This window comes from Vitis riparia, chromosome 17 (genome assembly GCF_004353265.1).
Source record: "Vitis riparia cultivar Riparia Gloire de Montpellier isolate 1030 chromosome 17, EGFV_Vit.rip_1.0, whole genome shotgun sequence".
In the NCBI taxonomy this organism is placed as follows: Eukaryota; Viridiplantae; Streptophyta; class Magnoliopsida; order Vitales; family Vitaceae; genus Vitis; species Vitis riparia.
This window is the reverse complement of record NC_048447.1, coordinates 3,763,380-3,835,468: the sequence shown is the minus strand read 5'-3', so window position 1 is coordinate 3,835,468 and position 72,089 is coordinate 3,763,380. Positions and strand designations below refer to the sequence as shown.

At 35.0% G+C, this 72,089-nt stretch overlaps 2 protein-coding genes across 3 annotated transcripts; both read right to left on the bottom strand.

Moving 5' to 3' along the window:
- Positions 1–9,182: 9,182 nt before the first annotated feature.
- On the bottom strand, positions 9,183–12,539 carry LOC117904283 (organic cation/carnitine transporter 1). Its single transcript, XM_034816809.1, has 2 exons — positions 12,084–12,539; positions 9,183–10,672 (listed from the first exon to the last, which is right to left on the bottom strand). Exons 1-2 carry the CDS (start codon positions 12,466–12,468, stop codon positions 9,474–9,476), a joined length of 1,584 nt encoding a protein of 527 aa, XP_034672700.1. The 5' UTR covers positions 12,469–12,539; the 3' UTR covers positions 9,183–9,473.
- Positions 12,540–28,450: 15,911 nt separating this feature from the next.
- On the bottom strand, positions 28,451–57,500 carry LOC117904693. 2 transcript variants are annotated; one of them, XR_004649613.1, is made up of 5 exons: positions 56,812–57,500; positions 48,743–48,967; positions 33,357–33,740; positions 28,803–29,649; positions 28,451–28,722 (listed from the first exon to the last, which is right to left on the bottom strand). XR_004649613.1 is itself a non-coding variant. In XM_034817438.1 (4 exons), exons 1-4 carry the CDS (start codon positions 57,316–57,318, stop codon positions 29,173–29,175), a joined length of 1,593 nt encoding a protein of 530 aa, XP_034673329.1. In that variant the 5' UTR covers positions 57,319–57,500; the 3' UTR covers positions 28,451–29,172. The 2 variants fall into 2 exon arrangements, 1 of the variants encoding a protein (XP_034673329.1); XM_034817438.1 differs by having other exon boundaries at positions 28,451–29,649.
- Between the last annotated feature and the right edge of the window lie 14,589 nt (positions 57,501–72,089).

Genomic DNA, 72,089 nt, shown 5'->3' with positions numbered 1-72,089 from the left:
TGTGCATCATCTAACTCGTGCCCTCTCATAATTGTGGTATATAGTCTCAAGTGGATATTTAGACAACCAATCCCACTATAGTGCTCAATGTCTATCATACAAAACTTTGCAGGCAAGCTAGTCGCCCTATCATGGAGGATATTGAGACTATTGACCTAAGATTAGGAGATTGAAGTAAAGATTCTGAGATTGTGACCCATCTCACCTTCTAATCAAAGTAGTACTATATCCACATCCATACCTTGACCTTTTAGACTTGATGACCCATCCATGATGAGCTTTATACAACATTACTCCTTTGCACTTTTACATGACTTTTTCTTCCCCACCTATATTAGCCTTGCACATTCCCTCTTTGATTTTACCAAGTAGAGTTTGAGATGGTTGGACCTAAGGTGAGGTTTGCATATTGATAGAGGGGTTATGATGAGAGAGTGGTTTGATTGCTTTATGGGTTTGTTGACTATTTTATGGTTGAGAGCAAGGAGATTGTTACAAAGTGTCCAGATCTAAGCCATTGCACATGACTTTGGGGTTGCGGCATAACTAGAGAGATTGATTTTATGAGATGATGATGAGTGGCTTGTGATGATAGAGTGAGTTGATTGTCAAATGACATTGATGATTATCATAGAACATCTAGAGTGAAAACTTTCACACGCTTTCAGAGGAGTTGACACGACTATGTTGGATAGGTGCTAGTCTTTAGCATAGACCATGTGAGATCTTGAGACCACAATGCTTGAGGTTGTGGTCAAAGGATGGGTAGTCATCGTTTCATGAGCCTATTCACCTAATCACCCTTACATATGGAGTTATCTATTGCTAGCCCCTTGAGCCTCACACAAACACCATAGCCTTTTCTTTCATCACCACATTTACCTATTACATCATGTTAGGAATTTGAGGCTAATCCAAACTATGGTAATCACCCTAGAGGGGGGGGGGGTTAAATAGGGTGATGGTCTCTTTTTCACAAATTTAAACTATGCAAAAATAAGAGACAATTACATGCAAATATATAATAAACAAAATAAACACAATTGCATATAATTTAAAAGAGTTAGGGAAGAGAGAGTGCAAACACGAGAGTTTATGGTGGTTCGGCACTTCCTTGCCTACGTCCACTTTCCTCAACCTCCTAACCGAGTGAGGATTCCACTATCTTGAAGCTTCAACCAAGCTTCCAATCTCTTTACAATTGGATTATGGTTCCAATTCACCCTCTTGGACTTTTGGCTCCAAGCACCCTTTACACTTCTCAAGAGATATCCCACTCTTGAACAACCCCTAAAGTGATACCCCACACTTGAGAAAATTCCTCACAAAGATATACAAATAATGATCTCTCAAAATCCTAATAATAGAACTTTAGGCTCAAAGATATAAGAAAAACTAGGATTGAATGGTGCACTAAAGATATGCAAGTTATGAAACAATGGTGCACTCAAAAACACTCTTCCAAGGCTCAAATATAATCAAGAATGATTTGGGAAGGTTAAGCTTATGAAATAATGAAGATTTGAGCCTTTTTATAGAAGAAAAAAGTCAAACTAGCCGTTGGGGGTTCGATTGGTCGAGCTAGGGGTCGACCGATTGACTAACTGTTAGGAAAAGTGACCATTGGGCCTCAACCAGACCTCAATCGGTTAAGGTTCAACCTTGACCGGGAAGAGAAGGCCACTGGGAGAGAGAGAGAAACTTTTTTGCCTTCCTCAACTGGTCCTCGACCGGACGAGCACAACCGGTCGACCGGTTAAACAGGTTGAGCCATTTTTTTGGCTCAACACTCAACCTTTTTCAACTTAAAACCTTTTAACACAAGTTTGAAAATCATTTAACACAAGGTTTTAGTTGAAAACATGAAATCATCCAATTCTTAAGATATTTAAAACAATATTACTCTTGAATGATTTTGGTGCATAAATAAAGAATGAAATGCATGAAAGTCCTAGTGCACTAACAACCTTACAAAGAGATCGTAAGAAGCTTTGGTCTTGAAAAACTCTTCTCTTTGAGGTGGTTTTCTTCTTCATGATTTCTCCTTGGCTTGATTTGTCTTTGGATTGCCACTTTGGAAGTCGTCTTGCCTAATCACTCTTGAAATATGATCATTAGTTCTAAACCTTGTTTTGTTATCATCAAAATCAAGATTAACCAAACCTTGGTTTCACAATCTCCTCCTTTTTTATGATGACAAAACCAAGGTTGCTAAAAAGCTCCCCCTCAATATATGCTAGACATTCTTATTAAATATGATGCATACAAATATAACCAAAAAAACATATAGCATCAATATGAATAGGATTGCTAAAACAATATTTGAAATATCTTCCCAAGTTAGCAACCTACCATTACTTCTCCCCCTTTTTGTCATCAACAAAAAGTTTCAATAAAGTATATAAGGGAAATCATATGTTTATCAAAAGTTTAAAAAATAAACAATAAGCATGATATGATTTCTCATGAAAATGAATCTCCCCCTTTTTCATTTGAGAATAGTTTCCAAATAAAAGATTGCTCATCTTTAGAGCATTCCCAATTTAAAGCATGATTTGGAAAAATATATATGGGAGAACATATGCATTTAAAAAGATATATAACATGCATTGAATAACATATTTAGGGCATACAAGCATATGATCATTCAATTTTACATAGGTATATATAAAAAATCTTCTTTTTAAATCCAAAACCTTGGTTTAACAAATATGCCAATTTTATCAAAGTGATACCAAAAGTTATATTATCAAAAGATATACCAAGTGTTAGCAAAAATGATACTAGTTGCAAATTTAGCTTTAGAAGGGATACCGTTACCAATATTGTCAACGCGTTCTTTCCAAGGTAAGCATATCCTCCTTTTTGCATGGATCCCTACAAAACAATTTTAAGAAATCTTTGGTACCCATATCTTTTTGGGTCCTAGAGGGTTAGTCTTTCTTTTCTTTCAAATCCAAAATAATTTAGAGTTTTGAAGAACATGAGGGGATTTTCAAATATCACCAAAGTGACCTCTTCTTTCACAAAAATCGCAAATAGTTAAAGGTGAAAAACTAGAGGTTTCCTTTTAAAAAAAAATTGATTTTTGAAAGGCTCGTAGGCTAACCTCTTTTTATCAAAAATGCAATTTTTGATTTGCCAAAATCATATCAAAAGTCTTTTGGCCATTTGAGAATTTTTAGCTCCTCATTTTCCTTTTCAAAAGGGATTTTTGTCTTCTCAATATTTTCAAAATTTTCATTATCCTCATTGAGCTCATTTAGAAGACAAGAAATCTTTTTCTTGAGAGGGATATTTTTGGAACCAAGTTTTTCAAGATTAAAATATAATTTTTGAAGCTCATCTTGAAAATCAAAATGGTTAGAGTTGGAGTTTACCTCATCACTTTCACTTTCACCCTCTTCCTCTTCATCATCATTTGTTATAGCCATAAAGGCTATACTTTTCTCATTTTCTTCAACTCTTTGATGATTGTACAACTCTATCTCATAAGTCATGAGTGACCCAATGAGTTCTTCAAGTGAGAGCTTGGTGAGATCCTTCGCTTCTTGAATAGCTGTCACTTTTGTTTCTCATTTCTTTGGTAGAGACCTTAAGATCTTCATGACTTTCTCTACTTTGGTGTAGGTCTTTCCCAAGGCTTCAAGTTCATTCACAATCACAAGAAACCTAGAAAACATCTCAACAATAGATTCAAAATCCTTTATAGAAAATAATTCACAATCATGCATAAGGATATTGATTTTAGACTCTTTAACTTGGTCGTTTCCCTCATAAGTGACTTCTAATAGTTTTCAAATTTCTTTAACCGACTTACAATGCCAAATACGATTAAATTCATTTCTATCAATAGCACAATGTAAGATAAAAACAGGTTTGGCATTTAATTGAACTTTCTTTCTATCAAGTTCATCCCATTCATGCTTAAGTTTTGGAACCATCACTCCATTTTCTAATTTTGAAGGAATGTGGGGACCATCTTCAATGACATCCCATAAATCAAGATTAGTAGATTGAATAAACCAAGTCATTTTGGTTTTCCAATAGGGATAATCGGTTCCCGTGAAAAATGGACGTCGGGTGGTTGAAAAACTTTCAACTTGGGATGAGGTTGATGGAATAGCCATTACTTCTTAGACGGTTAAGTCTTAACAAGAAGCCTTACTCCGATACCAATTGTTAGGAATTTGAGACTAATCCAAACTATGGTAATCACCCTAAAGGGGGGGGGGGGGTAAATAGGGTGACGGTCTTTTTTCACAAATTTAAACTATGCAAAAATAAGAGACAATTATATGCAAATATATAATAAACAAAATAAACACAATTGCATATAATTTAAAAGAGTTAGGGAAGAGAGAGTGCAAACACGAGAGTTTATAGTGGTTCGGCACTTCCTTGCCTACGTCCACTCTCCTCAACCTCCTAACCGAGTGAGGGTTCCACTATCTTGAAGCTTCAACCAAGCTTCCAATCTCTTTACAATTGGATTATGGTTCCAATTCACCCTCTTAGACTTTTGGCTCCAAGCACCCTTTATACTTCTCAAGAGATATCCCACTCTTGAACAACCCCTCAAGTGATACCCAACACTTGAGAAAATTCCTCACAAAGATATACAAATAATGATCTCTCAAAATCCTAGTAATAGAACTTTAGGCTCAAAGATACAAGAAAAACTAGGATTGAATGGTGCACTAAAGATATGCAAGTTATGAAACAATGGTGCACTCAAAAACACTCTTCCAAGGCTCAAATATAATCAAGAATGATTTGGGAAGGTTAAGCTTATGAAACAATGAAGATTAGAGCCTTTTTATAGAAGAAAAAAGTCAAACAAGCTGTTGGGGGTTCGACCGGTCGAGCTAGGGGTCCATCGGTTGACTAGCCGTTAAGAAAAGTGACCGTTGGGCCTCAACCGGACCTCAACTAGACCTTGACTGGACCTCAACTGGTTGAGGTTCAACCTTGACTGGGAAGAGAAGGCCACTAGGAGAGAGAGAAATTTTTTTGTCTCCCTCAACTGGTCCTCAACCGGACGAGCACAACTGGTTGAGCCATTTTTTTGGCTCAACACTCAACCTTTTTCAACTTAAAACCTTTTAACACAAATTTGAAAATCATTTAACACAAGGTTTAGTTGAAAACATGAAAACATCCAATTCTTAAGATATTTAAAACAATATTACTCTTGGATGATTTTGGTGCATAAATAAAGAATGAAATGCATAAAGTCCTAGTGCACCAACAACCTTACAAAGAGATCTTAAGAAGCTTTGGTCTTGAAAAACTCTTCTCTTTGAGGTGGTCTTCTTCTTCATGATTTCTCCTTGGCTTGATTTGTCTTTGGATTGCCACTTTGGAAGTCGTCTTGCCTAATCACTCTTGAAATATGATCATTAGTTTTAAACCTTGTTTTGTTATCATCAAAATCAAGATTAACCAAACCTTGGTTTCACACATCAGTTAGGGGCCCTATAGTGCTTGCATGCTTTGATTAGTTACCTTATGAGTTCTAGATCTAACAATATATTTAGGTCTCATATTTCACTCTTCATTGTGATATTTCTATTTCAATTTCACCATCATTCTTTTCTTAGATCGTGCACCCTTAGTCATGATTTTCATCTTCTTTTCTTTCCTCTAATCATTGTATACTTTACATTCCCTTTGTTTCAAAGTTGTATTACGTATATTCCATGTAATGGTACCCTGGTTATTCCTTTTTCATAACTTATTTGAATGTCCAAACAAAGAATATTGTTAAAACTACAAAAAAAAAAAAAAAAATATGAAGTAACAAATTTTGGATGATGAAATTTAGCAATTAGAGTCGAGCAAGTTTTTGAAAATTAGTTGAAATCCTTCAAAGAAGGTAACCTTGTATACCCTTGTACAGTTATTACATTTACCTTGTATACTTAGTGTAAATACCTTATACACTTACACAAATTCCATAGACCTATAATGTAATGTGTCCATATGAGTGGGTTAACCATGTTTCCATTGTCATGGCTCAAGGAAAGAGGGAAAAATTGAACCCAATTTATGTTCCTATTCATCATTAGTGAGGTGGGTAATCAAATGAACATGTACGATGTAAAAAAAAAAATGCATATGATAAGTATTTCATCAAGCAATGTGTATGTGGAATGTCCCTTATCCCTGACAAAGGGAAATGAGCGAGCAAGTTTTTGAAAATTAGTTAAATTCTTTCAAGGAAGGTAGCCTTGTACACTTAGTGTAAATACCTTGTACACCTGCACAAATTCCATAGACTAAGAATGCAATGTGTGATTATGGGTAGGTTAACCATGTTTCCATTGTCATGGCTCAAAGAAAAGGGAAAAATTGAACCCAAGTTATGTTCCTATTCATCATTCTTGAGGTAGGTAATCGAATGAACATGCAAGAGGTCAAAAAAATGCATGCAATGAGTGTGTCATTCGAGCAATGTATGCCATCCAATGGTTTGGTTGAGAAAATGGTGGATGAATTATGGTAAAAAAAATTTCCCAAACATCATTACTAGGGAAATTAAAATACTAGAATTTCCATGTGGGAGTTACATAAAGTGCATGACATGAGTGTGCAATCCTTGTGTTATAAGGAAAATAAAGGAGTAGTTCAGAATCAATTGAAATATTTCACAAAAGGGAGTCTTTTACACCCCTTGTACACTTAGTATATTTCCCTTGTATAGTTAGTTAATATCCTTATACAATGATGCAAATTTCATATCTCTCATAGTGAATGTGTGTCTATAGGTGTGTTAAACATGATTCCAGTAGTTTGGTTAATAAAAAGGTGAAAAACTTAAACTAGTAGTTAGGTATTCAAATTTCCATTCGCAAGTGTAATAAAGTGCATGAGAGGAGTGTATCATCAAGGAATGTGTATGAGGAGAGTGTTTTTTCCTTGGTTGAGGAAAATAAGATAGGGAGTGGTTTAGAATCAACTAAAATCCTTCACAAAAAGGCAACCTTGTACATCCCTTGTTCAATTAATGCATAGACCTTATATAATTAGTGTAACACCTTTGTATAATGGCTCAAATTCTATACATATCATACTGAATAAGCTCAATATGTGTCTTATCCATGCTTCCATTAATTTGATTGAGAAAATGGGGGGAAACTTGAATATGAAGCCCACTCCCCAATCATCATTAGTGAGGTTAGTATTCAAATTGTCATGTCTGAGTATAGAAACGTGCATGAGATGAATATGTGATAAAAGAATGTGTATGAGGAGAGTTCCCTGATCTTAGGTGAGGGGAAGAAGCAAGGGAATGAATCAAAATCGATTGAAATCTTTCACAAAATGATATTTAAAACAATTAAAACACATAAAAGAAATTTTAATATTTACTATTGATATTACAATATTTTATCTTTTTTTATCAATAATATCTCATATTTAAATTAGAAAGTAATTTATTTTAATGGATCAAAATGTGCACAATTAATCTATTACTTTGTTAATTATGGATATGTTAAAATTTTCTATTACACAAAAAAAGAACTAATAGAGAAAATAAAATTAAAAAGAGTAATAAATATATATAATTTAGTTATTTAATTATTTTTCATGTAAAGATAGTAACATAGAAAGACACACAATTGACCAATTCCTTTTTTTAATTGTGAACATATTATATTTTTTATTTTATTATTAAAATAACTAATGGAAAAAATAAAAAATAATAATCAATAAATGAAATTTAATTCTTTTTAGTATTTTCATATTAAAAAATAGTAAACATGGTTTTCAATTTTCATTTTTAAAAATAGTTTTCATTTTTTAATTAAATGTATTTTCAAAAGGAGACGATATAAAAAATAAAAATTATTTTTAAAAATAAAAATAAAAACTAGAAATATATTTTTAAACCAAACTTAAACATAACTTATATAATTTTTAACTACTTATTTTCATCTAAAAGGAGTAAATATATCTTTCAACCATTTTATACAAGAAAAATTCAATCTCTACTATACTATGTACTCACACAACCCATTTCTAAAATTAGGTCATACAAAAACATTTTAGTTGGATATGTAAAATAAAAACTCTCCATCCATCCTCTTTCTCTCTTTATCTTTTTCATCTTTTGATAAATAATTTTCAATTAATTCAAATCATTAAAAAAAAAATCCTTAGTAGATAGATTTGCAACATTTTATATAACTTATTACTAGAAGTTATGTTGAAAAAGTTATTAAAATAAGAAAGGAAGAAGATTAAAAGAGATTTAAAATTTTTTATTTTAGAATAGAGAAAAAAAAAACTTTAAAATGCTTTTTAGTATAAAAGAAAAGAAAATAGTGAATATGTTTATTTTAAATAGTATTTTAATAATTAAATTATTTACTTTTAAAATGTAAAATACAATTTTTATTAATTTAAATTAACATATTTAAAAAAATATTTTTCTAAATAGTTTTTGAATCATTAACGTAATTTTTTTATTTATAATTTAAAAATAAAAAATAATGTTCATTTTCGATTATTTATAAAAGAATTTAAAAAAAACAATGAAAAATTCAAAAATTGTTAAATAAGGGAGAATTTGTTGGAGTTGGTATGTGAAGAGTGGTGGAATAAAGACAAAAATTATGGGTCTCACAAACACCAGATGAGTGGGAACAATTCATTATTTGGTACAAATTTTGTATATTTGATGTGGTAAGTTAAGGGGTATTTTGTTCATTATTATTTCATATCCTTACAATCAATTGTGGGTGATAGGACCTGAGCCAATTTCCAGGCTCATCCGAATCTAAAGTACAATTCTCCCGTATTGTTTTGTTTTTGTTTTTTTTTTTGTTTTCTTTTCCAAAATCATACAACTGACATTGTTGCAAGGAAGTACTAAGTTTTTTTCCTTCTCTTTTCTAGTCATTTTTCCATCCTCCTCATGGACATAATAGAAAGAGGAAAGAAAAGGATGGGTATGGGTTGGTTAGACCGACCCCTTTCCTACTATGAAGGTAGCCATGTAGAAAAAGCGAGAGGTCAATAGATAAGAGTGACTTCTTTTTATAATCATCTTCTAGTAGTTAATTTCTGGGAAGATAAGAAAAAAAGGACATCGGTTATCCATTAAATTCATGGTTAAGACTTGGTTCGTTATGTAATCAATGATTTGACCATTATGTAATCAATTAGAGGTCAACTGTTAGAAGGGGTTGAGCCCTATTTGCTTGACTACTAGAAAGCTGTATTTGTGATGGAAATCATCTCTATGGGATAATGATAGCAATGATCTAATTGCATTCATTGCGTTACAATAGAGTAGATCCTACGATAAGGTATGGCAAGCTGTCATCTAGATGTCTCTGTGATATAATGATGGCAACCGGCCACCTTTGTCTTCCCCCCCCCCAAACATCTCTAATTTCTTTTTATTTTTTTACGGTTATGTCTGACCAGTAATTTACAATATGGTTGTATGATTATTGAATGATCTACTTGCCAAGTTCCAAACCTGAATCATCTGATGCTAGGCAAGTGAGTTTCTCCTCTTCTTCTTGCTGCTCCAGAGTCTCGTAGAGAGGTGCATTCTTGGTCTCAGGAAGAGACATTCCCAATAGTCCACTAACCATGGAAAGAATTCCAAATATAAGAAATGATCGAGCCGGACTCAACCGCCCAACAACAACCAACAGTGGCGCAATCGAAGCTCCTAACATCAGTGATTGTCGCAGCATTGACACTGCAAAGTTCCTCACATTGGTGGGAAAAAGCTCTACGCAGTAAATATATAGCACATCAAATGCTGTGGAAGCAGCCATGAACCCAATGGCTTCAATGCTCAATTGGGGCCAACTCCCCCTGGATTCTTCTCTCCTCCGACGCCCTCCTGCTTCGGAGAAGAAGATGCACACAATGCATGCAACTCCAGCTAAGCAAATGGAGCTGGAGAAAAGAAGACGGCGGTTTGTGAAACTCAAGAGCACGGAGCCGATGAGAACAGCAGGAATCTCCATGATTGCATTGATGGTAACAGTCAAGTAGAGGTTGAAGCTAAGGTTTTCAACATTGAGTTGCACACCGTAGTAAACAAACCCAACCCCAAAACCAGCTAACATCACCATTACCATTCTTTTAGCGGCCCACCCTGTGCTCCACAGACTCTTCTTCCTCTTGATGGGTTCGCCTTCGTCCACTCCACCCGGGTTCGCAAGTCTCAGATTCTGGGGCAGCTTCTTCCCATTGAGTCTGGCGAACTTGTTCAACACATCAACTGCCTCTTGGCCTCTCCCCCTGACAAGCAACCACCGTGGCGATTCTGACACGAAGGGGAGTATGAGAAGAGAGTAAGAGACAGGAAAGAGGGAGATGATTCTATATACATTTCTCCAAGAGCTTCTTGAGGGATAGGCGATCAAGGGAAGGGAGAGGAAGCCAGTGGTGAAGAAGAAGAAGCCGTATTGGCCGACTTGGCCACGCCATTTGCGGCCAACTACTTCCGTGGAGAGGACGAGACAGCAGATGCCGATCCCGGACCTGGCGAAGCCGTTAGCGAAGCGGAGGAGTGCATAGATGCAGAGGTTGGGAGCGAGGGAAGTGAGGAATGCAGTTGCAGAGGTTAGGATGCATGAGATCACCACTGTCTTCTTCCTTCCCAAGTATGCGTCTGCCAACCGCCCGGATACACCGGACCCTGGTACAAGTACACCATTCAACTTCAGCATCAGACCAATACATAGAGAGATGAACCAAAAACTTGTTTGCTATTTGTTTTAGAAAATAGTTTTTAAAAATTATTTTCAAATATTTTATAGAATAAAAAATTGTTTGAAAATTTAAGATGTTTTTAATTTTTTTAATATTTTCAAATATATTTTAAAAATAATTTTTATATTCAATGTTTTATTTTTTATTTTTCTACATCATATCGATCTCAGTATAATTATTTTTTTAAATAATTTTTAAAAAATAATGTAAAATAACTAAAAAAAATTATACAAAAACATTCAATTTTATGTTGTTAAGAACAAAAAATCCAAAACAGGTCTGATTTTCAAACCGTATTTTCTAAAAAATAGAAAATTATTTTAAAAAATAATTATCAAATAAGTCCTTAAATGTACACTAAACACGCAAGACAAAGGCTAATCAAAACAAGGGTGACAAAATTTTGGACAAAAAACAAAACAGAAAAAGAAAAAAAGCAAGGGTCAAGTTGACAATTCTTTCTTAAATCCCCTTTCATATAAAACATGAATTTTCAAAATAATTTTTATTATTTAAAAATAATCTTGTAAAATAGCATTTTAGATTTCTTTCTTTCTTTTCTTTTCTTTTTTTTAATATTTTCCAAAATCCAAATGAAATAAAAATAATTTTCAAACAATAAAAATAATGGTCTAAATAATAATTATTATTATTATAAAATTAAAAAAAATTAAAAAATTAAAAAAAAAAAAAAAAAAAAACCTCATAACTTGAATTTTATTAGAGAATCAAACCCAAAGAAATGAATTACTTGTTTATCATGCGGAACTATTTTTCATGGTCAAACCATATACGTAACGTTACACATCTTAAATAAAAATAATTAAGTAGTTAATTACCATATTATTGAATCCCCTGTGGAGTTTTTCAATAATGACCATCAACTTTATACAGGTTTGGATCAAAAGTTGGTGGACCGAGGCAGCAAGCAAATCATTATCCAAACCCTAAATATTATTATTTATTTATAATTATTATCTTAATTATATTATTTATTATTTTATTTAAAATATAAAAAGAAAATTATATTTTATGACTTTAAAGTATATATGATTTACAATGCTTTAGTATTAATAATATTTGAATGATAAAAAATCTGTAGTATTAAAAATATTAAAAACGTTTATTTTCGATAATTACTATCAAACGGGCTCTTACTCTTTTATCATATATATATATATATATATATATATATATATATATATACCTTATTATTTTATTTATTGAATATATGCAAATTTTAGGAGGAAAATATGTAATGAACATATGACAGGGTGTGTTTTGTAGCCCAAGGAGATGGGGCGTAGGAGGAGGAGGGAGGAAATTAAAGAAGGTACCGAGGAGAGAGCCGAGGAAGAACAAGGAAGTGGGTATGGCAGCGAGAAACTTGTGGTTACAGATGAGACCCCACTCGGCAATAGTGGTGCTTCCATGCCCAGCCACCCACTCCCAAGTGCCCGGCAAAAGCCCACAAACACCACCACCACCACCACCATCGCTACATGCTTCTGCTTTGCATCTCCATTCAGATGGCTGTGCGTCTGTGAATATGGTTACCAAAGTGTTCTGTGAATCGAACATCCACGCCAACGACACCAGCACCACCTGCACCAGCTGCGATAATCCCAGCGAGCCCACGTGCCTTTCTATCACCTCCTCCACCGTCATCTCTACCTGACAGCTCTCTTCATGAAAAAGCTGTTCTTCAGCTCCATCCTCCATTTTCGCTGCCACCTGTTAATTGTTTCAATGCATGCACACGCTTCTCCTTCTCATTCTCCATCCTCCATCCTCCATTTATAGCTGTTTCTTACTTCATGCCAAACTTATAATAAAGAAATAGGGAAAATGGCTTATTAATTTAGCATCAAATCTTTCAAATTTCCTTCTTTAAATCAAATCAAGAATAATCGTCCACCAAATAACTTAAAAGACTTCAAAAACTTAATCATTCACTTTCTTTTCTGTTTTTTTTGGGCCATTGCATCATGCAGCACAATTTGCCTTCAATGCCCACCAAAAAGTCAACTCAGCTTAAACAAATAAAATAAATATAATTAGAGTACAAATATATGAGACTTGAAAATATTATGTAGTAACATATGATTTATGTGTCCATCGTCTTACTTAGAGTCCCTTGTCTCCATAGGATAGGAATACACAAAGAGCATCTCCTCAAAACCCCAAATGATAAGTTTTATATTTTGTTTTTAAAAAACAAATAATGTGTAGTAGAAAAAGCATAGGCTTTCTCAATCTCTTTAAAAAGAAAAATAAATTTAAAATGATTTTTAAAAATTATCTCCTCTTTAAAATAAGTTTTTAATATTTTATATATATATTGTTAACTATTTTTGCTTACAAAAGTAATAACATAAAAATTACTTTAAAAGGTCCTGAGACAATGGAGCAAAACCAACTCCCACATTTGAGTGTTGGCCAACTGGTCTTTTGACTTTACATATACAATGACATTCTAAAAGAATGGTCTGCCACCAATGGGACCAGCTTCATCAATCACCATGACTTCATGTTTGTCAATTAATACTCATATCGCAGATCTTCATTTTTTATTTATTTTTTATTATCGTTTAAATACTTTTTCTTCATAAATTTTTCTACATATTTTGTGTAAAATTAAGATTATGAGTTTGTTTGAAAATTTTTTTTTAGAATAATTTTTTATTCTCTAAAACAAAAATACAGAAAATATGTTTGACATTTAAAAACTATTTTCTGTTTTTTAATCTAAAAAAAAATAGAGTATTTTCATAAAACATCTTTTGATTATTTTTTTCACTTATTTTTCTTATGACTATTTTAAGAAATAATATACTAACATATAACATGATTAAAAATAAAACACTACATATGAAAATCATGTTTAAAACATATTTAAAAATATTTAAAAAGTTTTAAAACATTTTAAGTTTTTAATCAAATTTTTGTTCTACAAAAATCATAAAACAATTTTCAAAAACTATTTTTCAAAAACAATTATCAATAGCATATATTTTTTTGAAATTTTGTATTCTTTACAAAATGATCATAAAGGAGATACTTCATAGATAAAAATAAAAATAAAAATAAGGATAAATCATAATAACAAGAGAAAGTTGTTCTTCTTATAAAAAAGTTAGAAGTACAAATATAATTATCAAATTTCTTTTCAAATAAATTTGATATATTTGTAAATATAAAAATATTTATGATACTTACAATACTTTTGATTGTTTCACTACTTTGTTTATTACCATGTACCCTGCTTTTTGAACATCACTATGTAGGTTGGATCACAATATTGAAAGTTCCAATCTTTCATCATGAGTGGTGGCAATCCTATTAGAGGATAAAAACTAGTTTTAAAAAAAGGGGTAAATATTAATAATAATAATAATAATAATAATAATACTAATAAATTAAAACCACTTTTATTCAAAAAAAATATATATATACAATCTTTTCCAAACACATACCCATCAAATGTTAATCCAAAAGTCACTTTACATGATTGTCTAGATTAAAAAAAATAAAAAATTATATCGTCTTTGTTTGAATATAATTCTTATTTTTTTATTTTTAAAAATTTTAAATAGTGATTACTTGTATATAAAATATAATGAGTTTTATATAAAAAAAAATATAAGAATTTATCTTATGTATTTAAAATTTAAGATAGAAAATTTATTTTATTAGCTTAATTTTTTAAAACATTTTTTAACAACTATTACCATTTAAAGTAAGTTTTGAAATTATTTTTTTTCCAAAAATCACTTTTTAAATACAAAATTATCAAAATTACTATAAAAACTTTTTTTTGTTAAAAAAAAAAAAAAGAATTATTTTTACAAAAAGATTTTAAGAAAAATGCTGGTTTAACTTTAGGTTTAAGAAGGAGAATGAGTGGGCCTATGATCCCAACAGTGTGTATGTGTGGGTGGAGAAGGCGTGTAGACCACGTATGTTGAGGTGGAGGGCCTAGTGGTATTTCGACGTGTTAAGGCACTTGCATAGGTGGCCAATGGGGCATTCTAATCATAATAATAGTGATTGTTATTATTATTATCATGAGTCATGAGTTATGAGTAGGAGGACACCAGCCAATTGAGACACCCACCTCGTCATCACCCTCTTAATTTATGCACATAGTGTTTGTTGAAAAGTAGATTTAGATGTGGGAGTGGTTAAGTTGGTATGCATGATTTGGACTCTTGGTGACCAAAAGGAAAAGTTGGGATTTGGCACTGACCAGGATACCACCCACCTTTAAACTTGTGGTTCCAATCCTCTTTGTCTCTCCTTTCGATTCTAAAGTTATGGCTGCAATCAGGCAGCAATATTTTTCTGCAATTCAAATGTGTCACCAACCTCTATCAATAGTTTGCTGCCATTGAAATCACCATAAGAGAGGTGATGTGGAAGAAAAGTTAAAAAAAAAATTATTATTTTTTTTTAAAAAGTAAATTATTGAAGCAGATGGGCTGCTAAATAAAACAATTCATAAAAATGCTCTCCAACAAGGGCTAAAATTTATCCATGTATTGGCTGTCACACATCAATGTGGGATCAATCTTGAATTGATCCGTATAAACGGTCGAATAAAAATATACCTGATGTCCTATGGAATTTATATAAGAGATACTTGTGTTAAAGTTAAAAAAATGTGACCGAATAAAAATATACCTGATGTCCTAAGGAATTTATATAAGAGATACTTGTGTTAAAGTTAAAAAAAATGTGACGTAGTATTGATTGTTTTAAATAATGTCCTATGTCCAAAATATGACACTTATGATATAGGAAATCACATGCAATTCAGATAAGATAATGACTAGTATCACATTGACTCTTTGCACTTGATGATTTAGGTTCATTTCCAACTGGCTCTATTTGCCCAACTTCTACAATCACCTGATAGCATTGTCGGGTAGCCATCTGGCTGCCAAGCAAGTCCACTTGCCCAACTTCAGTGAGATAACTCACCATTTGATGATATGTGGATGGGATGGCTTTCATTTTGTGTAGTCATACCCGTCCCATAATAGCATTGTATGGTGATAAGTCCTCCACTACTGAAAATCGGACATTTAAGGTGATCGATTCGGCCTGGATGGGAAGGATGACATCGCTCAAGGTGACTATTGATGCTCCATTGAATCTGGTCAAAATGTGGCCAAGGTTTTCCAAAGCAGACCGAGAGTACCCCATTTGCCTATAGGCTGACATTTGCAGGAGGTTGGTGGAGCTTCTTGGATTAACTAAAATTTTGTGCACATCAAAGTCGTTGACTCCAAGTGTTAGGACCAGGGCATCCTCGTGCGGAAGGATTACCCAATTGGAGTTAATGGGACGAAAAATAATGGGCTCATCTATCGGCCAAACACTATCATCAATGAACATGCATTGAGCAGTATGCACTCTCTCTCTCTCTCTGACAAATGTTGCATGAACTAACCTTCACCTCTATCTTTGGGAGTGGTACTTGTCATCTATGAGCCCTCCATGTATATAGTTGATGACTACTCTAGGTGTTGTAGGAGACGGAGGGGTCTATTGGATTGCTCCTTCGTCTTATCCATCGGGGGCACGAACATATTGCTTTAGGTATCCAGCTTTAATGAGCTCTTCTACCAAGTAGTGCAGGTTCTTTCACTGCTCTGTGGTATGCCCATGCTCTTTATGGTAAGAGCATCATTGTTTCCAGTCTCGCCTAGCCGGATCAGTCTTGATAAGTTCTGGCCATCTAAACTTAGGTAGCTCTTGAATCAACAAAAGGAGCTGCTCATAAGAGACGATCAATAGAGTGAGCCTGAGGGGTTGTTGCTCCCATCTGTCTTGCTTCCGTTCCCCCTGTTTGGACTGGTTGTTTGGGGGCTTTGAGCTTCCAGCTTTGCTATTTTTTCCTGGCCAATTAGTGATCAGAACCTGTTGAGAAGTTGCTCGAACATCATCCTTGAGCATAACATACTTATCCGCCTATCTGAACAAATCGTTCATCGAGGCGGGCAAATTTTTGGCGAGAGGCTTAAAGAATGGAGTGTCGAGGCTTATACTCTGCTTGAAGACCTGAAGAATGGTGTCCATGTTGTAGGACTCTACCTGAAGTACCGCCTACTCAAATCGCTTCATGAAGTCCCTCAGCAATTTGTTCTCTTGCATCTTAATGTTTTGCAAGGTGCTTATATTCTTCTTTTGACATGTAGAACATAAGTAGTGGCCAAAAAAGGCCTCAGAAAAATCACGAAATGAATTGATGGAGTTCTGAGGGAGGTGATGAAACCACGACAAGGTCGAACCATGGAGGTTAGCAGGAAAGACCTTGCAGAGCAGCACATCATTCTCAATGCCCAATGTCATCAACTGCTAGTAGTGTAGTAGATGATTAAATGGGTCACGTGTACCATCGTACATAGTGAACTTAGGCACCAGGAACCCTCTAGGAGGTTTGTAGCTTATGATATGAGGGTTGAACAGTGTGGAGAGCATATCATCCAATCGTCGACTGATAGAGCCTAAAGGTGCCTTTCTTGTGGGCTCGGGCACAACTGGCAGCTTTGGTTGCGGAGGTTAGAAGCTTGGTGATGCCTCCCCGTTTTAGTTGGCCCAATTGAGCCTTCAAGGCATCGGATATGCACAGGAATGCTTAGGCCCATTGGTATTGGGGCCCCGGATGGGCCCTCATGGCGTCTGACAAGTGGGAGCCCCGTCGTTGTCCCCTTTTCCACTTTCCTGTACTGGAGCTAGCAGTCTCATCGGCATGGAACTGGTCGGTTGAGGCATAAGGTTGTTCAGGCCAAGTAGGAGAGTGACTAGAGGAAAAGTCTTCCTCATGCATTTGGTAAGACAACTCTACATGTCGTCGAGATGAGTGTGTCATTTGGCTACGACTCCAATCAGGGTTGTTTGACTGAGGAGGGGTGCGATGGCTCTACGAGCAACGCCCCTTGGCCATTTGAGCTTGCAACTCCTGATTTTCTCTTTTCAAATGTTCAGCTTGTTAAAGCAATAACTACATTTGACAATCATGTTCTTCTTGCTTTCTTTCCATTCGGGCTTGCCAAGCCTGGAATTGGTCGGCCATAGTGACTGATTGGAATGCATTAAATGTATTGGTCATAGTGCTAATATGCTTTTGGTTCAAGGGTTCCCACACATAGCGTCAATGTTGTTGCACAATCCGAGCAGGTAATCTCGACTAGCTATCACAAGTTGGATGAAGGAGACAACCAACACTTCCATCTAAGTTCCTCAATATGCAGATGACTATAATCCTTGCACAAAGGCTATCTAGATGGTTTGTCCGGGCACACCCCTCTGATGCTAAAGTCAATTAGTGGCTTAAGCAAGTCAAATTCTTTTTTAGAAAGAAAGCTCATTCCCTTCTCTGTAGAGTCAATAATGTCTTACCAGGTGTCTTAATAGCACCTTAATTGCGCTTGATTGTGCGATCTAATGGCATTGATTGTTGATGCATAACTATTGTCTCGCCATGATGAGCCATTGAGAATGGAACGTTTCTCATAATGGTCATAGTTAATATGGAGCATGCCAAGCACACAATCTGCGCATTAATGGGTGTGTAAATGCATGACAGACGGTCATGCCTTAACCATGCTGTATCCGTGCAGGATTTATCCGTTTGGCCTACTTTGAGACGGATCAGTCACCTAACCTAAGGGTCGTCGGGCCATCCGGTTGAGGGCGGTTTCCCAAACGACACCTCTAGCTAAACGATCATAAGAGAGTGGTGGACTTCAAAACGGCCTTGCATAGAGGATCCCACAACCCCCTTACTTCTAATAGGGTTTATCTCTAATAACAATTTTTAACCCAATATAGGGATGGCTCCTTATGAAGTGTTGCATAGAAGACAATATGGAATTACTTAGTAGGTGTTTAGTAAAAGTTAATACTTATTACTTAACAACTTAAATTGATTTTAAGTTATTGACTTAAAACTTTTTGTTTATTTTTCTTTAAATATTAAGGTTGTTTGATAAAGTTAATTGAAAATTAATTTTAAATCTTCAAATTGACATTTATTCTCGTTAATTTTAATTAATATTTATATTTTCACCAATTTTAAGTAATAATTTTTTTATTAAATGTTCATATTTAAAGATTTATAAATACATAAGATAATTATAAAGATATCTATTATAAAACATGAGTTGTGAATGTAAAATATACTTTTACTAAACATAAGTAAATGAGGTAAAGGAGATTCAAAATTAAAAATAAGTTAATTATTTTGATGTAACACTTAAAAAGTAATTTTTGACTTTAAATTATGATATTAAGTTATTTTGTCAAGCATGTTTTATTTATTTAATAACTGAAATCAAATCATTAAATCATAAAGTCATTTCATTAAATTAATTTACTAAAAACCCCTCTCATATACAAGATAAAATTAGAAAAAGATGACATGGTTGATTAAGGGACGGAGGGAGAAAGTTAAAGTCATTCATGATTAATTGTGTGTAGCCTAAAGTAGATGGAGGAATAACGAAGGCAATAGAAGAGAGGTCTATTCAGCCATTTAATTAAATTAAAATTCTGTTTTAATAAATATTAAACTTAGACTTGGACTACCACCGACTTTGTAAATCTTTCACATTTTTTCTTCCTTTTTTTTTCCCTTAAATTATTCGAAAACTAAACATAGCATATATATAAAATAGAATGGATTTAGTTATATATTTATTTAAGTTGAAACTAAAGGTTGTGCTTGGAAACATTTTTTTTTTAGCTACATTCATATTTGGTCTTTGTTCAAAATAAAAAAGTTCTTTGAATTCACGCAAGCTTTCTAACACAATATTACAATTTATAAATTTGTATAATTTATAAATTTGTATTAGAGTGTATTTGACAATAATTTTAAAAGGTATTTCTAACATTTTTAACAGAAATTTTTTATCTTTTAAGCATTAGAAAAGTTATAAACGCTCTCTAGAATCACTGTCAAACGTACTCTTAGAGTGTGTATGACAGTGATTTTAGGAAGTATTTCTAATATTTATAATACTTGAAAAATAAAAAATTTCAAGTATTACAAATTGTAAAAACACTTTCTAGAATGACTGTCAAACACACTCTTAGAGTGTGTTTGGTAGTAATTCTACAAAATGTTTCTACCCTTTCTGATACTTGAATGATAAAATGTTTCAAGTGTTAGAAATATTAGAAGTATTTTCTAAAATCATTACCAAACAAACTCTTAGAGTTTGTTTGATAATGATTATATAAAGTATTTTTAATCTTTTTAATACTTGAAAGATAAAAAATTTAAAAGTTAAAAAAAATTATAAAAAGAAAAAAAATTATAAGTATTTTATAAAATCACTAACAAATGAACTCTTAAAATCATTGGTTTAAAAAAGCGGTGATGACGTGAATTATTGGAAGGTGAAATCATCTCTTTCAAAAGATGATTTTGATATTAATAAATATTTTTTAAAATAATTTAATGAAAAATGAAACTTATAGTATGGTGTGTAGTGATTCTAGAAAGTGTCTTTTATCTTTCTAATATTTAATATATAACTTGCTCGGATTATCTAGATTTGATATATAACTTCAACACGAGGAAGCAACAGATTGCTTCCAGAGACAGCATAGGCAGCCCTGCTAGAGAGTGCTTTAAGGCAACAAAAGCAGCAAACTTCTCCTATATTGCCGAGGCATGAATCAGTAAGTTACATTTCAAATTTAGAATTCAACACCTATTTTGCCTGGTTAACTTCAAATGGTCATAACTTCTCCGTTTCAATTCCAATTTATACATCATTTGAAGTTTTGGACTTGTACAACGTTTGAAGCATTGAACTTGTGAATTCCCAAGATTGAAATACATCTTGTCCCAAAATAATCTCAAGAAGTGCTCCAATATTCACCTCAAAGTGAAGGTATAAGCTATTGGCGTGAGCTGTTCTTTGAACCATTAAAGGAGAAAAACCAATCACTGCAATCCCTCAGCAATTGTAGCCGTAATCCATGTAGTCCATGTATAGCTTTTCTTTTGTCTATATATACACTTGTACTCTAATGAATTGATATAGAATAAAAATATATGATTTTATCTCAGACCAACATGGTATCAAAGCAGAATTCGATCCTCTACCCTCTGTTCAACCAAATTTCTTAAAAACAGAGCCCAAACTCCTTTCACATGGCAGATACAGATCCTCACTCGGGTGAGCACTCGGGTGAATCTTCAATCCCGCCATCTGTACTGTCTGAACTAACGGCAAGGATGACAGAAGCTTTGAGTAAAGCTCCGACGTCCATTCCAACCACCGACTCAGCAATTGCCCCAATTGGCATCAAACTGGATGGCACGAATTACGCCCTCTGGTCACAAGTCGTAGAGATGTATGTTGTGGGCAAGGATAAACTCGGCTACATCAACGGCGACCTTCCTCAACCATTAACAACCGACCCTTCCTTCCGTAGGTGGTGGACTGAGAATGCAACTGTGAAAGGATGGCTGATTGGTTCGATGGATCCATCCCTTATTGGCAACTTGATTCGGTTTCCAACGGCAAAGCAAGTTTGGGATGCAATTGCAACCACTTATTTTGATGGAAGTGATGCAACCCAAGTTTATGAACTCTGGCGGTGAGTGGCACGACTCAGGCAGGGTAGTGGCTCTCTAGAAAAATACTATAATGATCTCCAAGGTCTATAGCGGGAGAGATTGATTTCCGTCGTCCCAATCCAATGCAATGTCCAGTAGATATCCAATATTTTAACAATATGCTGCAGGAGGATCGGGTATATACTTTTCTTGATGGTTTGGATGATAAACTTGATAATATTAGAAGTGATGTGTTGCAGCTTAAGCCATTTCCCACAATGGAACAGGCATATGCCCATGTTCGTAGAGAAGCTGTGCGTTAGGCGGTGATGATAGCCAATAATGGAGAAGAGGCGGCTGGAGCAGTGATGGCTTCACGAAGCCTCAAACAAGGGTCCTCCACTGCAGCCAACTCTCTGTCATTGAATGGAAAATTTTCTAAGTCAAATGGCCCATCCAATGACATGAAATGCTCTCATTATGGAAATTCAAAGCATACTCGAGACACATGCTTCAAACTACATGGCTACCCAGATTGGTGGCATGAATTACAAGCCAAGAGGCGACGAGATGGGAATGGGAATGATGGTGGAGCCAGCAAAAATGCAGCTAATGGCACGGGCAAGGCCGCGATAGCCTCGGCTGAGTCCCAATTGTCACTTATTCCGACAACAACAGTTGATTTGGATAAAGGTATGAGTTTTCTCGGGACCAATACCAATGAATCATATGATGGTTGGATTCTTGATTCAGGGGTGACAGACCACATGACGTATGATGCAAGTGATTTTTCTGAACGATCCTCTCCTCGGCGTACTAGCATTGCTAATGCTAATGGGGACATCTCTTTGGTAAAAGGGGCTGGTACAGTGATGATATCACCAGCTCTCTCCTTAACCAATACCCTTTTTGTACCCTCATTGTCTCATAAATTATTGTCAGTGACCCAAGTCACGAAGGAGTTAAATTGTATTGTTCTAATTTATCCAACCTTTTGTCTTCTTCAGGATATTCTCACCAAGGAGATAATTGGGCGTGGTACTAAAAAGGGGGGGCTCTACTATATAGAAGATGATAAAACAAAGGCTATGAATTAATTAAGGAAAATACCCAAAATGGGGGGGTGAATTGGGTTTTTCAAAATCTTTTTCCACACAATAATATATGCACAAAATAAATAAATGAAAGAGATAAAGTTAGAGAATTCAAACTCAGGTTTATAGTGGTTCGGCCCTTCCTTGCCTACGTCCACTCTCCTCAATCTCCTAACCGAGTGAGGGTTCCACTAACTTGAAGCTTCAATCAAGCTTTCAATCGTCTTACACTTGGATTCCGGCTCCAATGGGCTCTTACACAATCTCTTCAAGATTTGAACCACTTGAAGGCTTTCACACTTAGTTTACACAAGGATGAAATTCTCAACCTAGCTTAAGGATGGCTCAAGTACAAGAGAAGGCTAGGATGAATTGCAAGAGTGCACTAAGAATATGCAAGTGATGGTTTGATGCACTTAGAAAGAAATGGAGAGCTTTTTGATCAAGAACAGGTAGGTAGGCTTTGAATGCAATAGTTCTCTTACCCATAAATGAAGAGGAGCTCTCAATTTATAGGTTTCTAAGCTCGGGAGACAAAAACAACAGAAAAGTAGCCTCGACCGAACGAGCAAAGGGTCGACCGAATCACTAGCCGTTGGTGCATTTAATGCATGGCAGGTTACCGTTGCCTCGACCGGACCTTGACCGAACAAGGGTGAGGCTCGACCGGGAAGAGAAAGCTACTGGGAGAGAGAGAAAATTTTGTGTCTCCCTCGACCGGACCTCGACTGGACAAGGGAAACCGGTCGACCGGTTCTCCAACCGGTTGAGCCGGTTGGCCATAGCCTCGACCGGTTGAGCCTTTTGGCCCCGAAAAGCTATCCTTTTTTATTTCTTTCTTTTCCAATACTTAGGCAAAGTCTTTAGGAGAGTTAATATGCCAATTTTGAATCAATTTGCCTAAGGTATATTTGATAAAACTCGGGTTTTAAAGAAAATCAAGTTTTGGAGAATAAACCGAGTTTTCTAAGATGCATGAAAAGGTATGAACATCCTAAGTGCACTCATGCTATCATCTTACATTCATTTCCTATGATTACAAGTCTTCCAAATGATCTCGATTCCGTATTCGTTTGGTCCTTGATGAATTTTTGAGATTAAGCCTGAGATTCTTAACAGTTTAAAACAATTAGTCACTTAACCATGGTTTGTTATCATCAAAACCTGATTAGGAGAACCCTTGGGCTAACAGAATATTTTAGCATCGGTCAAGCTAACCATACGAGAAGCTCTAGTGATCGAAATAAGGCGAACATTTTGTTGTGGCATCGTCGATTAGGACATCCTTCATTTGGATATTTGAAACTTGTATTTCCTGCTTTATTTTCGGGTTTGTCGAATTTGGATTTTAAATGCGAGACATGCATCTTAGCTAAAAGTCATCGTGTTAGTTATCCTTTGAGTTTTAATAAGAGTCAGATGCCTTTTGAATTGATTCACTCTGATGTGTGGGGTCCATCTCCCAAAGCCACTATATCTGGGGTTCGATGGTTTGTGATTTTTGTGGATGATTGCACTCGTATGACATGGTTGTATCTAATGAAGAATAAGGATGAAGTTTTCTCTGTTTTTTGCTCATTTCATGAGATGGTTAAAACTCAGTATTCTGCTACAATTCGCATACTTCGATCCGATAATGGTGGAGAGTATATGCATCGTGACTTCAAAAATTATTTCAGTCACCATGGCTTGATTCATGAAACTACCTGTCCTCAAACACCACAACAAAATGGAATTGCCGAAAGGAAAAATCGGCATATTTTAGAGACTGCTCGGGCTATTCTTCTTGGTACTCTTGTACCTAATCATTTTTGGACTGATGTTGTCACTACAGCAGTTCACCTTATTAATCGGATGCCTTCTAAGGTTCTTAAGTTCAAGACTCCTCTCCAAGCTCTATCCACTGTCCACTCTCTACCTACTGCCTTAATGCTTCCGCCTCGAGTATTTGGCTGTGTTGCCTTCATTCATTTACACAAGAATCAACGCACTAAACTCGATCCCTGCGTAGTCCAGTGTCTTTTTTTGGGGTATGGCCTACATCAAAAGGGATATCACTGTTATGATCCATCTAATCATCACACCTATGTGACGATGGATGTCACGTTCTTCGAATCAGAGACTTTCTACTCTCCGACCACATCCACTTCTACTCTTTAGGGGGTGCCTCAAAATAAAGAGTTGAATTGGCTGAGGTTTGATTGGGAGCCTGTTGTTTCTGTATCCAATACAGAACTTGATGTTGAGCCTGATGTTGAGCCTGATGTTGAGCCTGTTGTTTCTGTATCCAATACAGAACCTGATGTTGACACAGAACCTGGTGTTCTACCATTAGTAATTGAAGAGCAACAGCCACAGCAGTCGATAGTACCCCCCCATTCCACAGTATCCAAAGACCCATCTCCTGAGAATATTCCTGAGGTAAGTTCCCTAAACACTCTAAGTACACCTGTGTTAACTAATGATGGTCATGTGGGCTATGAGTTACCATACAGGCATAATCGAGGCAAGCCACCAGATAGATTTTCTCCTAACATAGAAGACCGGAGGTTGAAATACCCGATTGCTAACTATGTATCCACAAAGACACTTCCTGAACCTCTAAAGACTTTCGCAAATGCACTCTCCTCGTGTCAAGTTCCTACAAGCGTTGAAGAAGCAATGAAAGACCCGAGGTGGGTCCAGGCTATGAAGGAGGAGATGGAGGCACTATTGAAAAATAAGACCTAGATTCTTGTCAATCTACCTAAAGGACATAAAACAGTGGGGTGCAAGTGGGTGTTTTCTATCAAATACAAGGTAGATGGAACAATTGAGCATTACAAGGCGAGACTTGTAGCAAAGGGATTCACGCAGACATACGGAGTTGACTATCAGGAAACATTCTCACCCGTTGCCAAACTAAATACGGTGAGAGTATTGTTGTCACTTGCAGCAAATCTGGATTGGTCCCTGCATCAGTTCGATGTAAAGAATGTGTTTTTACATGGTGATCTAGAAGAAGATATATATATGGACATTCCCTCAGGATATGTAGCCAACACAGAAGGCAACATTGTTTGCAAATTACAAAGAACTCTATACGGGTTGAAACAATCACCTCGAGCTTAGTTTGGGAGATTCAGTACGGCAATGAAAAAGTATGGATTCCAGCAAAGTAACTCTGATCACACTTTATTCCTAAAGCATAGACAGGGCAAACTGACTGCTCTGATAGTCTATGTAGACGATATGATCATCACAGGAGACGATTCAGAGGAGATAGCGAGACTTTAAGAGCAGTTGGCATCTGAATTTGAAATGAAGAACCTAGGAGGACTAAAATACTTTCTGGGAATTGAAGTTGCTAGATCAAAGTGAGGTATATTCCTGTATCAGAGAAAATATATTTTAGACCTATTAACAGAGGTTGGATTACTTGATTGTAAGCCTACAGAAACTCCAATAATTCCGAATCACAAACTTGGAGAATATCCCAATCAAATACCAACAGACAAAGGAAGGTATCAAAGACTGGTAGGCAAGCTTATTTATCTTTCTCACACACGGCCGGATATTGCTTATGCAGTAAGTGTGGTAAGCCAGTTTATGCATTGTCCAAGTGAAGATCATATGAGTGTCGTTATGCAGATTTTGAGATATTTGAAGTCGTCCCCTGGAAAGGGACTTATGTTCTCAAAAAATGATCACCTAAGAGTAGAAGGATATATAGACGCAGATTGGGCAGGAAACATCATGGATAGGAAATCCACCTCAAGCTACTTCACTTTTGTTGGAGGAAACTTGGTTACTTAGAGAAGCAAAAAACAGAAGGTGATCGCTCTATCCAGTGCGGAAGCTGAGTTTCGTGGAATGGCTAAAGGGCTATGTGAGTTATTGTGGCTTAGGAGACTTCTAACGGAGATTGGTTTTGCCCCTGACTCCGAGATGAAGTTGTTTTGTGATAATAAATCAGCAATTGACATCTCCCATAATCCCATTCAGCATGATCGGACTAAGCACGTAGAAGTAGATCGACACTTTATTAAACAAAATCTTGATGCAAAGATTATCCAATTCCCTTTTGTGAAATCCGAAGACCAACTGGCCGATATTCTTACAAAAGCTGTGAGCAATAAAATATTCCATCACTCACTAGACAAGTTGGGACTTATTGATATTTACGTACCAACTTGAGGGGGAGTGTTGGCGTGAGCTGTTCTCTGAACCATTAAAGGAGAAAAATCAATCACTGCAATCAGTCACTGCAATCCCTCAACAATTGTAGCTGTAATCCATGTAGTCCATGTATAGCTTTTCTTTTGTCTATATATACACTTGTACTCTAATGAATTGATATAGAATAAAAATATATGATTTTATCTCAGACCAACATAAGCTACTACTAAATTTTGAATTCCAATTCCCGATGAACAAAGTCATGGCCTCCAATCTTCTTTTTCATGTTTGCTTACTCTCTAACTCTTTTCATGTTCATTGCTTATCTTTCATGTCCATAAGTTACTCGTTTTGCCTTGCTTAGGTTTCCTTGTACTCCACACAAGTCTCAAGTATCAAGTCTCTTATTTATGTATATTTGACTATTTTTTCTTCCTCGATAAAAATTGACCCTTACTACTTGCATCATTGTCCTCTCTTAATACCGAAATTAAGTTTAAAATATATGTTAGATTCACAACTAGGATCTTAACATTAATTTAAGTGATTTGATTATTTTATATAGTAGAAATCATATTATATATATATATGTCATTAGAACACATATTTTGGTTCTAATCATCCCTCTCAACCTGAACTTTGTCGGTTCCAAGCAAATAAAAAGAGTAAAAAAAAATGGAAAATATATAATAGAATATAAAAGCATAGTAACTCATCATAACATCTTTCACACAATATACTCAAGTATAGAATTGAGCAAGATGGCAACACCTAGCTACACAGTCATGAATCTTCCCAATTTTGCAACCTCGCTTTTTTTTTTTTGGTTGTTGTTGCATGTTTCAACCGAAAAAACATCTATAGAAGATGAAAAAGGAAGGAAAGGAAGAGGAAAAGGGCATGGGGGGTTTGGGTAGAAGTGAAAGAGAAGAGTTTGGATATAGGTGGGTATGAGGAAGATGACGTATTTGATCCTTTCACATCCTCTAGCCCTTAAAATGCTCATAAAACTCTTCAAAAAAAAGGCCTTCGGGCATTTAAAAGGTAATCCAAACTAACAGGGTTTATAACCTCATTGGCCATGTGTCTTCAACCAAAAAACCACTCTCCAATGCCTACATTTTTAGTGGTCAAAATATGTAGATTTTCTTACTTTTCATGGAGGATTAAATCTAGTAACTAGGGGTCTATGGCTGACGGATATTGCACACCATCATTTAGCTATTGCAAATTTTTCCCTGATAGCAGGTTACATGTATAGGACCAACTGGGACATTAGTCATGGGCTAAAAGATATTTTAAAGGCTCATAAAAGTTCATTTATAGGTTAAAGCCATAAAGGCTTATATGAAATTCTAACAACGCCATGACATGCTCAATTATCTCTTAACCTAGCTATATTAATCTCTTTAACCATTATTATAGCTCGGCATATATATTGCATACCCCATTATCATTTACGCATGACTATTCAATATCCTTATGAAAAATTGATTACATTGAAAGCGCATTTCCACTACCAAATCCACTTTGAATTTGATAAATGCATTACTTGTGATGTGTTTTGATATATCCTATAGATCAATGTTTTTACTAGAAATACTTTTAATTAAAGTATTTTCTTTATAAGTATTTTTAGAAGAATTATTAAATACTTTAAAAAAACACACTTTAAACTACAAATGTATTTTAAAAACATTGCCAAATGGAGTCTTTGTTTCCTTGAAGTAAATTCAAAAGATTCAAAACCACTTTCAATCTATTGCCTATTGTTTTTTACAAGTGATGGGAACATCACCTTTTGGCATCAAACTAGTTGTATGGGTGAATAAGTTCAATTCAACATTCAAGCATGCCACAAAAATAAAAAAAAAATCAAAGAAAATACACTTTTCAAAAATTTCAAATAGAAATTCCGGGCAATTCCATCCAGCCAAGGGCTTTGAAAACAGTAAATCTCATATGATCAATATAGCTCATCAATCACACAAATAAATGGTTCTGACAAAGTCTACCCACCCTACAGCCTCTGAGAGAAAACTTCCCTGAAAATCAATATGATTTTTATCTTTCCAGCCTGAGAGAGTCAAGAGATCAAAGCTTTCCCACAATGTTCATATTTGCCTAGCCAGACTGATTTGTCTGCAATTCACGAACAAAAAGGATTGATTTCAATCAATTGTTTTGAGGATGATGTAAAAGAGTTACTGCTGAGAGTTCACCTCTGCATCACTTCCAGGTTCTCTTTAAGTCATCAGTTGTCCTTCACTATGATATTCCATACTCTCCTCATCCCATCCATTACAACAAACATGAAAAATGAAGAGGAAAAAAAGGGGAAAGGAGCAAATTAGATCTAATTATAGGCTTCTGAACCATATGATAATCCCAGAACCAAATAACAAAACTTGGATAAGAAGGATATCATTTCTCGCTATTCAACCTTCTAATCTAGTCAATGCATAATATAACACCACAACAAAGAAATTCTTCTTTTTATCTTCCAAACTGAATATTAATTCCCATCACTTCTTTGGATTCACAACCGAGGTCTACTAATTTTGCTGTTGACAGGGAAGAGAGATCATGCATCTAGCAAGCTCGGAAATCCAGGAAAAGATGCAGTTTCTGCAAAAGGAGTTCGCGGGTTCCATAGAGAGGCTTGCCACCAATGATCCAATCCTTCTCAAGTAGTCCTGCTTTAGCGCCAGTCAACATCTCCTCATGAAAAGCAGAGACAATGCAGTAGATTGAAGTTCTTAAAACATCAGCAATGGCATAAGCTTGTGAGTGTAGTAGGACACCTCTCTTTTTACCCACAACACTGGTTGCCGCGTCACTTCTTGCAGTGGTCACTGTGGCCCATTTGATACCAGCCGGTCCCATCAGAGCATTGGGGGACTGCAAGCTGGTCTTCTTTCCCAGGAACGTTTCAACAGCAAGCAGGCAAGATAACAGGGTTGATATAACAGCAGCATTACTGCCGGAAAGTTGAGCAACCCCAAACCTATCCTCCTTGTGTGAACGAGCAGTAAGTGAGGCAACTGCCCAGGAACACCATGCACATAGCTGCACAATAATTAGCAACTGTTGTCATCTAAGTTCAACTTTCCATGAAGAAAGTCTCCTATTGTATTGTCTTCACTGACATGATCTTTGATAACATGTGATTTACAGCATAGGAGACTTTGTTGCTAACCTCTTCAAAGACATAATTCATATTCTAACACTGTAATCTTTAAGAAATAAAAAAAAGAAAAAGGGAACATAAGCTTCCATCCTTTTACTCTTCAGATGATATCAACATGAATTCATAACTTCTTGTTAGCAGCCAATCAAGCATTACATCTGTCTTTACCCTCCTCAACAACATCAACCATTTAGAATCATGAGAACAAGACAACTACCAAGATTAGCCGAAATCAGAAATGACACCAAGGTGTAGCACTCTGTGGCCTTGTTTCATATAGCTTTTGACCTAAAAGCACTTTCTGATTATTAAAAGAAGAATCACGTTGGACCTTAAAAGGCTCTTATCAGTAGTTGGAGCTAATCCTCTTGCAGGAAAGCTTCTAGGATGAAGTTTTAATTTTTTTTTTTTCCCTTTTTCAGGACACTAAATAGCAGATCACTGTTCAGAGAAATCTTTTTAGAGATGCACTTCACTGGAAAACAACTGCACATAGGATACCCTTACAAACCAACTCCAAAAAAGAGGGAAAGAAAAAGAAACACCTTCAAGAAAGGGGCACATAAATTTATGGAAGGGCATTAGAGACTATACCAGGAAAGGAAAAGAAGGCTTGAGTAAAAAAATTCTTTGTTGCCACACACCTTTAGTGGATAAATCACAAGGGGCTTTTTAAATCCTTTCTAACATGTGTCTACAATTAGTCTTTCAAGCATAGAAAGACCCATCCATTTTGAAACTTTATCAAGAAAAATATTTGAAAATCCGTGAGATGAAGAAAAAGGCCCAAAAAAAATCAACTCAGGAACAGGCAGAAGGGAAAATAAAAAGGCTAGAAAGGTTCTTGTTTTAAACCTTAAAGGTCTAAAAGACCTTTATAACTTAAAAGAAGAAAACAGACACAAGAAGGTTTTCAAATTTATCGTGCCACACACCAATTGGGCACAGCTGTGATCATTTGTAACACCACTCAAGATGTAAGCATCTTGGCTTTTTTTTTTTCTTTTTTTTTTTCCTGATAAAATGTAAGCATCGTGCTTAAAATCAAATATGTATCACATGGTGTCAACACCTTGACTCAGACAATACACACCAAGTTCTCATGGGGTGGCAGCTTGCACCTATCAGTGCCTATTGAGCAAGGCAAAGTGATAACTGAGGCTTTCGAGGGATCATGTGGAGGTTTGGTGGTGGCTTGAGGTGCAGCACATGTTGTTAGCATGCATGGGTGGTGCATGACTCAAGGGTGGTGATGGTGGCTCGAGTTAGGCCACACCAAAGGCATGACATGAGGGGCCTTCGACCTGAGTAAGGCACACGAATGAGCCTTACTAGCATGCACACATAGGCAGAATGTCATGGGGTGTGGTGTAACTCGAGGGCTCAATGACACGAGGTGCAGCTATGGCACATGGATGAGCATGGCTCACACATGAGCAAACAGGAAGTTCCTAACATGGTGGCATGAAGTGTTGAGCTTGGAGACAGGTGGCACTAATTAAGGGGCAACCATTGCATGTTGCCAATAGGTGACAACAATAGAGGGGCTTTGAATTAGCCAAGGGACAAGTGGCAAATGGTTGAAGAAAGGAGATGGCTAAACACATTTGAAATTGAAACTTGAGTTTGAATATAAAAGGGTTTGAATTTGAATTCAAATAGCTTGTTCCTATAAACGTAGAAAGTTCATTGATGAAGCGCCCACTAATCATTCAAAGCATGAACTCACCAAGAGAGAGTGTGTGACTCTTGCTTGAGAGAAAAGCTGAGTGTTTTTGTAAACTTGTGTAGAAGTAATAAAAGTTGGGGAAGAGTTACCCTGTAACCTGTGTTACCTTATCCTTTTTCTTTTGACTTTCCTTGTGGCAATCTCATGTGGAAGAACATAGGTTGGTTTAGAAGGCCTCTAAGCTTAACACAATGCAAAAACATTGAGGGGAAAATTTGTGTGACAGTTGGTATCAGAGCTTCCTTGTAATGAAACAAAAACTGGTGGAAATGCTATGGAAGCACTACAGGACCATGAGGCTCAGATAGAGGCATACTTGGGAGATGCCTTAGGTGATGTTGACTCTTCTCTTCCACCCACAATGAGGAATTCTTCAATGACCTTGTCGTCCAATGAAACTTGTTGGAGGGACATCACAAGTTCATCAAGGACAAATTTGCAGAATGCAATGTGGAGTGGATGATTGTCATTAATAGGCTCAATGGGAGAATGTAGTCCTCAGAGGGTGAAGTCTCAACCCAGAGTGGGGGAGAAGACCACTAAGACGCATATGACAAGAATCTTGGAATGCCTCAACTGCAATGGTTCACATTGAGCCAAGGATTATCCTAAGAAGTCAAATGCCCTTATGGTTGGAGAGGATGACAATGAATCTGAAGAGCTCAGTTGGGTGATTTTCTTCAACTTTTAAACACCATTCAGCCTGAATAAGGGGACCATAAAGAGTTGATGCACGTTGAACTATTGGTGAGTGGACAAGTCATACCGCTCAAGAACTAGAGATCTGGGTCCAATCTTAAGTGTCCATGCTACATGTTTTGTTGGGAGGAGTCACATATTGTGGTTTCCTCAATCTTGTGAAGTGGGTTCTGGGTTTCCATGTTATCAAGAGAGAGGAAAAAAAAACATCAATAGGAATCTTCAAAAACTTTGGCATGGGGCTTATTAGGGCCTCCCAAAAAGACCATAGAAAATTATTCATGTATCCTTGCATAACTTGGTTGTTTCGGTTGTAGCTCACAGCTTCCTTGACAGTCCTTCAATACACCTAATAACACCTTGAAACCCCCTAGGAATTCTATGATATTAAATGCCTTGTATTTCCTCCTTTGTTTTTAAATTATTTGTGTTTTAATTAAAACGAATATTTTATGATACTTCAATGTTTCTAATTACATGGCACTTTATCAATGTAGTATCACTAAATACCGGTCAGTGCACATTGTTTCCACCCTACATATTGCACATTTGTCATGCAAACATTTTTCAATAACATTTTGACTTCAAATGAAACTAATGTTTGTATTTATAATTCCTAAAGCTCCATGCAAAATTTTCATGATTTAGTACACTTTATTTTGCATTTCTATCAAGTGAAAATTGATATTGAGAAATTTTAGATATTTCTCCCATTATCTACAAGTTCCCATCATTCTTCATTGATATAACAATTTTGTTCCTAGTTATTTGTTCACTACTTTGAAACAACTAAACATAAAATGACAGCAACATTCCTCCTCTATCATGGAATGCAACACCCACAGCCCTTGTCCTTGACTTTAGATCATAGGGTATAACTCCTCAAGCAATCAACAAGTAGTCATAATGGGACATTACTAAAAACTTTCAAAAAAAAAATCTTAGCTAAAAACTCATCTGACAATATCTATAGTCAAAAGAACATGAAAGGTTATTTAAATGCCCTAAGCTAGACCATAGAAAATGATAAGAAAATCCAAGTAAAAATATTTTGTTCTGTACAAAGTAATATGGTGGTAGCATCAAAATAGAATCCAAATAGGAAGGTTATATGCATCAAGTTAAATCCAGAAGTCTATTCAACAATGTTTTCTGTACCTGGGAGTTGTTAAATGGTTCAGAGAACCTTGAGTCTCGTTCTGAGACAGTTGGCAACTGTAACTGACTGGATTGTTGGTAAGTTTTATCAACAGAAGAACTTTCCAAGCCTTCAGCAAAATTAGATGCAAGATGTTCCAGAGGCCTCAGGCACACAGCTACAACTTTTTTGTAAGTTTCACCAGATTCTTCAAAGAAGGCAGCTCGGCGCCAGCTATCAACATTATTGTCACAAACCATACACAGATCAAGATATGCAAGATACCGAGGAAGAGATTTTGGAGTGCTCTCCTCTAGAGCTGCCAAGAGAGGTTCACTTGGATTTGTTTCTGCTGCTGCTGATCCTTTTGGTGGTGCAAATATATACCTCTTTGTATGCATAACCTATATGTCCACATGAGCATGTTAAATTGATGCCCCAAAAAATGTTATTAAAACAGTAATGGCTGCCTTTCTGAAACAAATAAGAATAAAGTTAGATTAAAATAATCTAGATCATTCAATCGATAGCAATAAAATACCTACAGGTATGATTCCAATGGAATTTTACACTGGAAAAGGACAAGTTAAAGAATATACATGAAAGAACAACATTTTTGTTTTAAAAATGAGAACAATGTGTTGATGGAGAACATGATCATGATGAAGATGTTCTACTGCATTTCTTTTGTAACCGAGATCTCATTAAGTTACAGATTAAAAATTTTAATCAGTACCAAAATATGGAAATTGGAAATTTTGAATAGTAGAAAAATCTAGGAATTTTGGATCAAGATTTCAACAACTATATATCAAGTCTCAAAGACGCCATCCTTCTGAGGACATTTGACATTTTGATGGATATTTAATCCCATGCCTTTTAAGACAAATTTTTGTACATCAACAATAAAAAAATTGATGAACATAGCCTATCAAAACAATAAAACAATTGATGACTTTAACTCAACTTATACACAAGTAATTTAAAAAAGAAAAAAGAAAAAGAAAAAAAGGAATAGAAAAAATAAAGTAATACAACAATCAATGGTAATGATACAATCACATCATGGAGATAACATATCAAATACCTGCCAAATAGAAGGGCTCATCAAATGCATTAGTTTTATCATAGGCAACCTTAAAAAGTTTCTGGGCTATTAAGTAAACTTCACTGGCTACTTAAACGTCTTCAAAAGTATTGTCGTATGAGAAAATAGAAGACAAAAAGGAATAAATCAGAATATTCCCAGTGGAACTTTTAGGGCCTATTTGATAGCATTAATGAGAAGTGTAATTTATTGTTAAAAAACATCACTTTGTGTCATGGGTTGAAATCCTACCTTTAGACCAAACAATGGTCCCCTTCTCAACACCTCAGAAGGATTTAACCTATGTGCTGGTTTAAATATTGGTTTCTCTCCTAGATTGAATTTTTCAAACTGATTTAAAATGTTGTTTATATTCAATTCTTCAAAAGTACTAGGTTTTTTTAACTAATTGATCCAGAAGTTTATCTATCTTTTTGTTAACCCTGCTAGCAGATTCTAAATAATTTTGTATTTATTTCTTTCCTTTTCTTTCTTTGGTAAAATATGATTTATGGGAGATATTATAGGATAATAGGTGGTAGGTGAATAAGATATCTGATTTATGGGAGACATTTTAGGGGAATTTAATTCCCAAATGTGTATAAATAGGATGTACATATTTTATTCTAAAACAATTCAAGAAGAGCAAAATTTATTTCATGGTATCAGAGTTAGGGCTCTCTCTTACACCATAAGTTTTTTCTTTTCTTAGCCTTAATTGCTGAAACTTTCACTGCACTTGTACGGCCTTCATTGCTAGCAGTAAAACTTGTTGATGCCCATCTCCTTTGAATTTTTTGGCCAGCATAGCCTCATAAAATTTTCCCCTCTCAGAGATTTACAAAAATTATTTCTGATTTCCTCCAATATGTCCGACAGATCAGAAATCATCCAATCTTCAAACTTTGCTCCTAACCTGACTAACATTAACCCTTCTGTGGAATATCAAAATCTGCAAAATCCATTCAAACTCAATGGCTGCAATTATTTGGTGTGGTCTCAACTGGTGAGAATGTTTTTAAAGGGAAAAGGAAAATTGAGTCATCTAATTGGACCTGTCCCAAGTGAAGACAATCCAAAGTTCATTGCATGGGATGAAGAGGACTCAATGATTATGTCATGATTGTGGAATTCAATGCAACCATAGATCAATGCAACATGCATGTTCTTGATGAAGGCTTGAGATATTTGGGAGACTATTAGGCAAACATACTCCAAAGTGAGGGGTGCTGCCCACATCTATGAAATAAAGACCAAGATTGGCGCTACCAAGCAAGGTACTTTTTCTGTTACTGAATGCTATAATATCATGGAAAGCTTATGGTTAGAATCAAAGTACTATTAGAACATTAAGATGAAGTGCAGCGAAGATGTTGCCACAATGCTCAAATATGTTTAAAAGGAAAGAATATTTGATTTCTTGGCAAGTCTTAATGTGGAATATGATCAAGTCAAGATTCAGGTCCTTGGAAAGGAAGATCTAACTCCCCTAAATGAAGTCTTCTCCATCATAAGAGCAAAAGGAGGAGGAAGCAGTGTTATGCTTCACACTCCAACAACAGAAGGTTCAGCTCTTGTCCCTATGAAGCCAAACTCCAAACTACTAAACAATAATTATGGAGGAAGTGAAGTGTCTAGATCACCAATCAACAAAGATGGCTTGTGGTGTGTCTATTGCAAAAAACTGAGGCAAACCAAGGAGGCTTGTTGGAAACTCCATGGAAACCTGCAATCATTCAATAGAGGGAATGGAAATCAATATGCACCACATGGACAGAGAAATGGTCAAGCCCATATTGCTTAATCTGAAGAGAATTCCCAACCAAAAATCTCAACTTCTAATGATTCAAATGTTGGTAGATTGAATAGAGAAGAGACTGAGAGGCTCTATAGCCTTTTGACTTTAATGAATAAGCCTACCACTTCATGCTCTCTCGCCCAATCAAGTATGTATCCCATTTCTCATGTTCTTAATGCTTCAAAGAACAATAGGGTGCTGCAATTGGAGGAAATGGAGGTGGGCAATTATTCAGTTTCTTGCCGGTTCAAGAATGTTGAGGATGGGTTTTGCTGGGCGTTTTCAGGAGTTTACGGGCCCTCTGTGAAGGTGGAGAAAGAGGAGTTTCTGAGCGAATTGGGGGCCATCAAAGGGCTGTGGAACGAACCGTGGTGTGTTGCTGGCGACTTCAACATGATAAGATTCCCTATTGAGCGGAGCCGAGGAGGTCGCCTGCCCCCATCAATGCGGAGATTTACAGAAGTGATAGAGGAGTTAGAGTTAAGGGATTTACCCCTTCAGGGGGGGGTGTTCACGTGGAGTGGAGGTTTTAATAATCTCTTAAAATCGAGAATTGACCGGTTTCTTATCTCTGAAGATTGGGAAGCTCATTTTCGAGAGTGTATTCAAGGTGTTTTGGCTAGACCAGTATCAGATCATTCTCCAATTATTCTTGATGGAAGGGGGATGACGAGAGGGCCCACACCTTTCAGATTCGAGAACATGTGGCTGAAGGAGGAAGGCTTCAAAGAGGTGCTGAGGAAATGGTGGGAGAGGATCCAGATTAGTGGGACAGCCAGTTACATTTTGAGTGAGAAATTAAAGGCTTTAAAGCCGATTCTGAAAAATGGAACACAGAGGTTTTCGAACAGATTAAGGTTAAGAAGCAAGAGGCTTGGATTTCTTTGGATTTCTGGGACAAGGAAGAGAGGGTCCGCGAATTGTCCTTGGAAGAGGAAGAAGCTAGGAAGGAGGCAAGAGAGATGTATAAGAAGTGGGTCCTTTTAGAAGAAACGTCATGGAGGCAGAAGTCCAGGGAAATTTGGCTGAAAGAGGGGGATAGAAATACAAGGTTTTTTCATCAGATGGCTAATTTTCATAGAAGAAGGAATCAAATGAATAGAGTCAAAATGAACGGGAGATGGTACAATGAGGAAAGGGAGATCAAAGAGGTGGTGTGCAGGGTGTACCAGGGGCTGCTGGCAGACCCGGGGGGGTGGAAGCCCATGATAGATGCTTTGATGTTTGAAAGGTTGGAAGTGGGGGATGTGGAGGGGCTGGAGAAGCCTTTCATGGAGGAGGAGGTTTTTAGGGCTTTGTCAGGCTGTTGTGGCGAGAAAGCGCCAGGCCCTGACGGTTTTTCAATGGCTTTTTGGCAATTTTCGTGGGATTTTGTTAAAGAAGAGATCATGAACTTCTTTAGGCAATTCCATGAGACCGGGAGCTTTGTAAGAAGTTTGAATGCAACTTTCCTAGTATTGATTCCTAAGAAAGGGGGGGCAGAGGACTTGAAGGATTTTAGGCCAATTAGCTTGGTGGGAGGGTTATATAAGTGGCTAGCTAAGGTGTTGGCTAATAGAATGAAGGGTGTCTTAACCAAGGTCATCTCAACGGCCCAAAACGCTTTCGTGGAGGGACAGCAGATTATGGACGCAGTGTTGGTCGCTAATGAGGCAATTGACTCCATTGTGAAAAGCAATAGAGGGGCAATTCTCTGTAAATTAGACATTGAGAAAGCCTATGATCACGAGGATTGGGATTTTCTTTTAGCAGTGATGGAGAAGATGGGGTTTGGGGAAAGATGGTGCAGGTGGATAAAGTGGTGTCTATCCACTGTTAGGTACTCAGTTATGGTGAATGGAAGTCCTACGGGTTTTTTCCAAAGCTCAAGGGGGTTAAGGCAAGGAGACCCCTTGTCGCCGTACCTTTTTGTAGTGGTGATGGAGGCTTTCAGTGTTTTGATAAAGAAGGCAGTGGCTGGGGGGTTTTTGGCACCTTGTTTGATTCGAGGAAGAAGAGGCGAAGGGGTCCAGATATCACATTTGTTGTTTGCTGATGATACGCTAATATTTTGTGAAGCAAAGGAGGATCAGTTATTGTATATGGGCTGGTTGTTAATGTGGTTTGAGGCAATTTCAGGGTTAAGAGTAAATCTGGAGAAAAGTGAGCTGATTCCGGTTGGTAGAGTCGAGAATGTGGATGAGTTGGCTGATGAGTTTGGTTACAGGGTGGGAAAACTGCCTTCCACTTATTTAGGAATGTCGTTAGGTGCCCCGTTTAAAAGCGTTGTAGCATGGGATGGAATAGAAGAAAGATTCAGAAAGAAATTGGCTATGTGGAAGCGTCAGTACATTTCAAAAGGGGGGGGAGGATTACTCTAGTGCGTAGTACATTGGCAAATTTACCGATTTATTTTATGTCGATTTTCCAGATGCCTAGAGTGGTTAGAATCAGATTGGAGAAGATTCAAAGGGACTTTTTGTGGGGAGGCAGGGCTCTAGTGCAAAAACCACATTTAGTTAAGTGGTCAATTGTATGTTTAGACAAAAGAAGCGGAGGGTTGGGGGTTAAGAATCCTGGGGCCTTCAATAGGGCTCTCATTGGCAAATGGGTGTGGCGTTTTGCAAATGAAAGAAAGGCTCTGTGGAACCAAGTGATCAGAGGGAAATGCGGGGAGGAAAGAGGAGGGTGGCGATCTTGTGAGTCTAGGGAGGCCTACGGGTTTGGGTTGTGGAAGGCAATAAGTAAAATGGGACATCGAGTGACCCCTTTTGTTCGCTTTGTGGTGGGTGATGGTGAGAAAGTGAAGTTTTGGAAAGATAAATGGTGTGAAACCATACCTTTGAGCGAGGCTTTTCCTTCTTTATTTGCTTTAGCTTCGAACAAAGAGGCTTGGGTAAATGAAGTGTGGACAGCCGAGGGGGAATGGGGGGGAAGTTGGAACCCTTGTTTCAATAGACCTTTCAACAATTGGGAGTTGGAAGAAGTGGAAAGGCTATTTTGTTGCTTGGAGGGGAAGAAGGTTAGGGGGGATGAGGAGGATAAGGTGAAGTGGATGGCATCAAAGGATGGGGACTTCTCGGTGAAATCTTTGTATAGGACTATGCAGCCGGGGTCTCTTGCCTTTTTCCCTTCAAAAATTATATGGAACTCTTGTGTGCAGCCCAAATTGAGCTTTTTTGCATGGGAGGCTTCTTGGGGGAGAGTTCTAACCTTGGATCGCTTGCAAAAGAGAGGTTGGGTTATGGCAAATAGATGTTTTCTTTGCCATAAGAGTGAGGAGACAATTGATCACCTTCTTATCCATTGTGAAAAAACGAGGGAAGTATGGATGGTGTTCTTTTCTTTTTTTGGTGTTTCGTGGGTTTTCCCCCGTTCGGTCAAGGAAACCCTTTTAGGGTGGAGGGGGTCTTTTGTGGGAAAGAAAAGAAAGGTGGCGTGGCAATTGGGACCGTTATGCTTGTTTTGGGCTATTTGGAAGACTAGAAATTCAATTGCATTTGAGGATTGTGAGCGACATTCAAAGGCTGAAAGCATCTTTTGTGTATTTTTTGTGGTCGGAATCCAAATTGTGGATAAAAGATGGTCCTTCGACCTTAATAGATTTTATAGACCGGGTGTGTATGCGTTAAGGGAGGGGTTTTTTTGTTTTGCCTTGTCCTTTGATGTTTGGGCCCTTTTGTAAGGGGGTAAGTCCCTTTATACTGTAATTTGGTGGGTCGCTTCTTTAGTGCCTCTTTGCAATACAATCTTATACTTATTAATCAAAAAAAAAAAAAGGACTACTTGGGTCCTTGACTTAGGTGTTACTGATCTTATGACCTTTTCTTCACACTGTTTTTCTTCTTATAATCCATGTTCTGCGGATAAAAAAATTAAAGTTGTTGATGGCACACTAGCAACTGTAGTAGGCTAAGGAAATATTGCTTTAACTTCGGCCCTCACATTAAAATCCGTGTTACATGTTCAAAAACTTTCAACTAACCTTTTGTCAATTCATCAAATTACTAAAGATTTTATTTTATTTTTTTTTTTTTTTATCAAAAACGAAGAAGATTATATTAATATAAGAACAAATACAGGAGAGATAAAAGAGACAAGAGAAAGAGAAAACAACCAAGGGAAGGATGAGAGGTCCTTCCTACACAAATTGAACAAAGGATAAAACTCCCAACAAAAGAACTCTAAAAACAAAGAAAAACCCCATCAATCTTCAAACTTTTGAAACACAAACCTCAATCCAATTGAGTTGTAGAATGTTTAGAGGAACTCCTCTAAAAGCTTCAGTACAAGAAGCCCATAGAGAAGAATAAAACCGGATCAAATCCCATACAATCTCTTCCGTTCTCCCTTTATCCTCAAAGATCCTATTGTTTCTCTCTTGCCACACCATCCAAATCAAAGTAAGGCAAGCAATTTGCCAAAGTGTCTTGCCTCTTAATGAGTTTCCCAAGCCTTTAAAAGTAATAACCAAAATTACTAAAGATTTTAATTTTACAATCACCTTTTTCCCATCTCATTGTGCGATCCAGGATCGAGCCACGAGAAGAATGATTGGGCATGCTAAGGAGGAGGAGGGTTTGTACCTACTTGGATTCGGTTTTGGCAATGGTGATTGTATGCTACTTTCTCATTTTTCTAAAAAAATCTTATTAAATAAAGTACAAGTATGGTTGCATCATCTTTGTCTTGGGAAATCATCTTTTTCTTTGCTCAAAAAAATGTTTCTTTTATCATTCAACAAATTGGATGTTAGCAATTTCCATTGTGAGGTTTGTCAATTTGCTAAACATCATCGTGTTTTGTTTCCTTTACATAATACAAAATCAACATCATCATGTCCTTTATCAATGATTGTGATAAGGTGAATTGATTATACCTCATGAAAAACAAATTAGATGTTAGTTATGTGTTTCCTATCTTTCACAAAATGGTTAGCACACAATTCGAGAGTTAAAATAAAAGTCATTAGATCTGATAATGGAAAAGAGTACTTTAACTAGGTGTTATCTTCTTTTCTTGAAAAAGAAGGAATTATACACCAATATTCATGTATTAATTCCCCACAACAAAATGGTGTGGCTGAATGGAAAAATAAACATTTAGTAGCAATCACCCAAGCCTTACTTTTTAAGAAAAATATGCCTAAATTGTATTAGGGATAGGTTGTCTTAACTGCAGCTCATTTAATTAACCGACTACCCTCAAATGTGCTTGAAAATAAAACTCCATTGGACACACTCTCAAAATTTTTCCCATATTTCAATAGCTTCAACAAACTTCCTCCCAAAGTTTTTAGTTGTGCTTCATTTGTCCATGTGTATCCTCCAAATCACAACTAACTTGATCCTCGAGCTTTAAAATGTGTGTTTGAAGGATACTCTCCAACCAAAAAAAGGTTATAAATGTTATCATATTCATTCTTGAAATTTTTTTACAACCATGGATGTCACTTTTGCTAAAAATCAATCATTTTTTACTAATATTTATCTTCAAGGGAGAGTTTAGGTGAAGTTAAGTTTCTCTCTTATGGTTTGCTTGCTTTGCCTAGACTTTCTAAATCCATGCCTCTTTCACCTAAGGTCTGACCTATAGGTTCTATTTCCTTGTCACTTGGTCAAGAACCCTCGTCAAAAATGGATCAAGGGGGAGCTAATGCAATTTACATGCCACTACAAGTTTACTGTATGTCGAAACAGGCCCAACTTGATCAAATGCAAGCTCAAGAGTTTGAACCCAAGTCAGATAATGAACACACAAACTCCACTAATTTTGTTTCTAGTGTCATTTCTCCTGCTTCAAATTTATTACTCTCACCAAAAACTCATGATCAATTTGTTTAAGAACAAATATTCAGAAGTGTTTCCTTATCTCCATTTACAAATTGCCCTTGTGGAAAGCTACCAGAAAATGCACTAAACCCCTGGTCTCTAAAAACAGAAAAACAGTTTTTTATTCCTACTATCAAACTAAACTTTATTTTTCATGTTTTACAAAATGCAAGCATATTTTTTAGGCCAAAATGTGATCACTTTAACAACTGAATATGACTCCAATGACAAGTTTTCAACATGTTCTTTATTTTCATTTCCAAAAAATGAGAACATTTTTCAAAAAATAAAAATAAAAATAATCTACCAAACTGTTTTTAAACTTACTTAAACTAGCTTGACCCAAGTTTGACTCATAACAAGATTATTAAGCTCCAGCTTTACTTAGCAAGCTAAGTCAACATTATTAATCCTACATTTGAACAATTCCCAGGTCATCTCTACAAAGTTGATGAATTTTTAGGCACTTTAATTGAAAGCTATCAGAAAAGTACATGGTACGCGTTTCTTTGTAGTTGAACAGGATTTCAATGGCATTCAAATATGATTCTTGAGTTTTTAATTCTTTAATCCGTGTCAGATGCCTTTTAAATCATACTTAGTGCAGTTTATACTGTATTCTCTTAAAATAAAATATGAAAAAGGGTTGTTCTACAGTGTGACATCAACATAGGTGGTGGTGTCTAAGCCAATAATAGCATGAGAACCAGCCTATTAAACACCACCTACTTATCCAGTACCAGTACTAAACTACTTCAAGCTTAAAAGCCTTTTTTTCTGGTTGCATAAAGCTTGATTGTATTGGATCAGATCCTAATCAATCCCCAAGCAGGAATTGAACAAAACCCCCATTCTACCAAGCCAAGCTCCGCAGCTTCAAACTCTAATCATAGTTTTTGAATCAAGTCTATGTGGACCAATAATTTAGACTACAAGTCTATGACACTCCATAGGACTCGGAGCGACTTGAGTATGAAGACTATCAAACTACAGTAAAATGTTACAATCATGTTACAGTAACTTGAATTTGACATACTTCAATAGGAGAAACTATGAAACTAAAGTTTAGCAATATTAAAACTCACAATAAAGCAACAAAGGCACAACACTAAGTTACTAGAAATTCTCCCAAATACACCTAGCATACTATAGAACAACCCTAGGACAGTTGTGTGCAATCAAATATGTAGGTTAGGGCTTCACCATTTCAAGATTTAAGGATAGGAACAAGGAATAAAAAATATGGCAGTAGGAAAAGTGAAATTAAAAATAAGAAAAGAAAGATAAACAAGAAAAAAATAGAAAGCTTAAAATCTCATTACGGCCTTCTAAGATTCTCATCTAGAAGAAAGTAATGGAATCTCAGTATTGAAAATTGCAAGGAATGCAAAAAACTTAATATTATTCATCATCAATTGTTCGTTAATCTCGTTTTACATCAATTAATCTTATTTATAAGTGTTAGAAAATTCTAAAAACTTAATAAAACTATGAAAAAGTAAATCCAACTCATATTACTCATTAGAATTCTTATTCTTTTCTTAAACTATTAAGTCTTTTACCAAATGTTTAGTTCTTGAAAAAAATAAGAGAAACTGCAAAAGAAAGAAAATAAAGAGGAAAGATAGAAAGGAAAAAAAAGCAAAAGAAAATAAAAGATAGATTTAAAATTAATAAAGTATTTTTATATACTTTTTTGTACTGATTTCACTTAATTTTACTCTTCCATATTAAGATTAAATATTTAAAAATGTATTAAGTCTTTAACCAATCTTAATAAGTATTTTCATATACTTTTTTATTTCCTGTCGCTTACTCTTCTCACGAATTGGATGCCAATCTTAATAAAGTATTTTTATATACTTTTTTATACTCATTTCACTTATTTTTCCTCTTCTATATTAAGATTAAATATTTTGAAAATATATAAGTTTTTAACTAATTTTAATTATATTTTATTTTCTTTCATAGTAAACCAAATATGGGAAAATCATTTTCCTTGGTAATTTCCTAGCGTCAAATATAGCCTTAAAAAAAATTTAAAATTTATTGAAAAAAAGAAACTAATTTCCTTTTAATATACTTTATAAAGCTTCTAGTAATTAGTAATGCTTGTAAAGAAAACTTCTAGATTCTAAGAACTTAAATAGAAACTTCAAAAAAAATTATTTAGAAACTTCATTTAAGGAGAATTCTAAAACTTCCCAAATTCTAAAACCCTCCTTTATTTTCTTAAATACACCTTGAGGAGCTCATCCCTATCAACTTTCCCCCATTTGAAAGAACTTGGCTGGACAAGTTGGATGCTTGATAAAATTCATAATGGTCGATCTTCCCCACATTTGAATGAACTTGGCTTGACAAGTTGGATGCTTGATAAAATTCATAAAGGTCAGGATTGAGCTTTTGAAAATCAGTGGTTCTAATCTAAGCATTCTCAAAGTATGATTTGTTGTGTAATTTCACTCGAAATTTATGGTATCCACCTCCTTGAAGAGTTTATACAATTTGATATTCAAGGACATAATCTCATTACTTGACTTATGATGGGGTGATAGATGAATATCCATGTCCTCTAGTCTTGATGACGATAATAGGCAAAAAAATATTCCACATTAAATATTGAACTAAAACACAATTCTAAGGGAAGCTTTTGCAAATAAGCATCATCACCTAAACGCTTTATCACTTAGAACGGACCAGCTTGCTTTGAGTTAAGCTTTTGATATGCATCCAATTGAAATCTTTTTGGATGTAAACAGATCATTACTAGAAAACCTCTGGCAAACTGAACAAAATTTCAATGCATATTTGTTTCCCTTGTATAATTTTCATTTTTGGTCTTAATCTTTTCCCACACCTCTTCATGTACACTATAGATGTGTCATGCAAAAGAACCACTTTCCTTGCTGATATGAAATGAATTAGGCAACGGTATAAGATCAATGGTTGTTTAGGCTTTAATACATATGCAACTACAAAAGGAGAAAAATTGGTACTATTATTAGCAAAATTATCTAAAGCAATTCAACTTGTGGTAAGATGGGGTCTAAGGGATTACCGAAGCTATGACTAACAACTTCCATTTGGCCATTAGTTTGAGAATGGAATGAGATCCAAAATTTCAATTGAGTGCCTAATTACACCCATAAGATCTACTAGAAGTCATTCATAAATTTGACATCACGATCAGAAGTTTGGAACTCCATATAAGCTAACTACCTCTTTAAAGAACATGTAAGCCACATAAGAAGCATCCAAAGCCTTCTTAGATGGTATAATATGAGTCATCTTGGAAAATCGGTCCATCACAACAAGTATAGAATTAAAAGATGTAGTGTCCATGGTAAACAAACCCACGCTAAAGTCTTCCTAAGGACTGGTTAGAACAAGTAAGGGTGTATATAAATCAATATTTTACTTGGAACCTTTTCCTAATTGGCATGCCAAACTTTGTTTAGTAACCTTCCAATCAACCTTCTTCAGGCCAAAAGAATCGATCATCTACCAAAATAATAATTTTATCAACTTCAAAATGTCCCTCCTATATCTCCTCCATGGATTTCCCATTTCACATGATCATGTAATGAAGCCTTAGGCAAGCATAAATGATTTTTACACATCTAAGACATGGAAATCAACATGTGGTACGTTTGAACCATTCAAAAGAGAGGCATAAACAGTCCCAAAATCAGGATCACAGTCAAATCAAGTTCCCCAAATCCAATGGTAGCGGTTCACATATTTACTAAAAAGAAGTGCCATTCTACTAAGAGCATCAACTACTTTATTCTCAACTCCTGCGTAGTTCTTTAAATTGAAGGAGAGCAGTCTCCACTTTGTATGTCGATTATTAAGTTTGTTCTTGGAATTAAGGTATCGCAAGGTTTCATGATCAAAGTATAAAACAAACTATCTATCACTGAGGTAGTGTTGCCAATGTCGGATTACTTGCACCCCTACATTGAATTCAATATCATACCTTGAGTATTTCGTTTTTGCCTCACTAAAAAAGGCCACAAGGTATCCTTCCTTACTAAATGGGTGTTTGATAAAACTTAATATTTATTACTTAATGACTTAAGTTGACTTTTAAGTTAAATTGTTCTTAAGTTATTAACTTAAAACTTATTACTTTTATTTTTTACTCTTAGTGTTGTTTGGTAAAGTTAACTTCAAATTTATTCTAAATCATCAAATTGACATATTTACTTTCATTAATTTTGATTAATATTCATATTTTCACTAGTCTTAAGCACTAAATTTATTTGTTAAACATTAATATTTAAAGTATTGTAAATACATCAGATAACTACTGCAATACCTAGCAGTAATTAAATAAATAATAATTACTATTATCTTAGTACTTAACCTTAAACTTGTTTAATTAGAGGTAAAAACTAGTTTAATATTAATCATGTTTAATTATGGGTTAAACTTAGATTAAGGTTAATTATGATTAATTACTCGTTTAAGCTCGTGTATTAGATCCATGGGGGCTAATTTTAATTAAAAGAACTTGAGAGACTGATTGGTAGGTGTAAAAGCATAAAAAGTTACAAGGGGACTAAAGTGCAAGAAAACATTGGTTTGTGGCTGCCATAGGGCTTGCCACCTCATGCTTGCTTTCAACTATATATGAAAGGGCTGTTAGACCTCATTTGCAGCCCCAATCTCTGCAGAAAACTACTGGGCTTAGAGAGAGAGGTTAGAGAGAGAAAGTGAAGGAGATAAGGGGAGAAAGGAGACAAAGGTTAGTGTTTTTGCTATATAGTCCATATTGTTGTATGTTTTAATTTGACTTGAGTTTTTATGCATATACATGTGGTGATTATAAACTCTCCTACTAGGTTGTGAACTCACCCTATCCTTTTCCCTCTTAGATGCAGATCAAGAGACATTTGCTAAGGTTGATGCTTGAGCTTTACATATGATATTGATTGGATGTTGTTTTACTCATGTTGAGAGCCTTTTTTAGGCTTTTGCCTTCGTATCATAGACCGACTAAATCCTTTTGAAGAAATGATATAATCTATGTTTGTTTTTGTACACTTGTAATATGGGTTATCCTTTCTGAATCATGGGGTTTTCATACGTAGAAAGTACTATTGTATAGGTTTTCATTATGTGAAATGTATTGTACTTTATTAATTAATTGTTTCAAAGGTTTGTCACAAGGTGCATACTCTTTTATAATTGGTCGTCACATCCTTATTTTGCACAAAAAAAAAAACGACTTGAAATTCATTATTTTGTCTATCTCAGATTTTGAGAACATTAATTATGTAGTTTGAATATTAGTTAGTGAAATTGAAATCTAAGGTGTGACAATTAATTAAACATATTTATATATATATATACACACACACATATATATGATTACAAATTTTAATAATATTTCATTTTTAAATTTGATATTTCAAATTAAATGATAAAGATAAATATAAATGTATTTTTAGAGAGCCAAATTTTTGGCCCATTAATACCCATTTTTAGAGAACACATCTAGACCCTCCATTTTCGCACTTCATCTTCACCATCCATTCAAAAACAAACCCTAAAACCCATCTCTTCCTATCACCAGCCGCACCACCCCCTTTTTCCCCTTCTCTTCTTCTCCCTTTCTTCTTCTTCTTCTTCTCTTCCCCCTTTTCCTTTCTTTCTTTCCCTCCCTCTCTCTCACCATACCTATGCCTACCCTTACCACCGGGCACCTCGCCGTTGGCAACTGCTCCCATGACTGCTAGTCACCGGCCAGCAGCCATCCCATCCCCACCATCTCACTATCTCTCTCTCTCATGGAAAAAAAAATATACATGCAGTGAACCATTTGATTCACTAGGAATCGGCTGGTTCACTGATCCGACTACCAATTCTGACAGTTTGAGGCCGATTTAATAGGCTTCTAGCTCAAAAGGGTGGATTGGACCAAAAAGGTCACTGACTGACGATTGGACCGGCCGATCCAATTTGGTTTTTAAAACATTGGTGACAACTACAAAAATATTACTATAAAAGATGAGTTGTGAATGTAGAATCATTATTGTAAAATATACTACCACTAAACATGGATAAATGAAATAAAAGATATTTAAGATTAAGAATAAGTAAACTATTTTGATTTACTTAAAGTTATGTTTTACTTTAAGTCGCAATATTAATTTAATTTGTCGAACCTGTTTAATCTACTTAATGACTTAAATTAAGTCATTATGTTATTAATACCAAACACATTCTAAGAATTGTTTCAATCTCCAAGTAAAAGAGTGTACAAAAATATATAAAATAGGGAAGAAATGGCTGGAAAAATACAACATGCAACAAAAATTCATATGCATGCAATTCTTCAATTTAAAAAATCACATAATTGAGATAATGTGCTCATGTGGAAGAAATGGTATAATTTAATCGTATAAGTCAAACATGTTTAATCTACTTAATAACTTAATCTAAGTCATTAAGTTGACTTATCAAACACCCTCTAAGAATTGCTTCAATCTTCAGGTAAAAGAGAGTATACAAAAATATATAAAATAGGGAAGAACTAGCTGGAAAAATACAACATACAAGAAAAGTTCATATGCACGCAATTCTTCAATTTAAAGAATCACATAATTGAGATAAGGTGCTTGTGTGGAAGAAATGGTATAATTTAATCATATAACAGGTACAGAAACTGATAACTGAAAAATAAGTTGTTGAACAACAAACCTGATGCAGATGGTGACTTAATTCCCAACAGAGACACACTGAAAAAATTCCAACATAAAATATGATCTGTTCAAGAATGAAATTTCCCATTTTAATATGACTCCCAAACTGATCTTGCAGAAATAGTATCAGCACACCCGAAAATATGTATGCTGCAGCAGAAAGCTTTACAGCTTGTCCAATAGCTGAAGGGAGACCCATTTTGAAGCTAAAGAAAAGGGGACGCTGTAAAGATAAGCGAGTAAAATCAGTGATAACGAGTAAAAAGGGACAGCACAATGAGCATATTATAACACATGAAATTACAATTCTGAATGACAAACTCCAGCAGATTCATGTACAATAATGATATATTCAACATGTAAAAATGAATGTGGTCAGATCAAGCTCCACACCATAAGCTCAGAAACACAATACAAAGTAGAACCATAAATTTTGGTTTCATAATCATACAGTATGAGAGTTTCAATGACAGCATCATGATACAAAATAGATAGTATCCGACACAAGCAGCAGGTTCAAGATTGGATAGACCTTAATAAATGAGACACACAACATGTGTCACATCCAAGTAATAGGATAATTAACGTCTAGTTCCAAACAATAAATTTCCTAGGAGGGAGAATTCAATAATCAAACTCAATTATGCTATCAATTTGTATGCTCAGAACCATTTTTTAATTCTATTGAATTGCTCAATTATAATGATGGGCGCATAAATCAAATCATTCAAACTCTTTTTTCCTGAAAGAACAAATTTATTGCATTAAAAATCGAAGTAAAAGAAGGATGGGATATCCTTGAAAGTGAACACAATAAGCCAGAGGATAGAACCACCATAAAATAAATAAATAAATAAATAAAACCAAGAAGAACAAAGAACCTCTTAATGAGGCATAAATCCATGAACTCCTCTAACAGCGAAGCATCTCACTAAGTGGTTAACAGAGAAGATTCAGCATAAGCATCCCAGCTCTTCACATACTACATTCAGGTCCTTACCTCCTTCAATGATTAGTTTGTGTTCCATTCCATAATGTACTACAATTTGAAATATAGCATGTTTCCAATATTCTATTTCCTGCTTCAACGAAAGAAAAGAAAAGTCTTCATCTGCTTCTTCAAGATCGTCAACACCTACGGACCTAATTTCATTGGATGAATCATCACTTTCATCATTATTCATTATTGTCATATTTTGTCCTAGAATTGATGTGCAAATTTCTACTAGGACATTTTCATGCAATGTCCCCTTTCTCTCCATTTATAACAATAGTATTTGTTTGTGTATTATTTTTAGGTTGGTAAATTTGTTCCATTTCTGACTAACTATGATGCATTTGCTTCCTTGGCTCTTATTGACTAAGACAACTTTGGGCTTCAACAAAATTGATCTTGGGATATTTAAATTCATCAATTTTGAGGTATGTATGCATGTTTGGTTTGGTAAAGCTTTTGAAATGATAAGTTTATAAAAATGTGTTGAAAAGGTAATTGAAAATAGTTTCGAACGTTGCAAATTGGAGAGAGAAAAGGGGAAAGTGTTCAAACATCCCCCCTTGGGGTTCAAATGTCTGACTTGTTCCTGTTGTTGCCTAATTTTTTTTAACTCAAATTCTCTTATTTTGGGAAGTTTTAAAAGTAGGAAACTCTCCATTATGATGAGTTAGTTTTTTCCAAGTATAAATAGACTTGTTTTGAAGAAAAAGGAAGAGAACCCTATGTGAGCAATTGTCATCTCCAAAGCTTGAACCTCCATCTCTTAACACTTTCCAAGCAATCTAGAAAGCACCCATGGCTTCAATAAAGGTCTGGACTCAAACTACTTCAACTTTAATAAGGGCTTTGAGGGCTCCACTAAGGAGCACAAGGAAGTGTTGCACCAAGGACATGGAAGATAGGTGTGGGTACTATCAATCTAAGACCCTAGGGAATAGGCGCATTCGATCAAGCAAATATGTGTACCATCTTCTCATATTTAATGGATTATCTATGATCAATAAACCACCCTATGGTTTTTTTACACCTAGTTGGTTGCTAGGTGGTTGTTTCCACATTATATCATATGTTCATTTGCATGATTGAATTTACGGATATATGCATGGGATTGATGCACTCTCAATAAATAATTAAACTAAAGGGACAACCAAAAGTTGGGAATAAAGGTTGAAATTGAGATTAATTTAGGGACTACCAATTCACAAACCCAACCCCCCCCCCCCCCTCCCTCTTCTTTTTTCTATTTCCTTCTCTTTCTAGGTAGTTTTATCACATACAGACTACAAAGTTTGTTTCAGTATTTGTTGCCTATCCCTCAATCATTTCATTATTAGCTCTAAAACCAATATGCATTATGATTGTTCTTGTTGCTCTTTAATTTTCATTATATTTTCTTGTAGTTATCACCATAACTTAGGAAGAAAACATTCCTTTTAAGGGTTATGTTAGATTATTTCTCCTTTCAAAGCCAATTGGAACAACTCATCAACATTGCAATCTCCGCATAAGTTTTTGACAACAAACCCTTCTCCCCTAAAGGAGCCATTGAACCACCGAGTCTAGAAATCTTACCAAGGAGACGACTCCAAGGTCTCACAACTTCTCTGCTAGAATGTTCTAGCCACCAAACAAACCCCTCCCTTCTAGGAATATAATGCAGTACCTCTTAGACTCAAGATCACAAACTGAACAGAGAAGGAACCTTCCCACCTCATTTGAATGTCGCTCCAATCTATAACCCCTCCCAATCAAGAACCCACCTTCTATTTCCATTATCCCTATAAAAAGCCTCAACTCCATCTAACAAGCGACTTAAACTAACTTCCCCAAACCTAATCCATGAAGTGATTCCTCTACATCTCTCCCAGATGCACCCCCTCAACTTTCCACCCACCTCCTCAACCTACAACTCAAAAGACTTGGACTCTACAGCAAACCAACTCCTTCCACATCTTAAAGCTTCACTCATCCTCACTTTCTATCAAAAGACTTTGGTTGTGTTTAATTCAAGAAAGAAATGTCTATCAAAAAAATAAGAAAAATTCAAGAATCTAGGAGGCATATTTGAACCTAACCATTTATCCTCATCCCTCCCAAACAAATGACCCTTATCCTTAGTGCCACCAGTTGCTAGTTTGGAAATGTAGCCAAATACTAAGTATTGCAAGGATCAACGGCTTGTAGTTCTTTGACTATAGGCTTCCAAATTATGAACCTTCTCCATAATCATATAAAGAAAATCATCAAGTAATCAATCTATGAACTTTCTCCTAAAATTCAATCACTTCTAGTTGTCATAGAGCTATTCCAAGATCTTTAGACCCTGTTTGGCAACTATTTTTTAATACAATTTTTTACTCTCCAAAACAAAAAAAATAGGAAAACACGTATGACAACTAGAAAACAAAAATAGTTTGTTATTCTTAAAAACAAAAAGCATAGTGTTTTCAGATATCTTTTTTTTATATATATATATATAGGTAAATTTTGGTCCCCATTGGAACTTGAACCTGGAACCTCCTGCAAACCCTCCCCATCCCTTTACCACTTGAATCAGGCCTTAAGGGATTTTCAAATAACATCTTTTAATTGTTTTCATTTGCCCTTTGGGGGTTATTTTAAAAAATAATTATACAAGCATGGAGAATGATTAAAAATAAAGCACTATAGATAAAAGTTATTTAAAACATATTTAAAAATATAGAAAACAAGTTAAGAACATTTCAGGTTCTCAAACAAACTTTCATTCTATAAAATGTCAGATAATAGTTCTTAAAAATTGTTCTCAACAATTGTTTTTCAAAAACATTTCCCAAATAGAGCCTTAGATTTCTAACATAAAAGATCAAAGAAGATAAAAGAAAAGAAAGAAAAGAAATCATTGGCAATCACTTTAAGGATCATAATCAATACATAAAGTTTATTAAGAAACCAAACTTAAGGAGAAGTCAATCACACCCTCAAAGGAAGCATAATAGATGCTGAAAACTTTTATTACAATTCCAATTCTTTACTTTGAAAGACTACATAGGTGTGTGTCTGTGTGTGTGTATATATATATATATATAAACTCTTATAAGTCTCTTTAGTCTTCCCTAAGGAGACAACTTTCTAATTCCTTTTCTTTCCTTATAAAAATAGGGAAAGATATAAGAAGGAAACATTATCTAAAACCTAAAAAAGTAGAAACCTTCCTAATATAACAAGAAGATTAAAAAAAATAGAAAGTTGTCAATAGTAAACCGCTTACTAAAATAGAAACTCAACAAATTAAAAAGAGAAACTTAACAAAAAACCTCAATTTAACCTAAACTAAGGTGGAGTTTGATTAATTTTTTGTTCAATAGGTCTCTATCTGGAATCTAAATAGAAATTGATACAAAAGTCTCATTCAAATTTTATATTTTTAATAAAAAGTTAAAAAAATTTACTTTTTCCAAAATAAGGCTTAACTTAAAAAACAAACAATACTAAAACATTTTTAACACTATTAAGCCTTAAATACATATTTATAGTATAGCAAGTCCCAAAGAGGAACCTAAATCATTATTGGTGTCCCAAATCAAGACTTAGGCATGAAACTAAGCCTTTCTCTTTCTCCAAAGAATGTTTCTAACATTCTTCCTCATCTGGATCCAAGCTAACCCAACAAATATGTGGAATCTATACCATAAATCCATCACTTTCAAACAATGAAGAAAGAGATGATCCACTCACTATCCACTACCCAAGCACATTACAAAAGAGTTTCAGCAGAGGGCACTATAAGGTCTTCTCAATTATAGTGAATAAACCTTCCTATTAGCCAAAAAGCAAAGCAGAAAAACAAGCGTTAGGTGAATCTTTACATCTCAAAATCAAGTTGACCAACAAAAAGGAAAATTGTTTCTCAAATAAGGTCAAAGCAAAAAAGAAACAAGTGGACAATAAACCTTAGAGGGACAAAAACCTAACTTTAATATGAGAAAATGAGACAAATAAACTGACAATAATTATTTGGAAAAAGTTCAATTTCTAGGAAATAAAGGGATAGGAGTGATCTAGAATGAAAGGGAGGGCTGAATCTCCATATTTGGCAAATGGAGATTAGGAAAAAAGTGAAAAGATTATTACTCCACCATAAGTCTTCCAAGGAAAGAGTCTTGGCACCCTCTCAAACCTAGATTTAAATGACAACAAACAACAAAAAAAAAGGGGAGGGGGAACATTAGGTCATTGCTTCCTAAAGGTGAAAATGCATCCACCTAACTCAAATGTCAGCATTATAGCCATTAAAGTGTATCCCATAAATGCTTCAATAACCTTATGCTAAAGAGCATAACCCTATGCTAAAGAGCATCCTTTTTCCTAAAAAACCTCGATAGCCACTTATCGAAGAGGGTTTTATTTCCCAAAGAAATTCTATCTAGACTAGATCCACCTTCACCTTTTAGCTTATCGACTAACACAAACCTATCAAGTGGTTTTCTCCCCTTACCCAAACCCTACGCTCAACCAAAAACAATCTTATTGAAATCCCCCAACTATGAATGAATCTTTAATTGAAATCTTGAATGCAGAATATATATGTATATATGTATATGTATGTATGGGAATACAAACCCATCAAGATTGTAAAAAAGGTTATTCTTCTGCACAATAATTTTTTTTTTGATCAATAAGTATAAGATTGTATTGCTAAGAGGTGCTAAAGAAGCGACCCACCGAATTACAGTATAAAGGAACTTACCCCCTTACAAAAGGGCCCAAACATCAAAGGACAAGGCAAAATAAAAAAACCTCTCCCTTAACGCATATACACCCAATCTATAAAATCTATTAAGGTAGAAGGACCATATTTTATCCACAATTTGGTTTCCGACCACAAATACACAAGAGATACTTTCAGCCTTTGAATGGACAGCCCACAATCCTCAAATGCAATTGAATTTCTAGCCTTCCAAATAACCCAAAACAAGCATAACGGTCCCAATTGCCACGCCACCTTCCTTTTCTTTCCCACAAAAGAACCCCTCCACCCTAAATGGGTTTCCTTGACCGAATGGGGGAAAACCCACAAAACGCCAAAAAAGGAAAGGAACACCATCCATACTTCCCTCGTCTTTTCACAATGGATAAGAAGGTGGTCAATTGTCTCCTCACTCTTATGGCAAAGAAAACATCTATTTTTCATAACCCAACCTCTCTTTTGCAAGCGATCCAAGGTTAGAACTCTCCCCCAGGAAGCCTCCCACGCAAAAAAGCTCAATTTGGGCTGCACACAAGAGTTCCATATAATTTTTGAAGGGAAGAAAGCAAGAGACCCCGGCTGCATGGTCCTATACAAAGATTTCACCGAGAAATCCCCATCCTTTGATGCCATCCACTTCACCGTATCCTCCTCATCCCCCCCCCCCCCCCCCCCCCCCTAACCTTCTTCCCCTCCAAGCAACAAAATAGCCTTTCCACTTCTTCCAACTCTCAATCGTTGAAAGGTCTATTGAAAAAAGGGTTCCAACTTCCCCCCCATTCCCCCTCGGCTGTCCACACTTCATTTACCCAAGCCTCTTTGTTCGAAGCTAAAGCAAATAAAGAAGGAAAAGTCTCGCTCAAAGGGATGATTTCACACCATTTGTCTTTCCAAAACTTCACTTTCTCGCCATCACCCACCACAAAGCCAACAAAAGGGGTCACTTGATGTCCCATTTTAATTATTGCCTTCCACAAACCAAACCCGTAGGCCTCCCTAGATTCACAAGATCTCCACCCTCCTCTTTCCTCCCCGTATTTCCCTCTGATCACTTGGTTCCAAAGAGCCTTTCTTTCATTTGCAAAATGCCAAACCCATCTGCCAAGGAGAGCCCTATTGAAGGCCCCAAGACTCTTAACCCCCAACCCTCCGCTTCTTTTGTCTGAACACGCAATTGACCATCTGCACAATAATAAGTAGCCTTTCTTCCACTCATCCAGTCTTTTAGAAATCCCTCTAACACAAGTCCTTGAAAATAAGGATTTTGGAGTTCCCACTAAAGGGATATGCCATCCTACAACCTAGGCATGCAGCTAGCTACTAACCAATGAAGAGTGTTAGAGTTGACACAAATGCCAAAAATGGTGTTTTTCCTAAGGATTGAAAGTTGATAACGTTACTCAACTCTAGATCTAAATAACAATCTTATCATCTACAAATTGCAATAGGACACCTTGACACAATCTCTTCCCACAAGAAATCCTCCCAATAGACCTCTATCATCAACAATGATCATTAATACACAACACATCTGCCACAATCATAAAAAGAAAAAAAGAGAATGGGTCAACATATATAAGCCAACTTTTTGGCCTTTACTAACCTTTAGCACAACAATTGTCTAAGATTGCAAAGGTAACCTAGGCCGACCACCCCAAATCCATGGCCTCCAATCAGATGAAATCCTTATCTATCTAAAGAATGATCCAGAAAATCTCAATTAAAACTCCCTTAATCCTTTTTAAAATCAAATTTGAACACATTGTCCCCTCTCTCAAGCAAGTTTTTCATCCATAAATCCCATTCGCAATAAGGAATACATTCAAAATCTGCCTATCTCCCACAAGAGCTTCATAAAGGAATGAAACCATCTCATGTTACTGTCTGAAAACACTTAAAATGAGCTTTTGCAACTATATCATAAAGACTGCTTACCAATCTGAGGGGTCTGAAGTGGGCAATAGCAATGGTAGAAGCTTTCTTAGGAACCAGGGAGATCAAAGACACTCACACAAAAACTTTGTTCCATAGAACTACCTTTTTTTTTTCCAGAAATACTTCCTCTAAAAGAAAACATTGTGCACATATTCTCAGGATCCAAGAATCCTGAAGCTAAATTCAATATTAGGCATAAAGGGAATTTAAAACCATAGATGCAAAGCAAGAAATAACGCCATTTTAGTGTCATTTCCATTTTCGTCACACTCTGTTGATTCCTAAATGTAGTTCCACAGGAAAAAGGAATTCCAGAAATACTTCCATAGTACATAAACATACCCTTAATTTTCTCGGCAACAGAAGAGGGGGGGAAAGCATCAAAAGAGAGCTAAAGAACACAGACCTGAATGATAGGAAACTCCAAAACCCAGCGCCGCTTGAACACATAATAAATCCCATAAACCAAGCCAAATCCAAAACCCCTCAACCCCACCACCGCCACTCCACCACACGACTCAGACTTGCACAGAGACACCAGCGCCACCGTGCCGGCCAGTGCCGCCTCCAGCAAAAACCCGAACAGACCCAGGAAAACCCTGGCCCGGCGGAGAAAGCCTTGGGGCTGAGACTGGCCGGAGAAGAGAAAGCGGATGAGGGCGAGGGCGAGGTCGTAAGGGGAAGAGGGACGGTCGTAGTAGGGAGAGGAGATGAAGGAGAGGGAGGCGGAGAAGAGTAGGAGGGAGAGGTGGAAGGTGAGGAAGGAAAGGCAGGTGAGGAGGGAAGGTAGTGAAACGATGCCATTTTGAGAGAGAGTGGTCGTGAAGAGGATGAAGATGATAGTAGAGTGGATTGATTGCCATATGAGAAACCCTAGGAAGCGTTTCTTCACAATGTCCGTCGTTGATTTCATTTTCTGTTTTTGGGTATTTGACCTTGCGATTGTTCCTGGCTTTATTGCCGGGAAGAGAAAGAGAAAGGCACGTAGGCTCCGAGTCCCAATTCTTGTAGTATAGATTCATTAGCCATGGTGTGTGCTAGGCGGGAAGATGAAGGGCTGGGGCCATCGAGTCCCAACTTTCCCATTAAGTTAAAAATGCATTTAAAAAAAAAAAAAAGCAATGAGAAAGAAAGAATTGATCAAGCAAAATAACATTCACCAAGCCAGAATGCCAATATAATTGACTGAAAATTAAACTACCCATTTTCTGAAAAAATAAAAAGAAAATAAAAAAGGACTCCCATGGGGGTTGGTACTAAATTCTTCCTTCACCACAGCATTAATTGCTTTCTTTCTCAACGAATAAATTCATAAAAGACAATAGTGAAGAAAAAAAAAGTGAAATCTTGTTTAAGACACCATTTCGATATAACTATTTTTCAACCACCATTTTAGGTGCTAAGTTGTCTAAATACATAAACAACTTGTCCATTTCATCATCCAAGAACAATTGGCAACAAATAGCAATAACTACACATAAATCCATGTGAATCAACCTATGTACTTATCCAAAACTTAATAGAAATAATGCGTCAACTAATTGTAGCCATAAATATTATATGCCTATGTACAATTATCTTCATCTCGCAAATCAGTCTAAAATCATTTCAACTAACAATGGTTACAATAATACATACTATGTATAATAAGCACCAACTAGCAATTGAGTGCAAAATAACTTATATGTACAATACAACATATAAAATAATCAATGTGTCTCACATAACAAAACCTTCTATTGTCGTAGTTGTCTATCAAATGCATTCAACTCTAACGAATTAGGACTCTCACATGCTACCCAACATTCTCATCTTTGTTCACCCATGTCCTTAATCATGTTCTCACTCTCCATCTGGAACTATAGGAATGACTTATACTTGCATAATCCTCTCATCACTAAAAGTATGATCTGATGATTGTGATGACACAATCAAAGGGGCTCCTAGTATGGCTCTTCGATGTTGAATGGTAACTCTAATAATGTAGGTGTAATAGGAAGTACTTCACTCTACATGTTGGAATCCTCTTGAGGTGGTCGGCTAATATATAGTTATGTCACCCTCTCCTCATAAAATGAAGACTTTGATTAAGATTGTAATGAAGTTATTGTTTGTTGATATGATCCATGTGCAATTGGCAACTCGCTATAAGGAATGTTTGCATGCAATGTACATGATGATGATATGTCCACATTGCGGCCCCCTTAGTTATAGGTTATGCCTCCACTTGCATGTATCCTTTTAAGTTGAGATCGAAGTGTGTCATAGCAAAAGTGGTTGATCCATGTAGTCAATCCATCTCATGTATAGCTACTAATGAAGAGGTGCATAACTAGATAATATCACAATAGGTGGTGTTAGGATAGAACCCTTAAAAACGTGTTATGATGTAATAAACATGTGGATTTTTATTATTTATTTAACAAAGTTCCAATTCACTTTTATCTATTCTATTTCCATGCATTATACCTTGTAAGCACTCTTATCTGCATCTTTTGCATTGTACACGACTTGGGTGCATTAGAGTAACACGAAAGATTCAAGTTATAGGTTTCTTGCAAATAGATAACTTGTTCACAATCGGTTCGTGGGTCTAGACAACCCTTTAATAGTTGTAGTGCACCATTTCCTAATTAGACAGATGACTGGTCTTGGCCATTAAAATGGGTCTTCCCATGGTGAGTGTACTAGTGTACGATTACACATTGAATAGGACCTATAGTAAGTCATAACTTAAGGCTATCAAGTAGTCATGACTTCATCAAACTACTCTATTATATTATCTCTCACCCACAAAAGAATATTGTGCTTGTACTAAAGTTAGTAGTGGTTTTGACTAACGAGTGAGATTGTAAGTTGATCATATATTCCTTATGGATTGATTTACTATTGATGGAACTCAATAGCAATAGGTATTATTAATAAAGACACCATGATATCTCATGGGAGTGTTTCCTTAGGTGATTCTAAGGAGACATTTTCATATAAATTATGGTCATAGTAGCTTCTTAAGTGGAACTTGGCATTGGCTCTTGGGGAGCCAAGACATACCAATTGAACATACAATATGATGATTTGTAACTCAAGGATAGTGGAGGTAGTATTGAAAGGCACATAGTTTTCACCTTGTTAGATTATGAATATCAGTTCATAAGGGGATTGAATGCAATGTATAATAGGTTACATGCTCGAACACATAGTGTCTCGTTGTCATTTACATAGGATACTAGAGTTTAGTTGATTCTCTATATTGAGATGTTGAATCAACTTTAAAATTGGATTTTGAGAGAGCCAATACTCCTATGGGCCTTAGTGGTCCCCACTCTAAGCTCACATACCTTGTTGGCATGAGTTATGAGGGTTAGGTTAGCTCTAGGTTCACTTTTATGCACAAGAGCATTTTGGTAATTACGCAAGGTTGCACAAGGATAATGGAATGATATTTGTAGATTAGGTTAATTGATTAATTAGAGCCTTATATCGTTAATTAATCAATTAGCAAACTTTTTGGGCTAGATTAAGTGACCCAAGCCCATAGTGGGCTTAAGTCACTTAAGCCCAATAGGAAACTTATAAATACCCCTTTGCCATTTTCTCCATATAATCCAAAAAAAGAACTTTAGCCTCCACCCTTAAGATTTCCACTATTTCAGTGCCTAGACATAAGAAAGAGTTATCGAGCGGAAGATCATGGTGTTTATGAGATCCATTATGATTTTAGAGTTATCTACACTTATTGGAATTGATTCAGGAATATCAAGATCAAAGGTATGTGGCTTTATTCTCTAGATCTATGATTTTTATGATATCAATATTGGTTTTTGAATACTTGGTTTTTCGCTACAATAGATTTAAATAGCTTAGAATAGATTTTCATGCACCTTATGAGATCCAGGGCATGGGAACAGTGTGATCTAGGGTTCCCGACAATTGGTATTAAAGCCCTAGGGTAGTTTTAGCATGTTAGATCTGTTCTAGGGTATGTTAACTTGGTTTTGCACGGTTGTTTCATTCATCCCATGACTCTAAGGAATGAATAAATGAAATGCTTTTATTCATTTAATTAAATGTTTCAATATATTTAGATTGATTAATTGTTATCGATTCAATTGAAGGAATGAATATGAATGGATATCATCTTTGCCTTTTGATTATCTAGATTGGATTGGACACCCCATTAGGGGTATAAGATTTTTATTTGGTTATAATTTTTTTTTTTCTTTTCAATAGATGGGTTATAAGCTCCATTATAGGAGCATAGGAATTTTTATTATTATAATTTTTTTTAATTCATCTATGTTGACCCCAGAGAAAAGAAAGAATCTTGAAGTTTCTTTTGAGATTCTATGGAGGTTAGAGAATAAAGAAGGATTTTTGGAAGTTTCTGCTTTGAGATCCATGACAACATAGTGATGTTAACTAGAAATCAAAATTGGGACTACTCCTATTAGTTTCTTTAGGCAAGCTACATATGGTTTTGAATCTTAGGAAGTCAGAAATCCAATGCTTCAAACAGATTACAATTTGGAGTTAAAACAAGGGAGATATGACCAATTGAAGCAAGGTTGCATAAAGTGCATAACAACACAATGGTGTCAACTTTGAGCCAAAATCAAGGCTACTTCCAGTAAGTTTCTTGGGGTAAACCACATATGCTTTTGAAGCTTAGGAAATCAAGAGTCCAATACTTCAAATGGATTGCAATTTAGAGTTGAATGAGAGAGATATGACCAATTGAAGCATAGTTGCACAAAAAGCATGCTATTATGTGATTACATATGGGTCCAATTCCTCTTGGTTGTTTGGGCTAAATTTTGGGTCACTTCTTGGGCTCAATTTTTTGTGGCAAGTGGCCCTTTTGGGTTATCAATTTTTACTAACCCCGTCTTTGGTTGCAAGGCTATTTTTTGGTAATTTGCATTTTATACAAATTTTAATTACCAAATATGCAACAAGATCCGTAAAGGCCATGGGAAAAATTTATATTTAATTAGAAGATATCATGAGAAGATTTTATACAAATTTTAATTACCAAATATGCAACAAATTTTTTGGCATTCATAGTAAATTTTCATGAGAAGATTTCTCCAAAATTATTTATTTAACTAGTTGTTTCAAAAAAGATTGTTATTTCTTTATAACTATCTATTTATTAAAATTTAGGTGGTTTTCTTGTTCTTTATCATTGAGAAAATGAAAACTATACCTATAGTTGGCTCTCTGGGCACTCCCCTCTAGAGAGAAAGAGGAAATCGTTCTGTTTGGATTTCAATGATAAGGAATAAGAGAGCAATTCTCTTAGCAAATGGGTCTTAGTTTAAAAGATAAATAATGGATTTGGAAAATCTCATGAAAGAGAATTTATGATAAGAAGGGTTACCAGAATAACTTTGGAAAGTTTTAGTAATTTAATGGAGATATAAAATATTTAAAAATACTTTCCAAAATGGATTGTTTAATTCCTTTTTGGAAATAAACATTTTTGAGAGTTTTTCATAAAAAATATTTTATCCATTAAGGAATTACTAAAAGATTCTTTTTTTTTTTTTTGTAGTATTTAATGGAATAAATTAGTATGAAATTGTCATGGAAATATTTATTAAGTTGGAAAAGTATAAGGAGTAAGAAAAGTAAATCATAATATGAGATGCAAAAACTTCTTTCCTGGATAAGGTGCTCTCAAGATTATTCAAAATCTCATAAATTGGTAATTTCCTTATTACACAAGATTTTCCAATTTGGAAAATAAATATTTTGGAAATTTTCATTAGAGATAATTTATCATTAAAAGATTGTTACCAAAAGGCTTACTAATTTGATGTGATGGAAATAAATTTCTTTGAAACATTTACTAGATAAATATTTATTAATTGGAATTGTGTATAGAAGGAGAATTATATGAAAATAGTTTTAAAAATTTTAAGAGTGGATATTTTATCAAAATTCTTTTTGAAAATTACTCTCATGAAAATGTTAAAATTTTCATGTTTATATTCTCTTATTACACTAGGTTTCCAATTAGGAAATAAATATTTTTGAAAATTCTCAAAGTAGATAATTTATTCATCATGGAAATTACTAATGATTTTAAAATGCTCTTATATATCCCAAAAGATTAAGTGAGAGAGGGCCTTAGGCAAGTCCATGGCCTTCATTGTCGAGCCCATCTTGATTTGGGTTCACTACCACCACTATGGTGGGTTAGCCTTAAGAATCATGAGATATGGACTTTCCACATGGATGAGACTAAACATGTTTGTAGTGGGAGCGACCACCCCCATGGTAGGATTCTTTACTTGGTGACACTAATAGTTCAAGGACAATGATTATACACTTGACATTTGATATGAAGTGCTAGAATCACCCCATACAATCCCGCTTGCATAGTCTATGGGTCAAATAAAAAGTATGTTGATATTGCCTTTAGATACTTTAATGGTTAAGGCAAGGAGATCAATCTAAGAGGGTCTCTAACTAGTTATAAGGTTATGACCTGCCCCATGTAGGCTTGATTCTTATGATGTTAGGATACTTTGCAAAAGGACATGTAATTTGAGAGCATTACATTTTTGCTAAATTAATTACCAAATGCCTTGAATGCTCAATTATGCTATATGCTTGGTTATATTCTTTGTTATAGATATCATGTTGGTTTTCTTATCATTCTCTTTCTTACAATAGACCAAGCCTAACTAATCAATTGGACTAATCTTATTTTGGATATAGTAACTAATTGCATAGAAGTCAGTTTAAGAAGAGTTAACCATTCCTTATGAACTAACCTAGTAAAAGGAAATAGTGGTATAGACAGATCAGAAGACCAAGTGTTTAATACTTGGATCTTAGTATAATGTGTTGTAATAGCAACACATGTCTATTACTAGAGACTTTGATAGTTTTTTTTCTAGTTTGCAATGGTTATTTAGTGATAAGGGTCAGTCAGCTTTAACAAGCTACTCTTAGGATTGTTATGAACAACAATATTCATATGACCTAAGAGATTTTTCCATTTTCCTTTGGGATGGCTAAGGGGATTCTAAAAGATTATAAGGTGTTCATATGGAAGTAAAAGGTTCTTTAGGTTCTTCTACTAAGAAGAAGAAGACGTATAACACCAAATAAAGAAAGTTTAAGAAAAGTAATAAGAGAGCAAGCTCAGGGGCAAGTGATTTCTTTGTGAGCTTTTAGGACACTAGAAAAGGAATGTCCCTTTTACCTAAAGGAAAAAAAAGGAAAGTATACATTATTTTCTCATTGTTGAATATTTAGTGATGGATTTCACCATTTATGATGAATAGATTCCAAGCCTACTGTATGTAAGTCCTTATAGGATATTCAACAAGTGAGAAGGTTAAATGATGGGATTATACTTACCTTAGATTCAAATGGAAGGTTAGTTATATAGGTTAGTGGGAGGTAATATCTTCTTCTTTTATATGTATTCCATTATCACTTTGCCAACTGATGAGAATAGTCAAATCTTAGGATTAAACCTAGCACTATTTAAACATTTGGTATCCAGACCTAGGTCATATTAATCTAAATAGGATCTAAAGATTGGAAAAGTTTGGACTCTTTAATTCCAAAAGATCTTCTAGTCTGCAAATCCTGTATATATGGTAAAATGACCAAAACGACTAGAACCAAGGAATTTTTAACATTAGTGCATATTGACATGTATGAAACTTTTAGTATCCATGCATGATGATGGTATAGGTATTTCATCACTTTTAGTGATGATTTCTCTAGGTTTGGATATGTACATATGAAATCCGATGCCTTGGATACATGCATTGAATTTAAGGCAAGATCGGATAACCTATTGGGTGTACATATCAAGTCACTTCAATTAAATCAAGGTGATATGTCTAGTAAGTTTGATTTTTTTCGTTGGAGCATGAGTTTATTTCCTAATTATGCGCACTAGGGTCTCTATTGAAAAATGGAGAAGTGGAAAGAAAATATCAAACTTGGATGGATGTAGTGAGATTGTGGATAGGTTTCTTATCTGTGTCTAAATTCTTTTGGGGATATGTCTTATAGACTGTGTAATACCTCTTCTTCTTAAGAGGTATATCATTGTATAGGATATCTAAGAGTATTTTTGGGTTATCTCCTTTATAGTTAGGATCATCATAAGATATTTGTTCACACAAATGTCAGATTTTTGATGAAAACTATATGATAAGGAATAAGGCAAAGAGTGATATAAACTGGAGGATATATTAGAAAATAGTCCCATATTATATAGGATACTATGGATCCAAAGGGTAAAGACATACCATTCTTATGATTTCTAATACACAAGTGCCTCATTATAGTGGAAGGTTTATATCTCACAGATTATGATGAAGTGGTAAGCAGTGTTTATGCTCACATAAAGAAAGAAGCTATGAAGAGGTAGTTAGAATATTTATATTCCAACATAGTTTAGGTTCCTATATAAGCACCTAAAGGGATAAAACCCATAGGTTTAAGTTGGTGTACAAGAGGAACACAAGAGTAGATGGAAAGTTTGAGTTTTATATGGCTAAGACTGTGGCTAAAGGTTATAGTTTGAAACTTTCTTTCAACTATGGAAAACCTTTTCAACAATAGCCATACTCAAATCCATCAGACTACTCCTATCTATTGTAATGTATCTTGTTCATAAGATGTAACCCTTTGAGGGTTAGAGATTCGAGTTAAGAGATTAGAGATTATAGAGATCTAATTGTTAAAGACCTCTCATTCTTTAGAGGTACTCTTTAAGGAAAAAACCTATTTTGCCACACCATTCCCATTCCCTCATTCAAGGATTTGATTATTTGAATTGTTGGTTAAAGACAATAATCTCTTTAGAGAAATCGAAGGATCTACTAGGGAGTAATGGGTAGTTGTTGTATCACGGACGTGAATCAAGTTATAGGTACTGGAGAGTAAGTTTTTAGGATAAAATGGCCTAGTAAATATGTGTGACTTGATTTCGAATAGTGGATTTCAATTGATAGGTCTTAGACCTCGTGGTTTTTTTATCTCCTTAAGTTTGCGAGGGGTTTTCCAAGTAAAAATATTATGCCTCATTGTCCATATTTTTATATTTGATATTACGCTTGAATTTCTTAGAATTGGTTAATTTGTTTTAACCTAATATCTTACAGGGCTATTTTAAAAAGGTTTATATTTATTCTTGCATATATTCTGGTTGAAGATATTGAATAAATTGGATTGATTTGTTAATTGGTTATTGAGATTGTTGAATTAATTGTCTTGTGGTGGTTATACCTATAACCAAGTATTGATTTGTTGAAATTATTGTTAGGTTGTTATTCTTGTGGTTATTATTATCCCTAACATACTTCAACATATATCGTTAATCTTTAGATATTAATTATCCATAAAAATCAGATTTTTATTGGGGTGAAATCCTATTTGAATTTCCAGGTTATCCTTATAATATCTTGGGATAAGAAAAGTGGTTATAATTCACAAATATCAATTTAAAATTTTAAAATCACCCATTCATCCCCCCTCCTCCCTTTGGGTATTCCCTATTGGACTTTCGGTTATTTAAGTGGTATTCAAATAAATACCCATTTTTTCAATTGATATCAGAGAAGGATAAAAATTGATTCTTTATTGTATTGATTAAAAATTCAATTTTTATTGTCTATATTATTTTAAAATCAAATTTTTATTAATCACATAGGATAAATATCAAAATTTTATTAATCCTATAAGTCTGATAAGGAACATGAAAAAAATGGTGCTCATTTGAATAGTCCAACTTATTTTGATGGGAATAACTATTCCCATTGGAAAGCACGAATGATGTTTTTCCTCAATTGAAAGGGTACCACATTTAATCTTTGATGCTCAAGGAAGATCAACACGAGAATTTAAACCTAAACATAAATGAGATAAAGTCGATAATGAAGGTAGAGAAGCCAATGCTAAGGCTTTATTTAATTTTTTTTTAATGAAGTTTGTCCAAATGAGTTTCGTAGGATAGCAACGCAAACGTGCAAAGGAAGTATGAGATATTATTCAAGTCACTCATGAAGATACATCATCTGTAAAGATTTCTAAATTACAAATGCCTGCTACTAAGTTTGAGAATATTAGGATGCATGAAAATCAAACTTTTTCTTCCTTTTATTTTGAATTGAGTGATATTGTAAATTCTTCATTTAACCTTGGAGAACCTATTCTTGATTCTAAGGTAGTGATGAAAATATTGAAATCTCTTCCAAAGAGATTTAAACCTAAAGTAACTGCCATATAGAAGATCAAGGACATTGATTCCATGAGAATTGATGAACTTGTAGGCTCCATTCAATCATATGAAATGATCCTACCTAATTCCCATAAGCCTAAAGAGTTTGCCTTTAAGGCTTCTAAGAATGAGGAAAAAAATATTGAAATTACATATGATATAACTCATGATAAATTGGCACATATGGCTAAAAGAATTAAAAGGGCCGTGAAATTCAACAAAAGATTTTACAAGAACCAAGAATCTGGAAAAGGAAAAAGACCAAATGAACAATCATTTAATGAGAGGAAAAAGTTCTTCCAAAGGTAAGAAAGATGAATGCTTAATTGTGGAGGTGTGGGACACTATTCTTAAGAGTGTCCTAGCCCCAAAAATATCAAACAGTCTATGCAAGCAACATGGAGTGATTCAATTTTTAAAGACAATGCTTCTACAACTTCTGAAGATTCAAGGTATAATTCTAATGATATGTTAGCTTTTGTTGCATCTATAAAACATGAGAATGATTCTGACTGTGATAGTGTTAGTGATGATGAAGAATTTACTTATGACCAAAGGGCCGAATTCTTTGATAATCTTGTTGTTGAGCATGAAAGATCAATTAAGAGTTATATGAAAAGTCATGAAATTCTTAATGCTCATAAAAATAAGATTGATGTGCTTAATGATGAAAATACTAATCTTTTTGAGAAAATTAGATTTCTTGAACTTAAGCATCATTCTCTCCTTCAGAAGAACAATGTTCTCACTTAAGAGATTAAGAATAATAAGCCTTTTTCATTCGTGAATGAAAATTTTCACCTTGGAACTAAAGTACTTAATGAAATACTTGATAAATACAAAAAACATGGTGATAAAATAGGTTTGGAGTATATCAACAAAGATGAAACTCCCTCTAGTAGAGAAATTGTGTTTGCCAAAGGTAAGGATGATACCCTTAACCATGTAGAATCCCCTAAAAAGACATCACTATGCACACATTATAAGAAAATTGGACACTCTCAATTTAGATGCTACACTAGGTTTCTAGAAAGTTTTGTAATTCAAATGAATATACTTATAAATGATTTTAATTCCCTTAAAAATAACATCTTGAACAATGGGAAAATGGAATAAAATCAATAAAAAACTTTGAAGTCAATTTGGATCCTCCAAGTCACCACCTACGACTAAGCAAATTTGGTCGAGAAAGGATAAATCCAAATGTCAAGTTGTGTTAAATGATCTTATTGCTAAATCTACTAGTAAGTGGTACCTTGATAGTGGGTGCTCTAGACACATGACAGGAGACAAATCATTTTTCACCTCTTTTGAAAACTTTGATGGTGGAGTTGTTACTTTTAGAGATGGAAACCTAGCTAAAGTGAAAGGAAAGGGCAGTATAGTTATCCTTGGTTGTCCCAAACTAGATGAAGTTCTATATGTTTAAGGACTCAAGGCAAACATCTTAAGCATTAGTCAAATGTGGGATAAAGACCATAAAGTGAATTTTCACCAAGGCTTATATGAGGTAGTTAATAAAGAGGGAAAGGTAGTCATCACAGGACATAGGACAATTCATAATTGTTATGCCATAAACTCTAACTTTAGAACACCTCTTATGTGTAGTAGGCTAAGCTTGATCCTATTGAGCTCTGGCATAGAAGACTAGGTCACATAAGTTATAGGGATCTTGTGCACTTAGTGAAGACTAAAAAAGTTAGAGGTATCCCTATACTTAGTGGTGAAGCTAAACCCATTTATGGTGAGTGCATGAAAGGAAAACAAACTAAGGTTCACACAAAAAAGTTAAGGAGATAAAGGCCACTAAACCTTTAGATCTCCTTCACATGAATCTTATGGGTCTAATGTGAACTGAAAATAGAGGTAGTAAGAGATATGTCCTTGTGGTAGTAGATGATTTTTTGAGATACTCCTTTGTGAGTTTTCTTAGAGAGAAATCTAAGGCCATAGAACATTTGAAGTCTTTATTTAATAGCATATAAGTGAAAATTGGCCATCCAATTATAAGGATTAGGAGTGATAGGGGAGAGACTTTGATAATGTGGATGTTGAACTCCTTTGCGAATCTAATGGAATTAAACATGAATTTTTAGCCCTTAGAATTCCTCAATAGAATGGAGTTGCTGAAAGAAAAAATAGAATGCTACTTGAAATGGCTAAGGTGGTGTGATTCACAAGCATAATACCTTTATGCAATTTTGGGTAGAAACTATTAATTTTGCATGTTATATTGCCAATAGGATTTTTCTTAGACTAAGAACAAAGAAGACATCTTATGAATTATGGGCTGGGAGAAAACCTAACCTTAAATATTTTAGGACTTTTAGTCGTGAAGGCTACATTCTTAGGAATGGGGATAACCTTGGAAAGTTTGATGCTAAATCTGATTTAGGTATCTTCCTAGGCTATTCGATTATGAGTAAAGCCTATAGGGTTTATAATCAAAATTCACAAGTCATCTAGGAATCTTCTAATGTAATTATAAATGATACTAGGTATGATTAAGATAAAATTGACAATCAAATTTTAACCTAGGAATCAACTGGGGATAACCCTAAAGACTTGGAGACTACAAAAGATAACTCTAATGATATCATTGAAAGAGACATTAACCCTAACAATGATAAAATTATACCTCTAGATGACACTCCTAAAGAAATAAGAGACAAGCATAGATCCATAATACCTAAGAACCACTTAATCTTAAATGTTACAGGTAATGTGAATGAACGTGTGGTTACTAGGAGACAATCAAGATTAAATGAGATGGGTCTTGTATGCTATACTTCCCAATTGGGCTAAAGAATGTGGAGGAAGCTTTAGGAGATGAATCTTGGACTATTGCACTCTAGGAAGAGTTAAATTAATTCACTATGAATGATATGTGGTATTTAGTCCTTGGGCCTAAATATAAACATGTTATAGGTACAAAATTGATATTCAAGAATAAACAAGATGAAAATGGGATCATTATAAGAAATAAAGTAAGATTAGTTGCCCAAGAATATTCACAAATAGAGGGGATTGATTGTGAAGAGACATTTGCATTCGTAGATAGATTAGAATCAATTAGGATACTTTTGGCAATAACATGCTCCTTGAGGATTAAGCTTTACCAAATGGATGCCAAGAGTGCTTTTCTTAATGGTATTTTAAGTGAAGAGGTTTATGTTGAGCAACCTAAGGGTTTTGAGGATCCTAAATTCCCCAATTATCTTTATAGGTTAAAAAAAACCCTTTATGGATTAAATCAGGCTCTTAGAGCTTGGAATGAGAGGCTCACAATAACCTATCTTTTGGAGAAAAAGTTTGAAAAATGGGGAGTTGACAAAACCTTGTTTATAAATAGGTCCAATGATGAGTTGTTAGTAGCTCAGATTTATGTTGATGATATTATTTTTGGAGCTACCTCTAGAGACTTGCCCTTAGTTTGCAGAAGAGATGAAGATTGAATTTGAAATGAGCATGGTAGGTGAATTAACTTTTTTCCTAGCATTGTAGATTAGGCAACTAAAAGATGGAATCTTTCTTTCTCAATCCAAGTATGCTAGGGAAGTTGTTAAGAAACTCAGTCTATAATATTCTAAACACTCTAGGACACCAAGGAACACTGCCACTAAGCTTAGCAAGAATGCATGTAGAAAAGATGTTGAGCAAAAGCTTTATAGAAGTATGATAGGAAGCTTACTTTACCTCATCGTCCTCACATATCTTTTAGTGTGGGAGCTTGTGCTAGATATCAAGCAAACCCCAAAGAGTCACACTTAATATATGTTAAAAGAATTATTTGTTATATAAATGGAACTCTTGATTATGGTTTGTGGTATCTCTATGATTCTTCTTTTATGATTGCTGGATATTCTAATACTGATTGGGCTGGAAACGTTGAGGATAGAAAAGCCACATCTGGTGCTTGTTTTTTCATTGGTGATTATCTTGTGGCTTGGCTTAGTAAGAGAGAAAATTTTGTATCTTTATCTATTACCGAAATTGAGTATATTGTTGTTGGGAGCGATTGTACACAACTCTTGTGGATGAAGAAAATGCTTAAAGACTGTGAATTGAACAAGGACCAATGAACATATACTATGACAACTCTAGTTTTATAAATATATGAAAGAATCTTGTCCTTCATTCCCATACTAAGCACATTGAAATTCGTCATCATTTCATTAGTGATCTTGTTGAAGAAAATGTTGTTTCTCTAGGGTATATGTCCTCATTGAACTTCAACTAGAAGATATTCTTACCAAAACCTTAGATTTTCTTAGGTTTGAGTACTTTAGGAAATCCTTGGGCATATGCCTAATTGATTGATCATCATAGGTATAGGCTTCAAAGGAATTGAACTTAATGTTTATATATTTTTTTGTTTCCTTTGGCCTTATTTTGTTTTAGGTATATGATTTTTGTATATTTACTTGATATATTAGCATGATTCGTAATGTTTCAATGTAATTTGGAGAAATATACTATATCTACAAGATTTGATGTGGATGGAATCATAGATATTTGTTAATCACTATTGATGCATTTGATTCCTGATAATTAAATATCTTTGTATGTGAGAAATTCAATAGCAGTTACGTCTTGTACTTAATCAAGAGGGAATCTTCTTAAGTTGAACTCATAAAATAGACTTTGATTACTTTGGAAGGATCCGTTGTCATGCTCAAATCTTATTATCCACATACCTTGTTTGGCTATAATATATATATATATTTTTTGTTTCTTGAGGTGAGTCAATACAAAATATTGAATCTTTGGTTAAGCATAACTCTTATACTTTTGTCCAAGATTCATGCTTTCAAATGTATGTTGCTCACTTGCAACATTTGGAAACACTCCAAAGTGGATATAAAGGCAACCATGAATGAAAACAAAAAGAAAAATTAATTGATCATAATGTGTAATGCCTTCACTTTTAAAATGAAAAAGAAAAAGAATAGAAAGATGATATTATATTAAGGGGGAGACAAGTTGTGCTGTATGTAGATCAACGAGGCCGTGTTAAATAGAAATCTGACGTTCTTAGTTCAAATTGATTGGATGTGTTCTTTAATTTGACCAAAGGCATGCCCAAATCCTTTCTAAGTGATCAATTTCAAAATATTGAACTAGACAGTAAGTTGTATTTCCTTGAAAATCAATACTTATGTTTCTATGTTGGCTCTTTTATATATTGATGGTTATACATTAGATTTTTGAATATGAAATTATGATTAGCTCTGACCTTTGATCTTGAAATTTCATTCTTAATGGATTGACTTATATTACCTGAAGTAACACACTTCATCTATTATTGATTAAGTTAATGTTGAAAGTTTATGAACTTAATTATCTGTTTATTTTAGTTTATTGTTAAAATTCATTTCAATTGGTGTCAATCCTTGTTTATATATTCGTTAGTTGAGTATTCTATCCCT

Excerpts from the sequence above, each read along its gene's own strand:
- LOC117904693 (XM_034817438.1), bottom strand. The coding sequence starts at position 57,318 with ATGAAATCAACGACGGACATTGTGAAGAAACGCTTCCTAGGGTTTCTC. Across the intron at positions 33,741-48,742 it reads TAAGTCACCATCTGCATCAG|GTTATGCATACAAAGAGGTA; the intron begins GTTTGTTGTTCA and ends GTGGACATATAG. Across the intron at positions 29,650-33,356 it reads AACCATTTAACAACTCCCAG|CTATGTGCATGGTGTTCCTG; the intron begins GTACAGAAAACA and ends ATTATTGTGCAG.
- LOC117904283 (XM_034816809.1), bottom strand. The coding sequence starts at position 12,468 with ATGGAGGATGGAGCTGAAGAACAGCTTTTTCATGAAGAGAGCTGTCAG. Across the intron at positions 10,673-12,083 it reads CTTCCTCGGCTCTCTCCTCG|GGTCCGGTGTATCCGGGCGG; the intron begins GTACCTTCTTTA and ends TACTTGTACCAG.